The sequence below is a fragment of the Ahaetulla prasina genome, chromosome 8 (genome assembly GCF_028640845.1).
Source record: "Ahaetulla prasina isolate Xishuangbanna chromosome 8, ASM2864084v1, whole genome shotgun sequence".
In the NCBI taxonomy this organism is placed as follows: Eukaryota; Metazoa; Chordata; class Lepidosauria; order Squamata; family Colubridae; genus Ahaetulla; species Ahaetulla prasina.
This window is the reverse complement of record NC_080546.1, coordinates 92987993-93048940: the sequence shown is the minus strand read 5'-3', so window position 1 is coordinate 93048940 and position 60948 is coordinate 92987993. Positions and strand designations below refer to the sequence as shown.

General features: G+C 42.1%; 1 protein-coding gene across 2 annotated transcripts; it reads right to left on the bottom strand.

The window, feature by feature from the left end:
* Window positions 1–515: 515 nt before the first annotated feature.
* Window positions 516–40701, bottom strand: ADGRA3 (adhesion G protein-coupled receptor A3). 2 transcript variants are annotated; one of them, XM_058192100.1, is made up of 19 exons: window positions 40347–40701; window positions 32535–32606; window positions 29216–29287; window positions 28111–28182; window positions 26050–26121; window positions 25571–25731; window positions 24854–25067; window positions 24030–24194; window positions 21126–21327; window positions 19841–19990; window positions 16483–16644; window positions 15818–16021; window positions 15104–15317; window positions 14430–14638; window positions 12229–12344; window positions 10438–10561; window positions 7894–8039; window positions 2216–2311; window positions 516–2086 (listed from the first exon to the last, which is right to left on the bottom strand). In XM_058192100.1, exons 1-19 carry the CDS (start codon window positions 40604–40606, stop codon window positions 817–819), a joined length of 3981 nt encoding a protein of 1326 aa, XP_058048083.1. In that variant the 5' UTR covers window positions 40607–40701; the 3' UTR covers window positions 516–816. The 2 variants fall into 2 exon arrangements, with proteins under 2 accessions (XP_058048083.1, XP_058048084.1); XM_058192101.1 differs by lacking the exon at window positions 16483–16644.
* Between the last annotated feature and the right edge of the window lie 20247 nt (window positions 40702–60948).

The window sequence follows — 60948 nt, the reverse complement described above, 5'->3', positions numbered from 1 at the left end:
ATGCAGCTAGCAGTGTGTTTACTGGCCGGATGCTCTTCCTGTCACCAATGCAGAGTTTTGTTCAGCAGATATATTCTCAGGGTGCCCAGAAATATCTCTATCTAGGATCGAACTCACAGCCTCCTGATTGCGAGGCAAGAGATCACAATGTTCTTCACAAAATGAATATCTCTGTGTGTGTGTGTGTGTGTGTGTGTGTGTGAGCGCATGCATAAAACTTTGTTAAATCCTAGGGGCTGGCTGCTACCTCCTGTCGATGAGTGTCCAACACTGAATATAAACACTTTCTTGATAAATAACCTATCAAGGCATCTCCAGGTCTTTAAACACTTAAAAATGCTACATTAAACTATAAGAGGACTTGGACATTGGTAGACAGCATACTGCACATCTGGGGTAGAGGTGGTGTCAGATCCTGGGAATACAATCCTATGCATCGTTAGCCAGCCACAGAGTTTATGGCCAGAATGGGGAAAGACACAAGCCTTAGGACAGCACTTGGTAGGTAACAGAAGTTGAAAACAAGTTATTTATTTTACACAATTAAATACAAAAATGAAATGTATTGGACGTATCAAAGAACGATCTTACATGGAAAGAAAAAAGGGAGTTAACTGTCCAGGTTTGGCTTCCCAAAACAGAGGGTAACGAAAGAGCAAAATGTAAAATTTTAAAAATGTCACGGATACACTTTCTAAAAGCAGATCCAATGGCAGAACCACCTTCCCCAGGGCCCTCGCCCTTAAAATACCCTCGTGAGCCAACCACAGAAAATGATTCGGAGCAGAGAAACCCTTTTAGGGACGTTGAGTAGCACTACACAGTAGTTTCATGTTTCCATAAGCCAGTCCTGATATTTCCGGTGCTGTCGGCACTCAGAAATGCCCCATCCTGGGCGCTGCTTTTCAGAGGTCCGTTCTGGACCGCTAAATTTAAGCCGTAGGACTTCTGCTGCCCTTCCAGCTCTACCACGATGGGCTTCCTCAGAGGGTCTTTTTTAACAGTGGGCGGCAGCGCTTTATCCGTGTTCCGGTGCCCTTTCTGAAGGGTGCTGTAGGTGTCGCTGCTGTCCGGCTGGGACTGGTTATACTGGCGTTCCCGGTAAGCCAGGTATGCTCTCCGGGTCCTTGAATGCCCTTCGGCCGTCGTTTGACGCGTCTTAATTAAGCCGTTCTGGACGCTTCCTTCCACGCTGGTGGGGACATCGTAGGCGTATTCCCGTAAGACGGTCAGCCTGCTGGCGCGGTGCCCTTTGCTTCGGTTCTTGTGATGGCGGCCGGGGTGCCCGTTGGTGCGCAAAGGCATCTCCAAAGGGGCCACGTGCATCTTGATCTCGTTGTCTACCGAGTGTTCGGTCAGACTGTTGTCGAGAGGAGGAGGAGGAGGGGGAGGAGGAGGAGGGCTGGCGCTGGGGGCCACCAGGCTCGGAGGACACTGGGCCGCCGCAACCTGGATATTGGTTAATTTGCAACCTTGCAAAGAGTTTTTTAAACTCGACGCACTCTTGTTCGTGCAGGAGGACTCTGCGCTGCTGTTGGTGCACTTGGCTGGATCCCCTTTTGGGCCACTAGCGCCAGAAGAAGGCTGAACATTGACCTGTACCGAATAGGCGCTCCTTCCGGGGCAGCAAGACATCAACCAAGAATGTCGGACGTCTTCTCTATTAATGCCGTGATGGGTTATTAAAAAACTGCTAAGGCACAGAGACAGGACCCCAAAAAAGCAGCTGAAAACTACATCCAAAGGGGGGGAGGAAGCAACGGAGAGGGCCCCCAAAACCCACAGAGCCACATAGAGGAACAAAGTGAGGCTGACGCCCCGAAGCTGTGCGTGGAAGCTGTGCTCGTTTTCCAAAGCTACGGTAGAAAGCAGCGACACGGACAGAGAATCCTGATTGTTCAGGCTGCCGTGTTCGTTGGGGGCCAGGCGCTGCTGCTCTTCGTTGGGCTCCTTAAGTTCAAACTGACGTTCAGGGTGCCTCTTCAGTTGTATAAATATGCTGAGGAAATACATGCAGTTTACAAAAATAATGAAGCCGGCCGGTCCATAAAAAGCTCCCAAACTCGGTTCCCACGCCATCCAACAGCTGCAAGAAAAAGAACAATGCTAAGACAGGCATTCCCAGGGCAGCCTCTACAACCGTTTCAGATCAGGCAGAAGCAGGTTCTCCACAGCCCCCCTACGCCCCTCCCCAAGTCAGGAAGGCAATACTCACTAGGCTGCGTGAGGCTTGCTCCCGTAATTCCTTATATTTGCAGCAGCCGTTATTCCGCAAACGATGACAGGGATCCCTCCACCAATTAGGTAGAACCTAAAAAACAGAAGGAAGATGTTGACTATTGTTTTAAACAGCCAGAAATGTCAATAAAGGAGAAAATTTGTAGCTCAGGATTGACATGCAAGAGTCTTTGGTGCTCTCTGAGCTTGGTGGTTTTCCTGCAGATGTTTCATGACCCAAACTCGGTGACGTCATCAGTGTTAGTAAGGAGTGGGGTTTGCTCTCAAAAGACACATAAGCAATATCTACAGACCATGCAAAGGAGACAAACAACAAGCCAAAAAGGGAACGAAAAGACTCCAGTGCTTCTCCACCAGCAGTCAGCACCCGGATGAGCAGAGATTAACTCCAAGATTAACACCGGACCAACGATCGAGTCAACAGTACCCAATCATGGGATGGCCAAACAAGCGAATGGTAAATAGCTCAGCCAAAGAACCTCCAAGATCCCCCAACCAACACTGACAGGACAAGACAGGAGGGTACAAACTAAACGCAAATCCCACCCTCTTCTAGCACTGATGATGTTACCTAGTTTGGGTAATGAAATGACTGCAAGAAAACCACCAATCTCAAGAGAGCACCCCAGAGTCGGAAATATAATTTACCATCTGTGCCCATGAATGAACTAGAGGAAGCTTCTAAATCACAGTATCGTTAAAAAGACTTTACATCTTTTCAGTGATTGCGAACTGAATAGATCAAAATCAAAGGGATTTTTTTCCTCTCCCCCCCCCCCCCAATGCTTCCAGGGATGTTTGCCAGCTGGGTTACTGGATGGACAGAAGTATTTTAAGTGGCTGGCAACTGCTATTCTCAGCCCACACATGATGTAGGGGATGGCTTCACCTTTTTACACGTCCTGATTCTCCATAGCAACTTGTTTACTCCATGTTTACTGGACCCGTGTCCCTCCTGGTTGGTGCTGGCCACACAGGATGTGACACGAGGCTGGCTCCAGGGGCTTACAAATGCTTCTTTGCAGGAGGGGGTCTTTCCGGCCGCCTTGAAAGAGGCGGTGGTGAGGCCTTTCCTCAAGAAGCCTTCCCTGGACCCAGCTGTGTTAGGTAATTATCGTCCGGTCTCCAACCTTCGCTTCGCGGCGAAGGTTGTAGAGAGTGTGGTGGCATGTCAGCTACCTCGGTACCTGGAGGAAACCGTCTATCTAGACCCGTTCCAGTCCGGTTTCCGACCCGGTTACAGCACTGAGACGGCTTTGGTCGCGTTGGTGGATGATCTCTGGAGGGCCAGGTATAGGGGTTGTTCCTCTGCCTTGGTACTATTAGACCTCTCAGTGGCTTTTGATACCATCGACCATGGTATCCTGTGCACCGGTTGGAGGGATTGGGAGTGGGAGGCACCGTTTATCGGTGGTTCTCCTCCTATCTCTCCGATCGGTCGCAGACGGTGTTGACGGGGGGGCAGAGGTCGGCCCCGAGGCGCCTCACTTGTGGGGTGCCGCAGGGGTCGATTCTCTCGCCCCTCTTGTTCAACATCTATATGAAGCCGCTGGGTGAGATCATCAGTGGTTTCGGTGTGAAGTACCAGCTGTACGCTGATGACACCCAGCTGTACTTTTCCACACCGGACCACCCCAGCGAAGCTATCGAGGTGCTGTCCCGGTGTGTGGAAGCCGTACGGGTCTGGATGGGGAGAAACAGGCTCAAGCTCAATCCCTCCAAGACGGAGTGGCTGTGGATGCCGGCATCCCGGTACAGTCAGCTGCAGCCTCGGCTGACTGTTGGGGGCGAGTCATTGGCCCCAATGGAGAGGGTACGCAACTTGGGCGTTCTCCTGGATGGACGGCTGTCTTTCGAAGATCATCTGACGGCCGTCTCCAGGAGAGCTTTTTACCAGGTTCGCCTGGTCCGCCAGTTGCGCCCCTTTCTAGACCGGGATGCCTTATGCACGGTCACTCACGCTCTCGTGACATCTCGTCTGGACTACTGCAATGCTCTCTACATGGGGCTCCCCTTGAGGAGCACCCGGAGACTCCAGGTAGTTCAGAATGCAGCTGCGAGGGTGATAGAGGGAGCCCCTCGTGGCTCCCATGTAACACCTCTCCTGCGCAGACTGCACTGGCTACCTGTGGTTTTCCGGGTGCGCTTCAAGGTTTTGGTAATGATCTTTAAAGCGTTCCATGGCATAGGGCCGGGTTACTTACGGGACCGTCTGCTGCCACCGAATGCGTCCCACCGACCTGTGCGCTCCCACAGGGAGGGACTCCTCAGGGTGCCATCAGCTAGGCAGTGCCGACTGGTGACGCCCAGGGGAAGGGCCTTTTCTGTGGGGGCTCCCACCCTCTGGAACGAGCTTCCTCCAGGACTTCGTCAACTTCCTGACCTTCGGACCTTCTGCCGCGAGCTTAAGACACATCTATTTATTTGCGCAGGACTGGACTAGATTTTTTAAATTTTAATTGTTTAAATTTTAGATTTGGTTTTAACCTGGGGTTTTATTATTTATGTCTATTTTAAATATTCGGCCTATTTAATAAGTTTTTTAGACTAATGTTTTACTGTGTATATTTATGTTGTTTTTAGATGGCTGTACACCGCCCTGAGTCCCTAGGGAGATAGGGCGGTATAAAAATATGAATGAATGAATGAATGAATAAATAAATAAATAAATAAATAAATAAACTTCCAGAGAATGGCTAAACCTTTGCTCCCACTGCAACAGGAAGAAAGGGATGGGGTGGGATCGCAAGGAAGCGCTTCAAGTTGTATCCTAAGACAGGCTATGGGGTACTCCTGTTTAGGATCGGTTCTTTTGGCATCCCGGGCCCAGGAAAACTCCCCATCAATTTCACTACTTCTACTTTTGTATGACTTTAGATGAGCAGGAGATACAAGTCCAGTTAAAACCATGGTGTTACTCTATTTTGAGGAAAGCTGATCAGCTTCTGCCACCTTGTGGACAAAGATGGGAGGAAATTATTTTAACGAATAAGGTAGAGCAATATTCAAAGGGGAAGCTGTGATCTGTAGCAAGATAAATGACAAATAAGCCTGGCCTCTTCGTTTCTTAGCATTTTTCTATTTTACACATCCATCCAAAATAGTTTTGAACTTTTTCAAGTGGAAGAGCTAGCACATCATATATGCACACAATAAAAATGTATAAGGAGAATAAGCCGACATGAATAATTCCTAATTACTGAGATATTTGGCTCTAGATAGCTTCAGTTATATTTCATTAGAAGCTTACGATATTTAAAAGAAATATATGCTGGCTAGCAATCTTTTATGCATGCAGCCAATTTTACAGGTCTGTTTTTCCTGGTTAAAAGTCCAGTGCAGTTCAACATGTTAAAAATATTTGATATCCTGTCTCTGAAAAAAATGTATACAGCTTTTCCCAGGCATTCTGAAAATGTTATTCACTCTGAAGGCGAATGAAAAGAGAGTCTACTTATATACTTCTCAGTTTTACAAACATTCTCTTCTGCCATTAAGAATTTCCCTTTTTAACTAAAGAGAGATGCCTTATTTGTTATTTATGTGTGTGGCTTATATATGCAGGTATCACGGAGCAAAACCTATGTCCCATCCTGTAGATATCTAGTCAATAAGAATACGTGACATATACAGGGGTGGGCTTCAAAAATTTTAGCAAGGGGTTCTTTGTCCAGTTGCTGGGTGGGCGTAGCCACGGTGGGCGTGGCCTAGTTGGCCTCTTGCATCATGGTGTGTGTGTGTGTGTGTTTTTGCCCTCCCCGGGCTCCGGAGGCTTTCCCTGAGTCTCCGTGCGCGCCGTGCAGTTACCTGCATCCAAAACAGACCGCATGGGGACTCCTGGGAGGGGCTGGGTGGGCGGGGACAGCCAGGAGTGGGATTTGGGGGTTCTCTGAACTGCACAGAAACTTAGCTAGAGGTTCCCCCGACCCCCTGCGAACCCCCAGCAGCCCATCCCTGAATATATAGATGATGCCAAGTTTCTTCTGACAATATTTATATATCCAAGCATTATTTGCTTTGTTTTTAACTGAGATTTATGATAGCGTGATCTTTATATAATCTTTTTTTTTAAATTTCTTAATTGCGAATGCTCACCAGAAAGGCAAAATTTAGAAACATAACCTTTATGTAAGAGAGCAGGGAAGTACTACACAAAACCCTTATGAGAATGAAATTGTTGTAACTGTCATTTTACCCCAGTTAGGGGCTGAAACTGGATTTGATGCTGGTGACACACAATTAATGAGGTTTGAAAGCGGGGAAACAACTAAAGGTTCTTTGAGGAACTGATTAAATTAATGATTAATGAACTGAAAGCCAGTAAGTAGAAGCAGAGATTCTTAGAATCGTCAGTCTACCATTAACAGGGATGTGAGAAAGGAAAAAAGTAGAAGAAAAAATTACTGGAGAGATAAAAGAGTGTCTGAAACTGGTTGTGTTACTGCCAGGGGAAGGAATGAAACCAACCAACGTGTATTTCTTAAGAAGATGGTGGGTCCGAAGGATTTTGAAGACAGGAAAACAGATGAACAGAAAGACGCCAAATGACCTGTGAACATGGAAGGAGGTGACATGCCATAGGAGAGTAGGAAAAATCAGGAGTTTGGTAGCACCTTTTCCGACCAACAAATTCTATTAAGAGAAACCCAAGTCATCTTTTGCATCGGAAGAAGTAACCTGCTGCACAGAAAATATGTCTTTTAATAAAATTTGATGGTCAGAAAAGGTGCTACCGGGCTTCTAAAATATATATATATATATATTTTAAAGAATAAAATGTAGGCTATCAGAATCTCTTAAATAATTACCAAATTAGTTAAGGCTAAGAAAAAGCTCATTTAAGAAGCCTATATTTTTTTTTAAAAAAAGGGAAGATGAAAGGAATATGTAAAAATATAATAATGAAATTGTATTTTTTTGAAATGGTTGGTTGTCTTATGTCTGCTTCAAAGTTACGTTGGCGCTAAGATCTTATTTACCCCTGCATTTCATCAAGAAATTTACTTGAATGGGATGAGGGCATGTGCTTTGCTGAATTATATGTGTTTGACTTAATTAAGGATTAAAAAAAATTTCAAAACAGAATCACGTTTAATTACCGAGTCTATTGCCAGTAATTAACATACACAGCCTACATTTGTTCTTCACTTTAATATGGAACTTATAAAGCAATATTTCACACATGAAGTTGATTAAAACAGAGGCATTACAAGCATCGACTCTTCCAGTAAGAAACTTTCCTGCACTTCTGCTTTTGCTATTGCTGATGATTTATTGAATGCTTTACTTAGGAGCTTATGATGAAGAGAAACAAAAACAAACACATTTTTTCCTTCTCCGAATTCTCCTTCCCGAACAAAACTAAACTAAACTAAACCACACTGTCCAATTCTTGATTTCAGCTTCAACTTATTCACTGGATGTTAAAACTAGTTGAGACCTGAGGTAATTTGTGTTTTTGCCAGCGTCAAGTGAGGGATTCCAGATAGTGTTCCTGCCTGGGGACTCTTTTGATTTCCCCATCATCAACTTTGGGCTTCTGAGTTAACTCTTAATTTGGCCCCATGATTTCAACTCCTCCATCAAACTTGGCCCAGTTGAGCTACGGAAAGAAGGCTGCAATAAAACAAAGGAAGCTGAACGCTGGCTTCTCACCTCAGCATCGGCCTTGGAGGAGGAGGAGGTTCGCCGGGGTCTTGGCACCGCTTGGCTTTTCTAGTGACTTGTTTGTAGATGTTCCTAGATGTGAGTCCCATCCACAACAAGGTGGCCAGGGTGGAATAGTGCAAGATTATCCCAACCTGGAAAAACAGCCATCAAAAACTCCATGTCAAACAAGAGACCATTTTTCCCCCCTCACCTCTTCGGTCTCCGATTCTTCAGCAGTTTGTTTTGCAAGCAATAAACCGGTAAAGCTTGATAAGGAAGAGAAAGGTCATTCGCAAAGCCCCTGTTGGGATGATCAAACTAAAGAACTCGCTGTTTAATTAATAATTAATAAATAGGTACATTTATTAAACCTCTAATTATCTTTCTAGCATATTTTTTTTAACACTGCTTTGTTCTACCGCTCAGAAATCCCTTTACGAAAAAAAAATACAATTGTAATGGCAGCTGATATTGACACTCACCCAGGAAACCAGCGATCTGGTTAACATTTCACAATATGTAAGATATCCTGTTTCCTATTCCTTTTCATTAAACAGCTTCTCCTCAAACTATCATTATATTCATCTTGCTATAGCCCCCCCCTCCCCCAAAACCCCCAAAACCCAAAAGGGGGCATTCTTGCTCAGGTCAAACACCATTTTCCGTAAAGGGAGGAAGGACCACGATAAAAACAGAACAGAACAGAACAGAACAGAACAGAATAGAATAGAATAGAATTCTTTATTGGCCAAGTGTGATTAGACACACAAGAAATTTGTCTTGGTGCATTATGCTCTCAGTGTGCATAAAAGAAAAGATATGTTAAAAAGATATTATAATGTAATGAAATACAGTAAACCTGATTATTCCCCTGGTTATTTAATGCCATCTTCATTTTTCCCCTACAGCCAGAGAAATGGGCTAAGTTCTGGGAGTACCACAGGGTTTAGGTCCCTGCTCCGCAGATCTAGAAGGGGAAGTTTTCCATTACAAATGTCAAAGTACAAATGATATATGACACACTGGCTTAAGTGGAACATTTTTGTTGCACATTAATAAGAAATAGAAAGCAGAAGCTTTTGCAAACCTTGACGCTAACAACAATGCAGAGCTCCAATCCACAGAAGAGCCATTGAGGAAAAAAAAATCCCCATGATTTTTTTTTAAAGTTTACTCATTAACAAAACAAACACAAACCGATTTTCTCCTGCAAGGGGACCTTTCCAGATTTGTCAGGGGCGTTCATGACAGCTGACAGAATCTGGCAGTTGAACCTCCCTCATTTAAAGGAGGTTGGGGAAGGCTGCTATAAATCAAAACCGCAAGAGTGTGATTTTTTTGTCAGGACCTTGTCTGGGGAGTCCTTTGACTTTTGGCTAAAAGAATTAATGGCCGTCATCCATCAAAATAAGGGCCAAGTGAAGAGCATTTTAACTGCCCGAACACTTCACTTCAGATCTCAAAGTGGTTTTTTTGCAACAATAAAATGACGCCAGCAATGTAGCACACAGAGACACAACAGAACTCACACACACACAGGGACACGACAGGCTGTCTCAGAAGATATTAACCAATAATAGTTGCTAATTGATAAGACTCTTTTAATCTGTTCACTCATTATCTACACAAGCATGTTTTTTTGTCCTTCACACCTTGCCTTCAAATCAGTGGTGAAATCTAAATTTCTTTCCTACCGGTTCTGTGGGCATGGCTTGGTGCGCGGCTTGGTGTGTGTGTGTGTGTGGGGGGGTGTGACTGGGTGGGCGTGGCTATGTGACAGGGGATCAAAAGACAGAAACTCACTAACCATGTCCTGCTGGAGCAGGGTTGGACTAGATGACCTCCAGATCCCTTCCAGCCCTGGATTATCCTCTGAAGCTGCGTCTAGTGCCAGGTTTGTAGTCCTTCCTTCCTCTCCTTTTTCCTCCCTCCCTCCCTCCTTCCTTCCTTTTCTCTCTTTCTTTCCTTCCTTCCTTCCTTTCTCTCTCTCTCTCTCAAATGAACCCCCCACCCCCACCCCATTTTTGCCTACATCCCCCATTTTTTTCCTAGCAGGCTTCAGCTTTTTTACCTTTTAAAAAATGCTTTTAAAAGTAAAAAAAAACAAAAAAGGCTCCGACGATTGCGTGGCTCAACTGGGCATGCGGGGGTGGGGGGAAGGATTTTTGCTACCGGTTCTCTGAACCCCCTGCCGCCATCGCTACCGGATCGGCTGATCCGGTCCAAACCGGGAGCATTTCACCCCTGCTTCAAATATTACATCAGTTTGGCCGCTCCAAGTAGCTGATAAAGGGAGATGTAGCTCGTGAAGGCTGAGGCTTTTTAAAAATATAATTATAATAAATTATTATATCACCTGAAAATATGCTACCAGACACCTGGTCATGTATCTTGGAATGGAAATTGATTAAAAAGTAAAACTGATGACTTGAACATAAAGTTCCAAAAAATGAAGAGTTAACACTGATTTTGTTTTTAAAATTCTCTTTTAACTAATGGACTTGAGTTTTTTTCTTTCCCTGCAATTTTTCCAATATGCATTTGACTTACCGCTTGGCAGATGCTGGTATGTTTGGTCTGGGTTATACCTCCAACAAACACGACGCATGTCAGGAAAATATGAAAGCTGAGGTTTATTAACATGTGCCAGCTTTTAAGACTGATCCTGATGACACTGTGGAATGGAAAAAGAAAAAACCCACAGCAGTTATTTTGGAGACAAACCTAAATATTAATCGATTAGGCAAATAATTTCTTTGCAATTATGGTCCCCAAAACTTGAAACCAAATAATCAACACAAAAACTTATTTACAAACATGATGCCTTTATAACAGCAGAAAAAAATGCCAAAATCAGGCAGCCTCATCAGCGAAGACAGAGCGCTTTTAATCTTCAGGGAAGGTTTACTATTGTAACATGACTAAAATCACCTGTAAATTGCAAGGATTTTAGAGTCTGTTTTAGAATAAATGCTCACTTTCCATGAAACCATCCTGCTTGCTTCATTTATGTCAATGTTTTAGAACAATGTCAATACTTTTCAGACTTTAACTGAAGTTCAGCAGTGAGTTGGTTTCTTGCAGAAAATTCTCTGATATTGTTCATCTCTTACTGACATCTTTCTGAAGCCACGTTAGGCTAAATTTTTGGAACCACACCATAAATTAAGAGTTGCTCTATCTATAAATGTGAGGAAGGGGACACAATTTTAAACGGTTTTATTTGCCCCTCTGTATTTAGGATGCTGTTATCAGTCTAAAATAAAATAAACCACGACAAAGCAAATTATTAAGTGAATGCATTTTGCAAGCATTCTATAGAGCTGCAACAAATGTTAGAATTCTTCTTTTAAAGATGTGCCAGGAAGATTACAAATATTTCAAAATAATTAAAGCCCAGAAATAACGATATCTCCGCCTGAAGCGTCAGAATGGGTCCCAAGGTAAGGAGAAATAAATAAATAAATGAATGAAAATGTTAAGAGTATATCTGGAGCAGACTTTAGCATTATAGATTATGAGCTTATGGCGTAACACATATTACACGACAGAGCCATTTTACTGAACTCTTTTGATGATTTAATACCCTGAATTTAGCAATATAACATTACAGCCTTCCTGCTAATTCAATCTGAAGCTCTGTATTTTCAGTATTAATCTTCACACATAATACGTAGACGGGGGAGGCCGATTTGGTTAAATGTTAGAACGATGCAAAGCATGAGAAAGAAATGTTTTGTGAAGCACAAATGGAGAATCTTTCTTCAAAGCTGTATTTTCACAAGGCTTGTGCATCTGTTTCACCGTCTCAAGTATTGGCAACCCAACAATAGTCGGTAACCAAGACGGCAAAGGATTGGCTACTGGTAGTCCTCGATTTACAACCACAATTGAGGCCAAAATTTCTGTTGCAAACTGAGAGATTTGTTGAGTATTGCCTATTTTTACAACCTTTCTTGCCACAGCTGTTAAGCGAATCGCTGTCGTCATTAAGGGGGTACCAGAGTTGTTAAATCTGGCTTCCCTGATGGCTTTGATTGTCGGAAGGCCACAAAAGGGGATCACACGAATTTGGGACACTGCAACTGTCATAAATAGGAGTCAAGCCAAGCTTCTGAACTTTGATCACGTGACCACGGTTGTAAGTGTGAAAAATGGTCACGTGTCATTTTTTTTCAGTGCCGTTGTAACTTCGAAGGGTCACTAAGTTGTAAGTCGAGGACCACCTGTACTTTAGTGCTTTGAAGCAAGATGTTTCGTTAGCGCCAGTGCACCCCCCCCCCTCACCAAGATTCACTGGTTTAATCCAACTGAATTAATATACATTCAGAATTAGGCTACCTGTGGTGATATATGTAGCTAATTTGGATCGTCAAGAGGCACATCAGCAGAATCACAGCAGACACATAGACAACTGGGTGCAGGAGGTCAGCTGACTGGGGGAACCCTGTCAAATCCTGACAGGCAAGACAACAGGACACAATTCATAACGTTAGTCCAATCTGGGTCTCCATCTAACGGAAGGATGATTGCAAATGAAACATGAGACTAGGCAAGAAGGGCGTGCAACTTGAGCAGAGCCAATGAGGCAGCCTTTCAGAAGGCAGTTTGCTCCTCCCACCGTTCTCCTTCCTCCCTTTTGGTAAAGGGGAGCTGGGAGCCTAAGCAAAGGATGGATCACAAGGCACAGAGCATAATTAGCATATCTACCTACCTACCTACCCACCTATTCTATCATTAATCATCTATCTAGCTATATTTATTTATTTTATTTATTTGTCAAACGCAACAGTATGAAATAACCATACGAATTGGATACAATCAAAGGGAATCAATATCAATCACCTATCTATCTATATCAATCATCTATCATTAATCATCTATCTATCTATAACCATCTATCTATATCAATCATCTATCATTAATCTATCTTTCTTTCTTTCTTTCTTTCTTTCTTTCTTTCTTTCTTTCTTTCTTTCTTTCTTTCTTTCTTTCTTTCTTTCTCAATCATCCATCCATCTGGCTAATCTTGCCAGTAAGATGCTGATGGACCTGTCTGGTAGCCTCCTAAAATATATATATATTAAATGAGACTACCAGACAGGCCCATCAGCATCTTACTGGCAGGATTAGGAAGATCATAACATCCATAACGTGCAAACTGTGATTTGAAATAAAAATGCTAGGCCCAAAACTAGTGCTGGATATAAATGAACATCGCCTTGACGGAGAGGAATGGTCGCAATCCCATTGATCATCACAGCAGGATGAGAGCGATGAATGAACGGTGCAACAGAAAGGCTCAAAACAAGAATAGGCAGAGGACAAAGCATCCCATTAGCATCCCTGGGGTGCTAATCCCCCACAAGAGAAAGCAAGGAGGCTCTTTGTCAAAATCCAGGTGATGTTGGGCTGGTTTTTCTTTAAATCCAATCCCCTTTTCAAGAGTGTTAGGGGGAAGGGTCAGGAATAGCAGGGAAGGAACATTACTTGGCTGATTTGTACAAATGGGGATATAAATCTAAGAGTTTTTGTCTAAAAGATTCAAAGCCTAACATTTTTCATGCTTTTTAAAAGCAATTCATAAAAGGGCTACACGTTATATGAAAGTACTGCTGAGATAATGTCAATTAACTTATTAAAACAGCTAAAATCCCCCCATTAAAAAAGGAATTTTTCTTCATAGCACATTTAAGTGTCATATACTTTTTTTTTTTAAGATGGCATACCAATTAGTTTTGAGACCATGATCTTGTAGATCCAAAGACCACGGGATGTGTTTTTAAATATTTGGAATTACAACGAGCACCAGTTTTCTTTGATGTTTTTTAACAGGCCACATGATCTGTCAGATTTCTTGTTTATCTTCTTCATCCTTCCCTATTTAACAGAACATTTGCAATTTCAAAACTTGGTAGCCTCATCTGCCTCTTATATACCCGTAAGTTGCTCTTCTAAGTTACAGGTAGTCCTTGATTTACAACCATGACCGAGCACAAATTTTCTGTTGTTAAGTGAGGCAGCCAAGTGAGTTTTGTCCTGTTTTACGACTTTGCTTGCCATAGTTGTTAAGTGAATAGCTGCGGTTGTTAGGTTAGCAACCAAGTAGCGAAGGGAACCCGTCTTCCCCACTGACTTTGCTTGTTAGGAGGTCGTCACGTGACACACACACACACCCCCGGGGACACTGCAACCATCCTAAGTACCCACCAGCTGCCAAGTGTCTGAATTTGGATCATGTGACCACGGGGATGCTGCAGTAGTCGTAAGTGTGGAAAACAGTCATATGTCACTTTTTAATAGTCACTACAAATGGTCACTAAATGAATGGTGGTTAAGCCAAGGAGTACCTGTAGGAAGCCTGGGCTACAGGTTTTCATTCCAGCAAATACGAATGAGAGAGATTTAAGCCAGCAACTCCTAAAACTCCACACACTCTCTCTGTCCTGACAGGTTTATACCATGGTATTAACCACCCAACCGCGGCCTCCACCTGGATAATGTTATCGGGGTTCCCCCTTTAAAGAAACCAAGGAACCCACCATCAGGACTGCGTAATTGCTGAGGGAGGAACACTGCATGGCGGTGACGTTTTCATCGGAAAAAAGGATACGGCAGCCGTCCGATTTCCAACCGCCTTGTCCGTTCAGCAAACCAAAGTCCCACTGAGCCGCCACCGCTTCGGTTCCGTGCGCAATGCGCCTCAAGGTCACATTAATGGGGACATTCTGATAGGGTGGACTTAGGCCATCTTGTTTGGTTATAAAGAAAAAAAGGGGAAAAAAGAGAGGGTGTGTGTACGCTAAAATTAAAGCGATAGCATTTCCAGAAAGAAGACAGAGTAGGGCAGGGGTGTCAAATTCAAAGATCTGGCCCACGGGGCCATCCTGGAAACAGCAAAGGACCAGCCTGTGGTGCTTCTGCCAGTGAGAATGGGCTCCCGAGCTCCGTTTTTGGCTACCACGGCCTCCTGCAGCCCTCTGCCAGTGTAAACAGAGCTCGGGAGGGCCCTTTTCACTGGCAGAGCGCTTGAGCTGCCACAGGCATCCCCGACAGGAGTGACATTTAGCTGGCCACACCCACCCTGGCCACGCCCCCCCCTCCCCGGGGGAAACACAACCCTGATGCGGCCCTCAGTGAAATTGAGTTTGACATCCCCGGAGTAGGGGATACAAGAGAAACGGGGTTGCAAATGAGAGCCTGTTAAGGAACAAACCTGCTTTGGTGAGGATGACTGGAGTCACCACCGTCAGGCGTTTCCTATCGGCAGTCAAAGTGGTGGAATTTCCCGTCGATGGGAAAAGTTTCCCATTCCGGAAGGCGATCAGCTGAAGCCTGTAGAGAGCGTCTTCTGTGGGCTGGATTTCTCTTTTCTGCCTCTGGGAAAACAAGGCCGGGGGCAGCTGGATAGAAGCCTCTACAACCGTGTTCTGCAAAAGGAAGCAGCGTTAATGCAGGGTACAGGTAGTCCTTGAGTTACGACAGTTCGTTGAGTGGAAGTTATGCTGGCGCTGGAAGAAAAAAAGTGACCAACGACCATTTTTCAGGAGCACGACGTTTGTGTAAAGAGAGGTTTATAATTCTTAAGGCTTGTTTGGGTAATTTTATTGCCCAATTTGTTTTATTTACAAACAGAGACATATATGTACACGTACGGGACGTGTGTAGTAAGTGTATAAGTAAATACAGCTGGGCTTAAAAATCATAAGAGTTAGTTTTAAAACAACGAGATCTATTCATACAGAATAAATAACATGCTGGTTTTCAGCCTAATCTTCTTCCCGATCTATTCTTGTACAAAGATCATTTCATGCTTCTAGCTGGAAACGGCAGCATCCCCAAATGTTCCAAGGTTTGAGGGCACCTGGAACACAAATACAAGCACCTGCACCCCCCCTCAGGCGCTTACGGTCGCTTAGCTTTTATTCACCTTAAGTGCGAGGCTTGACAAGGTATTTGAGACGTTGCATTTAAAGCCCAGCTGCTTGTCCAGACTGCCCTCCAGATCTCTCCGTCCATAGTCAGAGAAGCCCGAGCGATCCGCCACGGCCATCTTTTGGAATACAGTGCAGGTCATCCCGGTAAAGCTAGAGCCCTTTATTACGTAAGCTTCCACGGCGATATTTGGAGAATACTGTTGAAATAAAACAACACGAGACAAAATTCTGTGCGGTGTGCTGCAAAAGGGGTAAATCAGCTCCCCAAAGACACCAAACTGTTAGAATAGAAAACTTCTACACTCGGTGTGTCTGTGTGTATACACTCTGTAAACCGCTTAAGAGAGGGCTGCGAAGGGGTAGATTAGCGCTATACGATCACAAAAAAAAACCACACCCCAAAACACCACAAAGTCACCAACATTTCGAACTGCTACCCAAGTGCTCCTCCCCCACAGGGATGGGGAGATTTCTGCAGGCAGCCTTGCCTCCTCCATCTGTCCCATTTCTGAATGTTTCTCTTTCCCTCAGGCCAAATGCAGCCCCCCTCACTCCCGCTCAGCTTACTTTTCAGATAGGCAGAATTCTGATCCCTTTTCAAACATGTCAATGAAAGTAAAAGGTCCCAATGGAAGCCAAAAGTGTCAGTAGTCCTTACCGTCGAGTAAACCTGAGCCCCATTAGCTAGCCGGTAGGTTGCAATCCTTTGTAGGCATTGTGCAATTCTAGTGCAGGCCTTGGCTTCTCTCTGGGCCACCCACAGGATGTGCTCATCAGCCAGCATGATGTTACTAGCAATATCCACCATCACGTCCCCGAGCTGACAGGAGAAGAGCAGAAGAGCAGAAGCCGGTCTCAGCTTTGGCATAAGTTTGCACATGGGTTTCCCCAAAGGTCCATTCCCCCCATTCTCCATTCAAGAAACTCGGTATGTTGTTTCTTTCCTTTTTCTATTTTGCAATTTTTTATGTTGTTTCTTGATCCTCACTTTCCATTTGTATTATCATTCATTCAAATTCACAAACCCTCCCTTGGGTCTGAACTCAACCTTTGGTCATGTCACATATTCCATTTATGCCTTAAGTCTGTTTTTGTCCCCTCAGCAATTTCATTTTGAATGAGAGGGTTTGGCTCTTGTGGTTTTCCTAGCCCTCAAAACTCCAATCGATTCTTCAGCAGTACTTACTGTGCCATAGATTAGGAAACACTTTCCCAACAAATGGAACGTAATTCTTAATAATGGTTGGTTATAATTGCCCATTTGAATCATATACTGAATGGAAAGCTTTTGGATGCACTTCTAAAAAAATGCTCAAGTAGGCTTCCCCCCCCTTCCCCCCAAAAGCATAACATCAATACAAAGTTTGTACCTGCAAAAAGAGAAATTACGGTAATCGGATTGTGTAGGGTTTTTTTTAATTAAAAAAGGGACACAATGGGAAAAAGTTAAAAGGCAGTTCTCTTCCTTATAAGGCTATGAAGCTAAATTTTGAAATAGGTATGTTTTTCAGGATGCTGGGAATTGATCGAAGCATTAATATTTCATAAACCCCTGTGATATTTTATTCATAGAGAAGAATGAGGTGTGAAGCATTGACGTCTGACTGAGCAAAATGTTTATTCTGGGAATGGCCAGGTTTTCTCCACCAGACAACCAGGGGGAAGGGAGTTTAAATAGAATAAGCCCAACAAAACTAGCAATGTTTAAAACAATGACTGTTTTTTCACGGTTTTATTTGCGGTTGTCTGCATTTTCGGAAACAGGAAACCCAAGGAAATTAACAGGCTATGTTAAAAGTAGCTGGACCAGGTTCTGTAATTGCTGAGGTGAATAGGTGTGTCTCAATTCTTTTGCTGAAAGAGGGCCGGGTACTTCACTTCTCTCAGGAGGGCAACAGGATCTGAACTTAAATCAGCATGAAAGATCACGGCACAATCTGGATTTGATCCCCTGTGCTATAAAAGGAAGGGAGTCCGGGAAAAGGCTACCATCTGCATCTCCCTGAAGGAGGGGAAGGGCCACGAGAAGTTACTATCCAGTAAAAGGTCCATGGCAGAGAAAACCAGGCCTCCCCATTTCAGTACCAAATTAAATCTAAACCGAAGACCATAAAAGAGGATATTTGCAACTCAGGATTGATCTGAGGCATCTGTGGTGCTCTCTGAGCTTGCTTGTTTTCTGGCAGACGTCTTATGACCCAACTAGGGAACAGCATCAGTGCTAGAAGGGAGTGTGGCTTGCTGTCAAGTTTATATTCAAGAAACTGCCAAAGAAGCCAACAGCAAACAGCCGAAACAAAGAACCTCCAAGCCCAACCAACCAACCCACCCATCAACCCGGACAGGGCAAGTCACTAGAATGTAAACTCAGAGTAAACTCCACTCCTTACTAGCACTGATGATGTTACCTAGTTTGGGTCATGAAACGTCTGCAAGAAAGCTCAGAGAGCCCTTAAACTGAAGACTGCCAGCAAATTTAAGCCATCCTTGGTTGCCTGGAGTTAAACAGGCGCTATGGGCTTAAGCACCACGGCCGGAAAGCGTGTGACTTATAACTACCGAGTTATGTGCTGTACTTTTTCCTCCCCTCGACTTCATTTGAATTTCATGAGGTATAATTAATTTTCTCCCGGAGACAAACAGCTCTTCCCTTCCTGCTAATTGACTAAAGTGGAACAAACAAGTTGTTCGGGAATTTTTTTTTAATCAAGAATTACACCCGCATCCCTTGACTTTTAAAACTGTCTGGCAAACATTGCAGCGAGTATTTCCCTGATTTGAATTGGCAACAGAAGTGGCAACGAGTGTGAGTGTTTCTGCCCTGCAAAACACACACTATAAAAAGTTTCTCTATCAAAATGTCCTACTAGTCTTTCAGCTGCTTCTGTTCTGTTTTAATGTACTTCAGATTTGTATACAGGGAATCTATCCTTTGAATGAATTAGTGAAGGGAGTCAGAATTACATGGAAATTTTAAATTTAATTCAGAAAGCAGGTAATGTGATTACTCCTCAGTTATGTACTTAACAGTTGTTATCTTCCATCACATTAAAATATATAATTTGCAAGAATATCTTAAGATCTCCAAGTGCCATGGACTTCCGGTATTTAACAAAATACTTGAGAACAATCATATCAACTATCCAGGCCATATTCCAAGGAGTGACCAGAACTTCTATAGGACTGGTCAATGTATCAGGAAAAAAAAATCTTGTGTCATTAGAAAAATAATAGAACCAGAGTCAGGTTCCTAACAGAGCATGCTCCTATTTTCTAAGAACATATGTTTTGTACTGCATACTTTTATTGCACAAAACACCACTGTGGAAACTCTGGATGCTATTGCAATAAAAAGGTAGGAAGCTGGAGATAAGATTGCCATACAGATTTAAAAATACAGATTTCAGGAAAAAAGTATATTATAGCTGCTCATTCACCTTTATTTTTGCTTCCATATAAACTGCTTATTTTAGCGTTAACAAGTATTAAACATTAAATCAAGAATCTGTAGACTTAATTTTTATAGCTCAGCAAAATGACTTTAATCGTTTCACTGAGCCAGATTAAAATGTATTACAGACTATCCCTTTTAAAGTACATCAAAAGCCTTGCCCCTGAATTTCCGTGTTATCTTTATAGAGTTAACTATTGTCAAAATAGTAGCAAGCTAGTGTTCCTGTGTGACTTCATAAATCACAGCAATTTTTTTTAATCTTACTGCAATGAACTATCCAGTTGTACATATTATCAATATTTTAGATCATCTTTAAAGCCTAATTGTATAAATGTGGAATTCTAGCACTACCAATCTTCAGCATGTGACTTTTAAGAAAGAAATGTGGTGGTTTTAATTTCGAAGGCTTTTTCAATGTGACTGCATTTGGTAAGGGCCAGCTGTTTTCAGCATTCAAACATGCCGATGTGAGAAGGCTGCCTTTTTACATTTTATGGGAGGAAGGCCCTTTCACAAGAAAATATGGCTTGAAGATTATTTGGTCTGAATTAAAATGAATTACCTCTTTGTACTTCTCAGCAAATCGTCCAAACTTCTCTATCATCTCAGCCACAAAAATAACATCCATTTTGTCAGAAAAGTTTGCCGCTTCTACGGTGTATGCCAAGAGCTGTCGGGCGGTGGCTACGGCATTGGTGAGGTTCAGTGGCATCTGCATGAAGCATTAAAGGTGCAGGGAAAAGGCGCTTATAAAATACATTCGAGGAATTAAAAATGGACTTGGAAACAAACAAGCTTCAGCGCGTTCACCAAAACTCTGCAGTACACAAGAGTGCAGCTTTTTTTTTGTAAAACTCAGGAAACCTTTCCAACTCCTATGCCACCATAAAGCTGCCTTAATCCAACTTCACTGGGAATTGAATAATACGCCTAAAGACAACACCAAACATCTTCTATTTTATTTGGAGTTTCTTCTCATCATCCACTTAAGAATCATTCTGAGATAGTAGCTCCCAATGCCTGTATCTATTTGGGTTTAAGTATGTTGATCTTGGGATGCTTATTGGAAAGAAATGTGAGCTGCTCTGATGATTTTGATTAAGGAGAAGGATAGAAAGCCACTAAATAAACGAGTGGCACACCAAATAAGATTTCCTGGTTTTCAAATGCACATCTTACTATATAGATCGTAAGGCATAAAGAGCAAGTAAGCTGATTTAACTGACGGCTTTAATCTTTTATATGAAGTTTTTCTGTTATAAGGAATTCTTCAGGAATGAACCAACTAACCAGACAGATAAAATGTATTTCCTACTTCATAAAATAATTCTTTAGCAAAAGCCTAGTACCAGTCAAAAACACAGCACAAGGATCAGCAAGTGTTCATGTTCATTACTTCTCTATTTAAATAGTTACAAAGATGTCTTGAGTATAATTCAGCAGTTCGATCTTGACTGTTCAAGGCTGATTCAGCCTTCTGTCCTTCCGAGGTCAGTAAAATGGGACCTAGATTGTTGGGGCAAGAGGCTGATTCTGTAAACATCTCTTAGAAAGGGATTTAAAGCATTGCGAAGCGGCATATAAGTCTAAGTGCTACTGCTATTTAAACTGTGGTGGCACAGTGGTTAGAATGCAGGATTGCAGCCTGACTCTGCTAACTGCCAGCAGTTCGATCCTGACCAGCTCAAAGTTGACTCATCCTTCCGTCCCTCCAAGGTCAGTAGAATGAGAAGCCAGATTGCTATTGCTATAATATAAATAGCAGCAGGGATCCTGGATCTTTTAAATTATAAACACATTTCAAAGACATCCGCATTAGAAGTAGATCACAAAAGATTAGTGCTAACCTGATTAAACATATACAGGACTCTAGTGGCGTCATTTGCATATTGGCAACGAGAGTAATCCTCTTCGGCCCAGCGGCCTCCCCGACCACATCTCCGCCACGCCCTCTTCTCATCCTGAGCGCTGCCCAGGTAGATGCCACTGCCAGCCGAGTAGCGAGTGCACAGCAAGTAGGCAGTCAGGCCTGCCAAAGTTCTGGGCCACCTGAAGATCAGAAGACAAAAGAGGGCCTACCTTGTGACATGAGAAGAGGAACGTCAGCAAAAAAAAAACCGGGGAAATAGGAAGTGCACAATAAGAGAACATTCAGTTCTGCGTAGAGTTTTAGCTTCTGAGCATTATTATTGTTTTAAGCTTCTTCTCAAAATACCAATCTGGCAAAGCAAGAGATAACGGTAGTGACATAGTTACATGCATGTTCCCAAAGGAATATAGTGATTAAGGTCTTGGCTTAGAAACCAGGAGACTGTGAGTTCTAGTCCCATGAAAACCCTGCTGGGCAAGACTTTTGACCAGCCGCCTCACTTCACTAGGCTGTTGTTGTGTAGAAAATAAGAGGAGGAAAGAGTATTAAGTGTAACTCATCAAGGAGCATTACAATCAAATAAATACATATGCACACTTATTCCCCAGTAAGGTTAGGCTCAAACCAACCCAGGCTGCGTATTCCTCTCAGACTAGCCTGGATGATGTTACCTAGTTTGACTAATCTAGAAGCTGAGTCGTGGCAACTGGATTTTCCTTTTTTTGTCTTGAAACGTTTCGCTGCTTATCCAAGTAGCTTCTTTAGTCTGGGTTGAAGTTTAGACTGAAGAAGCTCCTTGGATGAGCAGCCAAACATTTCAAACCAAAAAAGAAAAATCCAAAAAACTCAACTTCCAGGCAACTCCACCTGAATGAACAACTGACTCAGACGAATGACTGAGAATCTTCACAATGGAAAATCTGTAAGAAAACAGCCAAGCTCAAAGAGCAGATCGAGGACCTCGCATTTCTCTCAGTTTGGTGCTTCTCCACAAATGGCTAACATTTTCCGACAGCAGAAGCCACTTTTTCTATACATAAAAATAACGCTTTAAGCCCCTGATTTTGGTTATTTTAACAGCTGAGTTAGAAGCAGGGGAAGCTTGAGTGAAAGAGCTTCATGAAGAGCTCTACGTTTTGAAATGGGAAAAGTGGCAGTTAGCCGAAAAGTTGAGGAATACGATGGAGGCACCGGGAAAGGCAGCGTGTGAAACAAGAGTTATAGATTGAGAAAATGGGATTCTTTGATACAGCAAGTATTAACAACGAGCAAGAGAGTTGTCAATCTTGCACAGGTTTGGCTTGAGGGCAGGGAGAGAAGATTCACCTTTGAGACAACTATCTAATTTTTGGGACGCAGGAAGGTATTGTGAGCACGAATAATGGTAACCTTGTCTAGCTGAGAAGACTGTTATTACATTAATAAAACCTTTTTAACAAAAATAACATTTTAGGTATAATTACAAAGCACCTGATCATTTTTAAAATTGTAGTGTTTTCTTGAAACAAAGTAGATTTTTTGAGACTTTTTGTTCTATTCCTCTACACCAATGGACTTCAGGTTCCCAGAATTCCCAAGCCGGCATAGCTTGGGAGTTTCTATGCTGGCTTGGGAATTCTGGGAGTTGAAGTCCACCCTTCTCAAAGGTACCAAGGTTGAGAAACACAGCTCTACACGGTATCCTGTTACTTAAAGAATGTGAAGTCAGGACAAATAAATTATGTAGAATGAATAAATCCATCCAGTGGCAAGGATGGAATTTTTTTAATCGCTTCATGGACATGTAAATAAGCTAAAAAAAAGGAGAGATTCAAATACATACCACAAAGCAGAGGATTTTAAAGATTAATACTGAACTGAAGCCAGAACTTTTCATTAAAGGTTTGATAGATACACAGTTAGAAAAGAGTCATGGAAGATTATTATTATTATTGGGGCGAGATTAATATATGCACAAAAATGGAAAGATTTGGTATTACCATCACTTCTAATGACATGGGGAAATACGGTCAAAAATGAAACAAAAGACATGGCTAGGGTTGTTTTCTACAGCTTTTCTATGCCTACAGAATGCCACAGACACGAAGTTTCTCAAAGGAGTTACCTTTTATACACAAGAGAGACCCTTTAAGTGTAATAGCTGGCACTTCCAGAGGTAAGGTGGGGTTACAGTGGCCAGCAGCAAAAAGGTCAGAATGAGGAGAAGTGAGGAGAGAAATACAGAAAGAACATGATCGTTCGCAAGGCCCAACAGCATCTCGTATTTCTTAGATACAAACAACCGTTGACAAACCTACCACATTCCCAAAATGTTTCCACAGTAATACATGAGAATTCCCCAATACAAAATAAATCAACAAATAAAAACTACAAGTTTGCAAGGTTGATGCTCTAATATAAAATGGGAATTTTCTCTCTTTATCGTCAGTCAGAACTCAAGAAGCTTCTTGGCCAAGAAGCGAAACGTCTTCAAGGAAAAGGCAAGAAAAGTCCAGTTGCCTTTTGAGAAATCATTTCTGGGACAACCGTGACCTGGATGGCTGAGAATCTCCACCAGCATTTTCCTCCTATCATCATCATCACATCGGGACACTTTCTGCACCTCGTTACCACTCTAGCAATTTGGGAAGGCTTCTTACAATGATTGCCACGAGAGCTTAAGGGCACATTGGAGCAGTCTCCGTTTTATTCTCATTATCATAACTCGAAGGACTGGTGTCAGCTTCCTGCTAAATAAAGATACTGGCTCTGCATTTTGTTTTTAATTATCAGAGTTCAGATTAAGTAAGAGTCCATTGATTATGTGGGAGGAGAAGAAGGTTGGGTAACGCTCAAGCTAAAAAGCTGCCAAACTGGCCTCTCAACACCCATCATCACCCACCTGAAGTCGCCTTTGTTGTTGACAACCCTCTCTGGTGGGCAGTACTGGGCAGAGCTGTTCAGGACCACAATGTCCACAGTCCTTGAGTTATTCCCACGCCTGGAGTGCACGTGACAACCCCAATTCCCAGTCGATCCAGCTTGAATATTTGAGATGGTCAGGGCACTTTGGTGATAACAAGCAAGAGCAGCATTAAACATTGTATCAAATCATTCCCGGAAGTTAATTTACTGGTAAGAAACAATGAATTATTCTACATCGGGGTGGACAACTATGGCACCTTTTACGAGCTGTGGACGTCAACTCCCAGAATTCCTGAGCCACCATGTGGAAGCCCATAGGTTGCCCATCCCTGTTCTATATTAAGATATCCAAAATCAACTATGAGATGCCTTAACAATTAGCCAGGCAAGGTTGCAGGATCTTGCCATACAAAAGAACTGTATCGTTCCATCCAGCAGCTTCTCCAAACTATTGTTTAAAAACCAACAGTGAACTTTCATGTTAGAAAACGCTGCGCCAATGAGAGATTAAAGAAACCGTCACAATTAGACAATGCAGTGGGCGAGTAGGTTTCTACAGCGTGGAAGTGAAGAATTCTGCAGGAAGAATAAGCAGTTCTTTCGCTTTTAAAAAAAAAAAACATTCAGGAAATTATTTTAGAAGAGGTGATAATTATGCAGCATATCAGAGAAATATTTAGAGCTTCTTTAAGTAGCAATTACATCCTGTGAGAAATCCCCTGGTATAAGCAGACCCGGCACCCGTGTCTCGGTGCCCATTTAATAAAAGGGTGAAGTTGACAGCCTGGTTCTCCCCCTCACCTTGCAATTACAGAGCAGTTATGCACCATGTTCTTCTCCACAAAAATCCCCTGGGACTCATCCGTTTCAACCATCTTCCCATCCTGGTACCAAAGAACCTGCATGTCTTGATCGATGTAGGAAACCATGCACTGGAAAGGCAGGCTGTCTCCTTCAAAGACCACCTGCCGATGAGATGGGCTCAGGGAGAAAGACGGCAGCTCCAGAGGAGGGTCTGTTTCCCATTCGGGCCAGAGAGAATTTTATTTTAGCTATACCACAACATACAAAAAATACAGGTACTCTTCAATTTACGACCACAATTGAGCCAAAAATGTATTTTGCTAAGTAAAACATTTTTAAAGTGAGTTTTGCCCCGTTTTATTACCTTTCTTCCTGCAGCTGTTAAGTGAATCGCTGTGGTTTAGTTAGAAAAACACAGCCTATGAAGAATTTTTTTAAAAATAAACATGTTTTTACTATTGTTTTGTTAAAGAGAATTTAGGCCCACAGGATTCGGCAACAGACAATATTCACTTTTTGAAGAATACTTACTTCTACAACATTGGCTTTTCTTTTTTCTTTTTTAAAAATCCACTCACGATGGCTGAGCGGCATCGTAAAAACCAATGACCAAATATCAAATTGTTAAGACAATTAGGAGAGGGAGGTTTATGCTGCGGAGAAACTTAGTGCATTCATTTTAAATTGAGGGTCGTTGTGCTGCAGCAATCTTACCACACGTCAGCAGCGCTTGCTGTATGCTCAGAATTGGTTGAGCCTGTAGGGATTTTGGATAGGCGCATCTGGTGTCACGAACGGTGATATTTCTTTCTTGTAGCCACTGCTGCATCCATAGCATATTACAATCACAAAGCAGGTAATCTGTCTGGAATTCTCTGAAATAATTAAAAAAGAAGCAATATAATTAAGCTTAAAATAATTGAAATTTAGTAGTTAAAATACCTAGGATCGAGCTGTAGCTTCGCCGTAAACTAAGTTTTAAATTTTAACAAGCTTCAAAAAAAAGGGTACCACTGCTTTATTACATTTTAGTATAAAGATATGACAATTAAAAATAATGTGAAATGATACATGTTTACACTCTTAATCTAAGAATCTTGGGATCATGAAGAAACCTAGTAAACAAAGAGATTGCAAAATCTACCAAAAAATTAGATTACATCCAGCAAGTGACTTCATCCATTTGTACTTACAGAGCTTTTAATGAAGTTAGATGATCGAAGGTTCCTTGGGCAAGCAAAGAAAATAAATTTCCTGACAGATTTCTAGGAAATGTGGAAACACAAACATTTTAGACAACTTCACATGGACCAGCAATCCAGAGTCTTCCAGTCACATCACCTCTTAGGTACATTTTAGAATTTCATGTTGATTTCTCTCCCTTCAGAGGCCAAGAATATATGGGGCTTATAATCAGTCCTGTCTGGGCTGTGATTTTTTTTTTTTAGTAATTTTGAAAATTTTGGGACTCCCAAAGCTCATTAATGCCTATCTATATGATGGTGTTTGGGGTCGTTAAGAACGAGCACTCTGAATTGATACGTTCTACTTCCAAAGTTATACCACTCTAGTGCTTGTTATGGAAAACCTGTAGAGCCCTAAGCATATCAGGAGACATTGTAGCACCAGAAATGCTGCATAGATTAAATAAAAACCCAAAGCGTTCGTTTATTTTCTGCTTCCCATTGTATATTTTAAAGCAAAAGTGATGGAATGTGGCTACAAATTTTGACGGCACAGAAAGTCACATAAGACACTTTTACACACATTCCACAGTCCCTACCAACAGTTACTTAGATTACATATTTTGTGCTACAGCTGTAACCAGGTTGTGTCGATTCAGCAACTCGGCATGTCTGAACACATCACTCAGTGCTTGATTAAATAGTAGCTTAAAAAAACAGCATACAAACCATAAAGTACCAATTCATAGAAAATACCTGGGAAGGGAGAGCAAGAACTGAAATGCAGGTAACGAGACGTTTAGAAAGAATCGCCAGATGCAGAGTATGAAGAATTTGGTAGTTAATTTTTTTTTAGTAATTTTGAAAATTTTGGGACTCCCAAAGCTCATTAATGCCTATCTATATGATGGTGTTTGGGGTCGTTAAGAACGAGCACTCTGAATTGATACGTTCTACTTCCAAAGTTATACCACTCTAGTGCTTGTTATGGAAAACCTGTAGAGCCCTAAGCATATCAGGAGACATTGTAGCACCAGAAATGCTGCATAGATTAAATAAAAACCCAAAGCGTTCGTTTATTTTCTGCTTCCCATTGTATATTTTAAAGCAAAAGTGATGGAATGTGGCTACAAATTTTGACTGAACAGAAAGTCACATAAGACACTTTTACACACATTCCACAGTCCCTACCAACAGTTACTTAGATTACATATTTTGTGCTACAGCTGTAACCAGGTTGTGTCGATTCAGCAACTCGGCATGTCTGAACACATCACTCAGTGCTTGATTAAATAGTAGCTTAAAAAAACAGCATACAAACCATAAAGTACCAATTCATAGAAAATACATGGGAAGGGAGAGCAAGAACTGAAATGCAGGTAACGAGACGTTTAGAAAGAATCGCCAGATGCAGAGTATGAAGAATTTGGTAGTTAATTTTTTTAAAAAAGGAATAAAAAAATTCCTACTACAGTACAGGTAGTCCTCCACTTACAACCACAATTGAGCCCAAATTTATGCTGCCAAGTGAGACAGATGTTAATTGAATTCCAACTTTTCTTGCCACAGTCATTAAGTGACAGTCGCTGCAATCTGGCTTCCCCATTGACGTTGCTTGTCAGAAGGACGCAAAAGGGGATCACGTGACCTCCAGCACACTGCAACCGTCATAAATGTGAGTCAGTTGCCAAGCGTCCGAATTTTGCTCATGTGACCGTGGGGATGCTGCAATGGTCTTTAAGTGTGAAAAATGGTCGCAAGTCACTTTTTTCTGTGTCACTGTAACTTCAGTCAGTTACACAACTGTTGTAAGTCGAGGACTACCTGTAGTTACGGAGGAGAAGCACTGGAAAGTAGGTGTCTTCAAAAGCAACAGCCTCTCCAGATGTTCTCTGGGCCTCCTTTCTCTCCAGCCCCTCCGGCTTGTCCCCAACCAAAAAGGAAATTAGCCAGGCAGCTTCTTCATCAACACAAACACTCTCTCACACCCAGACCCCCTTTTTTATTTAACGAACATTTTGCTTTAAGCATTTAGGCTTTTTTAATGAATACATCAAAAATAACACTTACAGTCTAATGAGGTTTGTCAATCCTTTAAAAATGTCTGCATTCAGGCATCCTATCTGGTTATTCGTTAAATCTCTGTTGAAAGAGGGAAAAGATATGAAAAACTGCTGCGTGTGCAATAGATAACTTTATCAAAAATTATCAATTAATCAAAATTATCCTAGAACGTAGAGGGTTGGAAGGGGCCTCAGAGGTCTTCTAGTCCAGCCCTGCCCCCCACCCCTCTTGAACAGTAGATCAGTTGGTCACCCGAGATTCAGTGAATTCAGCTTTCTGTGACCTCATTTCCTGCTCTTCCCACCCCTTTCCCACCATCCTCTCTGCACTGTAACCTGAGTTCTAGGGCAGGAGGTTGTTGGTAATTGCAAACACTGGAGAGCTAAAACAAGATGCCCCCATGCAGAGTTTTAGACAACACACTAAAGAAAGTTAGGATCGCACAGGTCCATAAGACCACCAGAAGTAAAGCATCAACTCAAGTAACATTCTCAGACTAATTCTACCTAAATGGAAAAATCCGGTGAATATACTGACATTGAAGAAATTATTTTTACAGGAAATCCTATGTGCCAGCCGAGTTTCTTCTCCATTAAGTAGATACAGAGTCAAAACATGTCTTAAAAATGTGTCAACTTCAGCTTTTCTAAACCGCTTTTACCCCGGGGGCGCCATCAGAAAAATGTTCAGATTTCAGGGAATACCTGGGTTTTTTTAAAAAAACATACACACAAAAACTACAAAAGAATTCGAAATTCATTTTTAACCTACACAATTGCGCTTTACCATGTTTCCAACAACAGCAAAGTGACATGCTGGTGGTTGAATAGCGGCATGTAAAAAAAAAAAATCCCCACTGCTGTGGGCACTACTTGCAAAGATTAAAAATAAAAATAAATCTATAAAGTATCTTGTAGAAGAGAAATCTGGTCTATACATTTCAGGAATGTGGATTCGCGAGTGGGGAGTTGGATGAAGATGATTCACAATATTCTAAAACAGAAAATGGTTTCAGTTGAAGTGACAAGTTGTGCTTGTGGATTACAGCTACCCCAACCTTTCTATGGCAACATTTCACTGAGATCCAAGTTATAATAAGGTCAATACTTACAATCTTTTCAGGGATGTAAGTCCTAGAAAAGCTCCTGGATCTATCACACTAATGAGATTATTCTTGAGATCCCTGTTTCAAGAAAAAAGGCCACGCAGAATTTTTATAACCTTGAAGAAATTAGCAAGAACGTTGCAGCAGAAATATTACAACCTTGTGACTGTTTCCCCACAAAATCAGTTGGGACTTTATATGTCTATAGAAAGTCTAAATAACGGAACGCCTTTTTTTCTAGGTTACTCATTGGCACCTGCTCAATCACATTTATAATTAAGATGTCGCTAAAAGATACGTCCAGGTTAAATCAAGAAAAAGTACAATTCCTCTTTACAGAGAAACTTCCCACATGAAGGGGGATTCTGACAGTCCAGGGCTCCATTCATCTCCTTAGCTAAAACGGAAGCCTAACAGGGACAGGGTAACAATATCAGGGGACAAAGGCACACCCCGTGAGTAAAAGGCTGAATGCAATATTTAAACCTCAAGTATGGAATAATTCTTTTTTTGCTCTTATCTTGAAAAAATTACATAGTTGAAAAGGACCTATGGAATACACATAAGACATAATTACTTCAGTGCAAATGGTTTCTAGATGCTGCATGATCTCCTAGCCCATAGGAATCTACCTGGCCATCCCTTTTCTCCTCTAATCTCAACAGAGGCCTAGTTGGTTGACGTCAGAAAAACTGAGAATTTACGCAATTACGATGTTGTGATTAGCTCATTCAAAATCAGATTTTAAAACATCACCGAGGTAGACCCTTTCAGGTATAGGACTGACTGGGGCAATCACAAGGTGAACCATGAGTACAAATGCTTTAGGATTTCTTGCAGTCCCCTCTTATCTTATCCTCTAGGGACCAACCTTCTGGATACGATTGTGAGCAAGGTTTAGCTATTGAGTTTGAAATTGTTCTGGGAAGCCTTTATTGTTAAGAGACCTGAGCTCAGAATTGCTGCAAAGTAACAGCACAGAGACGAGTGTGTTGTTAACTGAAGTGCGTCCTTGGCAGCATTCCCAAATGCATCTGCCTGTGGCCCCTGAAAGAGAATAAGGTTCTCTGTACATGGGACGCGAGTGGGAAAGAGTCCTGGATCTCTGTTCAAAGTTATCTTTTTAATCACAAAGTGATCCTATAGGGAGATTAGATGCTAATCCCTCTAGATTATCAAACAATTATCTGAATTAATTATACAACAGAACTGCACATAAAATTCCATAAAAACACACCGCTATATCCCTAAAGACTTGCATTAATTAGCGCAGTTCCTGAAACAGATTACAATCAATCCTCACTTGAGCAAACCATGAAGCCAAACAGCCTGCATCCAGTCGACTAATTAATGGAAAGCTGTCAATATGCAGAGTGGCTAGGTATGAGGGCCTAATCAGGATAACTAACATTTGCAAGAGGCCACATTGATATTCATAAGCAGCTAACCTTAACCTATGTTAAAATTTGTCTGTTATCTGAGTCACAAATCAGAACTAAGTTATTTACTGGTACATGTTCTTGCAATTCTGATGAAAAAAATGTTGTAGTTGAGCTCAAACAAACTAGGAAATGATTGAATCCTTACCACAAGCTTTCAAACATAGGGTTATCACTCTTGGCAGTGAATATACCTTGCATGCAAAAAGATCTCCTTTGGATTTTACTCTCTGAATAGCTGCCACAAATGAGTGCAACTGTCAAGTTGACCCAATCATATAATGCAGTAAAAAGCTATGTGACATAAAACTGCTGAACTACTGAATGAAGAAAATTTGGAAAGTAGGCACAAAGGGAGATACGTACAAAGGTACGTACGTATAGCAATTAGCTATAACCCAGAACAACTTTAGGGAGAAAACTGAATGGCAAAATCACTATATTGTGTAACAGCCAAAAGGCTGTAGACCCTCTATTCATTCATTCATTCAGCCAGGAAAAAATTAAACGTTCAGCATACAGCAAAAATAAATAAATATTTTAAAATATGCATTCCGTTTCCTTTCCTTAAAGGACATGCAGTCTTTAATTACATAATACTTTGCTTCCGCCTATTAGTTTAATGATTACTTATGTGGTCTAATTGCTAGGAATTTAAAATGAAAAAGTCGAAGTTGGCATTTCTCTTAAAAGCAGAAAGACTAGAAACATTTATAGCATTTATGACTTGTTGAATAAGCAGGAAAAAACAGCATTCAAGAATCATAAATGTTATTAAAGTCATGATAACTGATGGATAATTACTTAGGCTAATACAGTGCTTTATTCAAAACATTCCACCGTTATTAACATACTGAATTTCACCGCTTGCCAAAGCTTTACCGCAGATAAGGAACCCATGTCTGACTTAAAGAATTTGGCCAAATGATTCCACCTAGAAATTTAATTGATTCATGGTTCCAGTCATAAAGCTAGCCTTTGATTAGAAAATCCCAGGGAAACTTGGTGAAACAATTCAGAATCCGCTATACCATTTCTGACACTCCAGTCCATCCAGGCCCAAAGCAGCTGTCAAATTCCTCTCCTTCTTATTAAGAGTTTTGATTTCTGCAAACAATGTTTCTTATTAATGCCAGAAAGTTCCATTTCCACTTCAGTTGTCCACAGAACATTGTTCCAATAACCAGGTAGCCTTTTGCAAAAATGAGATGAGTGGAAATGTGCACTCTGGAGGCCACTGGCTGCCTGACCAGTGGCTTCCATTTATACCAGTTCTGTTTGTTGTTCTCCTAAAAGGCATCTCATGAACACTGACATCGGATGATGTAAGAGTTGTCTTGCAACTTTCCAAATTTGCAGATTGCATATTGCAAGCTGCACTTTCTACACATGTACACTAACTGTCTGACTAGACCAACCATCCCTTTCCCACAGAGATCACTCTTAATTGGAGCATTATCCGTTTCCATCAACCTGGCAGAACACATTTTTTGTTCTGTCTGTTTAACCAGAATCTCTTTGCTTAGTAAAAGGACTTCTCAGATCAAATGGTAGATCATAGGAGAGCAGATAGTTCTAAAGGGTTCCACAATTTTTCTCTTACTGCTATAGATGTACATGGTTTATTTATAATTACACATGCATTGGATAACATGCTTTAAGGGCCACCTTTGGAAATATTCATCCAAACCAGGTTTTTTTTTGGGGGGGGGGGAGATACCTTCTGAAGCAATTAATTGCATGCTATAAAATATGCCTCGTAGGAACCTTAGTTATTTAAGTACTTCGACTGGAATATTTTGTTTGAACAAGTTTAATTAAATGTATTTAAAGGCAGGAGGATTTTAACTTTAAGAATACTAAGCCATGTAATTGTAAAAACTTACAATCGTTCCAGAAGGCTTAGTCCAGCAAAGGAACCATTTTTCAAGGCAGATATCTTATTGTTGCTCAGAATTCTACAATGCAAAAAGAAAATCCATTATAAGAAAAGTCCTTTAATAGTATTCTAGCAGTTTGCAAAGGTATTTGGTTTTACTCTTTCTCCCAGTCTTAAATCTCGTACACTCAATAGGTGAGTTAATATAAAAGTAATTATGTAATTTATTAGGTGCATATATATGATATGATTAACCATGGCCTCTTAGCCCACCAAGACTCCTACTAAATTCTTAAATGTAAGAAAGACGTAAGGAAAGACAGAAGGGAAGTTGAATTTGTTTCACTTCCTTTGCCCCTTTTCTTTTCATTTCTTCTCAATCACACACATGCAATGTGAGAGGAGGAAGGTTAGAAGTGGTTTGGATAGACTTCAATTTAGGAGAAGAGTAAAACCACTTTTTAAAAAAAACAGTTTTCCTCAAGTTAAGCAAACAATAGAAAAGTACATTTTTCAGCAGGCATTACTAAAACTGCTTGAACAATTATGCTGTATATAGCAGAGATTGTTTTTAAAAGAATCAACAACACAAGCTTACAGATAAAAAACCTAATTTTATTATTTTACACCTTTTAAAGTTACATGCAAGCTAACTTTAGAACCAAAGGTTATTTTCATAAAAGCGTTTAAATACATATTTAAAAAATCAATACATCTGAAGTAATCCAGACATCGTTTTCCTTAATAGAGAAACTCCATGTAAAGTTGGTGCTATGAATGAGGAGCAAGAAGGAAGAAACTGCACTGCATGACTATAAATCTCAAAAAAGCTTTTCTGAACAGCAGCCACTATTAATAACCGCTGAGGATATATATCACACCACTGCAGAGAAGGGCTTCCTAAGAAAACACACAGCCACATGTACAAGCAGAGAACTTTCTCAAAGAAAACAGTGGCCACATGGAAAGCTTTCTAAACCAAATATTTTTCTGGGAAGAATTCCAGGAAAAACTGTGAAAGAAACATAATGAAAAAAACTTCGCAGATCTCTACAGCTCTAATTTTAAATGCAATCCGCCAATGTTTACAGTATAAATTCAAAATCTAAATATGTCTACATACAATCTTATTTTTGTTTAAACATTACTTGTGGCTAGGTTCTGCCTATTTCGCTTGGAATTGTTACCCTACCATCCTTTCAAACTACACAATAGCTGAGGAAAAGGGAAGAAGTGGGGGGGGGTAGTCATACTCTGGAAGAGATCCTGTTTAAAATAAAATCGATTTCCAAGCCCATTTTTTTTTTCTTTGCACTTAACTACTGCTTTATGTTAAAACTACAGCAGCATGTTTGTAAGTACTAGTAGTTACGTTGTATCCAGAGCTCCAGTTGAAAATCCTTGGAATAGAAAGGTAATAGCTATTTTTAAAAAGTTTCCTTTTTTATTCTGCAGGTCTCACACCCACTTGGAAATTGTGTCTGAAAGACTCCCTAACTGCAGATGCTCTCAATGGCTACTTGAGCGGGAAATAATAATGGCATTTTAAAGAGACCTCACCCCATTCCTAACAGGTCTGTAAGGGGCGTGCATAAGAGCACAAAAGTGCCTACTGTTCCTGTCCTATTGTTCCCTTCATTATATCAAATTAACATAGCTGTTGCATACTTTTACTTATATATACATATTTTTCTTTCATGATATGTTGTTTTTATTTATGACGATGTTTGTGTATACTGTTGTGACAAAAATAAATAAATAAAAAAAGATGCATGAGACCGAGAAAACTTGCCCATTCCCCATTTCCAAAGTCTTACTTAGCTCACCAGATCTGAAGTATAGGTCACCCTCGACTTAAAACCAATCGCTTAGTGACCGTTCTATTTTACAAGGTCACCGAAAAAAATAACTTATGACTGTTTCTCACACTTGTGACTGCTGCAGCATCCCCATGGTCACGTGATCCAAATTCAAATGCTTGGCAACTGCCTCGTATTTATGACGGTTGCAGTGCCCCATGGTTACGTGATCCCCTTTTGCGATTTTCTGACAAGCCAAGTCAATGGGGAAGCCAGATTCACTTAACAACGGTGGTCCTACTTGAACAACTGCAGTGACTCACTTAGCAACTGTGGCAATAAAGTTTGGAAAAAGGGGCAAAATTCACTTAACTGTCTCGCTTAGCAACATAAAATTTTGGCCTCAGTTGTGATCGCAAGTCGAGGACTGCCTATAAAAAAAAGGGAACTCCGTGTATCAGTTCTATCTGGATAGTCCTTGACACACAACCATAATTGAGCCCAGAATTGCAATCGTAAGTCGAGGCACCAAGTGACCAGATATGTTTTGTGGCCATTGTTAAGCTGCTCATTAAGTAAGTCAATTTTCTCCAATGGGAGGTTTTTTTGTTTTTTGTTTTTTGTTTGCAGGATACCCGAAGTAAATGCTGAAAACTGTCGAACGAAAACTGTCACAAATAACAGTCAAGTGTTGGAAAAGTGAATCGTCAACTGCGCAAAATGGGGATTGCAGGTGTGTGGCTGCTGCAAGATTGAAAACCGGTTGGTCATCTTTTCAGTGTGTGTGTGTATTGGGGGGGGGGTCCTTTGTAATTTGGAGTAGTCGCTATTATCCTCTGTATGTCAAAGACTACCTATCGTGCTTTCCTGAATCGCACATTTCTGCTTTGTTTCAATTTTGATCTTCACCTCTCTAATGAGGAAGTCTCGGACATCCACCTCCTCCCTAATGGAAATGATGTCTCCCAGCAATTTGTCCCCAATTTCCCTGACATCTTATCAAATCTATCTCCCTTCTATTACTGACCACCTTTGGACAAAAGTCAGTAAATTTTGCAGACCAAGTTCTACGGGATGACGGCACTAAACTATGTTAACTTGGCAATTATAAGTGCCCAAAGTTAATACAAATTAACTAGCAGGTTATGATTTCAAAGACTACCACAATGCGATCATAAAGCCAAGCCTATACAAACCATGCCTTCTTTTTTTATTCTCCACAGTATTGGATCCATCTCCCTTCTTTTGGTAAGGCAGATAAACTGCCCTTACACATAACCGCTTCAAACTTTTTCAGCCATATGGGAAATTAAGTAAAGGTTACATTGGAAAGTAATGTTTTAAAAGTCAAATGTGAATATGACGGGTTTTATTACTTGCTAACAACAATGGAAAAGAATGGAAAATTTCTGCTTCACCAATTTCTGTAAGACTTACTTTTTAAAAAATTCTTAAATATTAATGTTTAATCTTAATGTTTTACAAAGATTTATGCATTCATAACTAATTTAATTATTTCTCAATTCTGATAGTAGCCTTTTTGAATAGCTTAACATTTTAGTGTCTACATGGCACTGAAGTTTTTTTAAAAAAACACAATGGGATATTAGAACAAAGGAATAGAATTATTAATAAGGATCTGCACAATGGTACAGTAGAATGTAAGTGGCATACAACAGAAACAAAAGACAAGTTTTACTTGAATATTTGCTTCTGGGTCAAACAATCTATGCCAATATGAAGAATCCATATTACAATCCTTGTTTGTTTATATTTATATTGTGCTGCAATCCCAAAGGATTCTTGATGGGGTTCCCAAAACAAAAATGATATAATATGATCAAAATGTAACCAAAACCTCCACCCCAGCACCGTAGTCCAGCAGCCATCAATATATAATCTCCACAGTGCATGTCACGAATAATGTTTGCTGCGTTTTCAATTTTTCCGGGGGAACAAACTGGGATCACATCCGATTTTCACTGGGAGGCCAAATCAGAAAGTTGGTGCTGCTATTCGGCACCAAATGGAAAACCACCGGCAGTTTTTCCCAGCCTGACCGAATTCTGAGAGGTCCTCACAATAACCCGATGCTAAGGGATTTAAAGGTTAAACGCAACCATTTAAAACTGCACCAGAACTACTGTGGCTTAGGATCTGTGGCACAGATGCAACGGTTACAATGCAGCCACCTACATAGGAATCTCAAAGGTAAAGCAGATAAATGGGGGGAAAGGGGGGGGGGGCGCAACTATTTCCTCGCTGCCTATAAAGCATTGCTAACTATAACTACGCTCCTTGTACATATATATATACACACACACACACGCACACACACATTTTTGTGTAACTAAAGCTGACTCATTTTAAAGCATGAGTTGTCCAACCTTTTGGCTTGCCTGGGTCGCATTGTTTGAAGAAGTCTTGTGCTGGGCTGCATACAAAATCTATAATATGGCTTGGCTTGTCGCCTAGCCGGTTGTTCAGACTGGGTTTGGCGTTTTGTTTGCCTACTGAGTCCTTACAAACTTCCCTTTTATTACCCCTTGTGGGGCCACATTAGTAGCTCTCCAGGGACGCAGATCTGACACGCCTGCTCAAACATTTTAATTACCAAAAAGAAAACAAACGGGTTCAAGAGAATAACAAGAAAATGCACTTCTTACACCAATAGGAAAAGGCATCAGCACTAAAGAGATGAAAGCAGTTTAGAGGGGAAGTAGCGGCCTTTAGCTGATCAAGGTAAACCAATGAAGCTGACTGGAGTAGAACCTGGTTGGATGGAAACCACCAAGGAATCAAAAGGCCAAAATGGAAAATAAAAATCTCACAAAATGGCAATGGCAGGCTAGGCTACACACAGTTGCTGAGAAAACTACAGGGCTGTGTCCCTGAAGGTGTTAATGCCCTCCTGAAGAATCACTTCAGTTCACAATTCTTCTGTGACAAACGGAAGGCATCTCCACGAAAGTGGGACCAAGAGCAAAGAGCAAAGAATTGGCGAATCGATCAGTTTCTTGAAACTTCTCTTGATAAAAAGAGACGCCCGGCTGCTGCTTGCAAGGAAAACACCGGACAGCGGATTTCCATGGTTTCCCATCCTTTTAAGCACCAGGGGACAAGGGGGGATCTTGCTTGCAGCTGTGGAATCTTTTAAAGGACACAACATTTGCAAAAAGCTCAGACTGCTTGCAACAGTTTTTACCGCCCTGGTCAAAATGGTTAATAAAAATTGTACTACAAACTTAGCAAGGCGCTAAGCCCTTCAAAAGTTAACAGAGCCATTTTGCTACTATAAATACCAGTACTTGTACCATTTCACACGTACCCTGAACTATCACTGTAACTCACAGAGCTGCCAAAACTGGAACTGTGATCCTTGCTGCAGAGTTATTGGGACTGTTTTGTGAATCTGACCTTTGCCCTGGGAATTTTAAGTATTGTGTAAATTGTAGCTTACCTGTTCCCACAATTACATCAGCCCACTGAATAACCACAACTGAGAAAATCTATATGGTTTAGAAGTGGAGGGGAAAAATAATCAGGTATTGTTTTCTTTCTCTAAAAGATTATTACTCAGATAGTTTTAAAATATCAGAATGGGCCATAAAGTCAATTGCTAAATTATTTCTTCTAATTTTTAAAAATGTCAAGCCAAAATTCCATATCCCTAATACAATATCCCTGATTCAATGTCGTCCCCTGCGTTAAAAAACAAACATAAACTTTGTGTTATTATATTTGCCGATGAGTGAATGGATTTCAAATTCCAGAAGCTTGCAATTCTAACTAGAAATATGAATTTTTTTTGCATCATCTTTTTTATTTTTTGCCAAGGGTCAAGCTGGGCATCAAGCAAAGGAATGAATCCAAGATACTACTACAGGAAGTCCTTACTTACAATGGTTCATTTAGTGACCGTCTGAAGTAACAACGGCACTTTAAAAATGGACTTATGACCGTTTTTCACAGTTATCAACCTTTGCACCATCCCCATGGTCAGATAATCAAAATTTGGAAACTGACTCATAGTTATGACGGTCAAGCGAGCCGACTTTTGAGACCTTCTGACAAGCAAAGTCAATGGGGAAGCCAGATTCACTTAACAACCGTGTTCCTATCTTAGCAAATTGCAGGGATTCATTTAGCGACCATGGCAAAAAAGCTTATAAACGAAGCAAAACTCATTTAGCAAAATGTCTCACGTAACAACAGACGTTTTGCTCAATTGTGGTTGTAAGTCAAGGACTACCTAGAATATGGAGATCCTCTTTCAATGGAAAAATAGTAGATTTCAATGGAAAAGCTCTTTTGCTATTAAAGTGACTTTCCTTCATTTGTCATTTTTTAACACCTTAGACCGTAATCTATTTACTGAGGTTGACAGCTACGGTTGAGGCCAAAAATTGCTGTTGTTAAGCGAGTTTTGCTCCATTTTACGACTTTTCTTGCCCCACTCGTTAAGTGGATCACCACAGTTGTTCAGTTAGTAACCCGGTTGTTAAGTGAATCTGGCTTCCAGCGGACTGATTTTGACGGCCAGAGGGTCGCAAAAGGGGATGGCCGCAGTCTGCAACGGCCATCAGCGTGAATCGGTTGACAAGCATCTCAATTTTGGTCACATGACCCTTGGCAGGCTGCAATGGTCATTAAGTGTGGAAAAACGGTCCCAAGTCACTTTTTCAAATGCCCTTGTAACTTCGGTCACTAAGAGAACCGTTATAAGTCAAGGACTGCCGAAAAACAGTTCGCTTAGTGACTGTTCCAAGTTTTACATGGCTCTGAAAAAAACCTGTAAGGCAGTCCAGGGGGCTCCCAGCCCAAAGAAGGGCTGAATCCTACTGAACAGTCACTAAGTGGATTGCTGTAAGTCGAGGACCGCCTCTAAGAAGAGTCAAGGGAGGGACCCAGGCTGAGGAAGGGCTGCATCCCATTAAATGGTCACTAAGCAGACTGTTGTTAACTCGAGGACGGCCTCTAAGAAGGAAGTCAAGGAGGGGCGGACCCAGGCAAAGGACTGCATCCTATGAAACGGTCACTAAGCGGACCGCTGGAACTCAAGGACAGCCTGAAGGAAGGAGTCAAGGGAGGGACGCAGACCAAGGAAGGGCTGCATCCCATCAAACGGTCACTAAGCAGACTGCTGTAAGTCGAGGACTGCCTCTAAGGGGGGGGGGGAATCCAGGGCAAGAAAGGGCTGCATTGCCGTGAACGGTCACTAAGCATACTGTTATAATTTGAGGACCGCTCATAGGAAGGCGGGGGGGACGGACCCAGCCCAACAAAGGGCTGCATCCCATTGAACGGTCACTAAGCGGATCATTGTAACTCGAGGACCGCCTCTAAGAAGGGAGTCAAGGAGCAGGAACCAGGCAATCTAACAGTCACTAAGTGGACCGCCGTAAGTTGACAACTGCCTCTAAGAAGGGGGGGGGGGGGAATCCAGGCCAAGAAAGGGCTGCATTGCAGTGAACGGTCACTAAGCAAACTGTTGTAACTCGAGGACCGCCCGTAGGAAAGAAGGCAAGTGGGGGACAGACCCAGCCCAAGAAAGGGCTGCATCCCATTGAACGGTCACTAAGCGGACCGTTGTAACTCGAGGACCGCCTCTAAGAAGGAAGTCAAGGGGAGGGAACCAGGCCATTGAACGGTACGGCCACTAAGTGGATCGCCGTAAGTCGAGGACTGCCTCTAAGAAGGGCGGGGTGTGTGTGAATCCAGGCCAAGAAAGGGCTGCATCGCCGTGAACGGTCACTAAGCAGACCGTTATAACTCGAGGACCGCACGTAGGAAGGCGGGGCGGACGGACCCAGGCCAAGGAAGGGCTGCATCCCACTGAACGGTCACTAAGCGGACCGCCGTAACTCGAGGACGGCCCGCCAAAGGCGCAAGGGGGGGGGGCGCCCAGCGCGAGGGCAAAGGGGGGGGAGGGGGAGCCACCCACCCACCCGGCGGGCGGTGGGCGCATGCGCACTGCCCCCCACCCGGGCCGCCCCCGCCCCCCTCGCGCGGCTACTCACAGGCTGACGGTCCTCTCGGGCAAGGCGCCGGGCGGCAGGACGTGTTCCAGCGCCAGGCTGCTGCACACCACCTTCTCCCCGGCCCCGGCCGCCGGAGAGGCCTTGCTGCCCCGCGGGCGACCCCCGCCGCCGCCGCCGCCTCCGTCCTGCTTGCACCCTGCGGGCAGCCCCGGGGCGCCGCCCCCGCCGCTCTCCACCAGCGCCAGCAGGAGAAGCAGCAGCCCCGGCGGAGGAGCCCGGCCCGGGCCCGCCATCATCATCGCCGCCGCCTCAGCCTCAGCCGCCGCCGCCACCGGAGCCCGCCGGCAACGGCCGCCATCCAGCCGCCCTCTCCCCACAGCCCGCTTGCTGAGGAGACGCGCATGCGCCGCGCTCCGCCCCCTCCCTCCCTCCCGGCTTGGCGCATGCGCCGCGCTCCGCCCCCGCTTTGCCGGCTTGGCGCATGCGCGGGACGCTTTTCAATTCTGCCCGTCTTGCATCTTTGTGTAAAAGTCGCGCTGCGAAGCCACTTCTGGGTCCTTTGCAAAGAACTGTCCATGCATGGCCGAGCTCCCTCCTGCCTGCATCCCGCAGGGTGTTTGATGGCTCTGTTTCCCCCTCCCTTCCCCCGTGTAACGTCAAATGAAGCTTATGCTCCAAAGCACCAGAAGGCAGGAGAAGAAGCAACGGGTGGAAACTCGCCCAGGAGAGAAGCAACATGGAATTAAGGAGCAACTTCCAGGCAGTGAGGATGAGCAACCGGTGGAACAGAAGCTGCCTTCAGAAGTTGTGGGAGCTCCATCGCTGGAGGCTTTCAAGAAGAGACTGCTTTAGGCCCTAAAGGGTCTCCTGCTTGAGTAAGGGGTTGAACTAGAAGACCTCCAGGGTCCCTTCCAACACATATTCCTATCTTCTCTTCATTCTCCTATTCTATTCTATTTTTATTCCGTATCCTGTCCTGCCCTGCCCTATCCTATCCTATCTCTAGTCTATTCCTTATTCTATTCTATTCATTCTCTATTTTATTTTATTCCATTCCATTCCAATTCATTCTATTCTATTCTATTCCATTCCATTTCTTTCCATTTATTTCCATTCCGTTCTGTTCTGTTCTATTCTAATTCTAATTCTATTCTAATTCTACTCCTTGTTTTGTTCTATTCCCTCTTCCCTTCCCTTCCCTTCCTATTATTCCTATTCCTATTCTAAAAGCCCTAAGGAGATAAGGACTTGCTTGCGGCTAACTTTATGCATCACTTAATGCTTTTTGGATTTTTTTTAATTTGCATTTATATCCCATAGTGTAAGGGCGGCTTACACTATGTCAGCAATAGTCTTCATCCTATTTGTATATTTATATACAAAGTCAACTTTTATTGCCCCCCCAACAATCTGGGTCCTCATTTTACCTACCTTATAAAGGATGGAAGGCTGAGTCAACCTTGGGCCTGGTGGGACTTGAACCTGCAGTAATTGCACGCAGCTGCTGTTAATAACCAACTGTCTTACCAGTCTGAGCCACAGAGGCCCTGAAGGAATGAGAAAGGGAGCCTGAAGTCCACTTGCAGCTAGTCCTCGACTTACGACCACAATTGAGCCCAAAATTTCCATCGCTGAGTTGAGAGACATTTGCTAAGTGAGTTTACACCCCGTTTTACCACCTTCCCTGCCACCGTCGTTAAGTGGATCACAGCAGTTACTAAGTTAGTTACACCCTTGTTCAGCGAAACTGGCTTTTCCCCATTGACTTTGCTTGACAGAAGATGGCCAGAGGGGATCACGTGACCCCCTCCCCCGGGGACACTGCGACCGTCATAATATGAGTCAGTGGCCAAGCGTCCGAAATCGCATGTTTACGGAGATGCTTCAAAGGTTGGGAGTGTGAAAAACCCACCCTAAGTCAAATTTCTCAGTGCCATCGTAACTTTGAACGGTCACTAAGTGAACTGTTGGAAGTCGAGATCTACCTGCATTTCATACTGTCTCTGTTTTATTCCCTAGGTGCTAATTTTGTGGAATTGGCTGGCCAGCCTAGCATAGCAACTGGGATGGCGCTTTGAATTGGGAAGCAAGGACCAGCTCCAGAAGAGTCGTGCGTGGTTGCATTAATTCAGTCAAAAGTCCTCTATGCCAGGGGTCTCCAACCTTGGCAACTTTAAGACTTGTGGACCTCAACTCCCAGAATCCCTGGGAGAAAACTATAAATATATATGTTTTCTGAGTTTTTCACGGGTGTTTGTATGTAGGTCTTTGGTTATTCGGGTATTCTCCCGCGTAAAATTGGAAGTGTCTTGGCGACATTTCGACGAAGTCTCATTCGTCATCTTCAGGCTGGTGTTTACTGCTTCGTGCTCCTAGAAGCTTGTGTGTCCAATCACACTTGGCCAATAAAAAATTCTATTCTATTCTATTCTAGATCTAGATCTAGATATCTCTCTCTCTCTCTCTCTCTCTCTCTCTCTCTCTCTCTCTATATATATATATATATATATATATATATATATATATATATATATATATATATATATATATATATATATATATATATTTGTTTTCTGAGGTTTTCACGGGTGTTTGTATGTAGATCTTTGGTTATTCGGGTTTTCTCCCGCGTAAAATTGGATGTGTCTTGGCGGCGTTTTGAAGTCTCATTCGTCATCTTCAGGCTTCAGCTTCGTGCTTCTGGGAGCAATGTGTGATTGCAGCTGTTTCTTCCTTTTTAACTGCTAGTGGGGGTTTGAACTGATTGGATGGGAGCTTGGCTGTGCTCTGATTGGAACACGAACATGAAGCCAAACAGCAGCAGTTCAGCTCACCAGCTCAAATCCCCCTGCAACTCAGACTAATCTGAGCACAATCAAGCCCCCACCCAAACAGGACACACCCCCAGCCAATCAGAGCACAAAAAAAAACCCAATCAGAGCACAGCCAAGCTCCCACCCAATCAGTTCAAACCCCCACTAGCAGTTAAAAAGGAAGAAACAGCTGCAATCACACATTGCTCCCAGAAGCACGAAGCTGAAGCCTGAAGATGACGAATGAGACTTCGTCGAAACATCGCCAAGACACTTCCAATTTTACGTGGGAGAAAACCCGAATAACCAAAGACCTATATATATATATATATATATATATATATATATATATATATATATATATATATATATATATATATATATATATATATATATATATATATATATATATGTCCTTGGGAGGAAGGAACCCCACTCAGACCCATAGTCAGCTCCATAGGCTCACCTCTACAAAACCTAGCCAAATTTCTGTAAACAACTACAGCCCTATGCAGAATCCATCACCTCACACATAAAAAACTCATTCCAGTTCATAGATATCATAAAGAAACAAAACTTACAGCCCAGCGACCTACTCGTGAGCTTTGATGTCATATCCTTCTTCACCCAAGTGCCAATCAAAGAAGCCTTGACAGCTATCCAAAACAAATATAACCCCCCCAAGCACATCCTAGATCTGACCAACCACTGCCTATCCAACACATACTTCATCTATAACGGACAAAAATACAAACAAATAGAAGGCGCACCCATGGGATCACCCCTCTCACCTGTCATTGCCAACCTCTACATGGAACACTTTGAAACCCAAGCACTAGAAAAATCTGATCACAAACCCAAACTCTGGCTCAGATCGTGAGCGACACCTTCATAATCTGGCCACACGGGAAAGAAAAACTTGAAAACTTCCTCACACACCTCAATAGCCTACACCCCAAAATACAGTTCACCATGGAAACAGAAGTTAACAACCAACTTCCCTTCCTAGATGTCTTAGTCTACAAGAAACCCAATGGCTCCCTAGGACACACCATCTACCAGAAGAAAACACACACAAACCGCTATCTGCATGCACTCTCACACCACCACCCAGCACAGATCAACTCCGTAGCCAAGACACTCATCTCTAGAACAAAATGCTTAGCTGACGAACAACACCTAATAACCGAACTACACACTCTCACAAACGTACTAACATCCAATGGATTCCAGAGAAATAAGATTACCAAACTAATCCAAAAAGAACCCCCCACTAAAACCCAAGACAGAGAGCAAGAAAATGGCACAGCCCTCCTCCCATATATAAAAGGCACCACAGACAGAATCAGCAAGATCCTCCACAAACATAACATCAAGACAGCATTCTGCACAAACCAAAAAATATCCACCATCCTAAGAAACCCCAAAGACAAAATTGAGTTAGAAAATCAAGGAGTATATGAAATCCCATGCACGCCTGCCCCACCACATACATTGGACAAACCAACAGAAGAATAAGTGCACGCATTGAAGAACACAAGAACTCATTCAAAAGAGGAACCAACTTCTTCCTGGTCCAACACTTTAAAGTCACAGGACACGATATTGACTTTAAAAGACCAGAACTATCGCCAAAACTGAACACTTTAACAACAGAATAATCAGAGAAGCCATCGAAATAGAAAACGCCCACACAGCATGAACAAACGAGATGATACCTCCGCCTACCAGCCATTTGGAAACCTGCCCTTATTGACAAACGTGTCCCTAACACGAGGAATGACACCAGACCCACACTCACGAGGTCCACACAGGATGTCACCACCACACATCCACCCAGAAAGCACACCCAAACCCACACTGATCAGGAAGCACGACCAAGGACCAGAAGCCAGACCGCAGCTGCAACATTAGCCATTTCAAACCCTCCAATCCATACATGCAGCAGACTGACACCCACTACGAAGATGTAGCACCACCACGAACACGAAGCCAAACAGCAGCAGTGCAGCTCACCAGCTCAAATCCCCTGCAGCACAGATTAGACTGAGCACAACCAAGCCCCCACCAACACAGGACACACCCCAGCCAATCAGAGCACAGAAAACCCCATCCAATCAGAGCACAGCCAAGCTCCCACCCAATCAGTTCAAACCCCCACTAGCAGTTAAAAGGAAGAAACAGCTGCGATCACACATTGCTCCCAGAAGCACGAAGCTGAAGCCTGAAGATGACGAATGAGACTTCGTCGAAACGTCGCCAAGACACTTCCAATTTTACACGGGAGAAAACCCGAACAACCAAAGACCTATATATATATATATATATATATATATATATATATATATATATACACACACACACACACACACACACACACACACACACACACACACACACACATACACACACATATATATATAACTTCAGATAAATGAGGTGTCCATTTAATCAACTCTCATTTAGCAGACTTCAGATGTACTGATTCAAATACCCACCCCCTTGAAACAATAGACAATAAGTTTATTATTAATAGACAACAACTCTTGCATTTGAATTATGTTGGATAAGGCAGTTACAGGCAATTTTAGAACATCTCTATCAGTTTTCATCGTGACTTCATTATACGAATGACGTAGATTGCTATGGTGACATGCTTCCATATTTTACAGACGTCAGATAAAGAGACCCCCTCACAAATGACCCATAAAATTCCATTTCATTACAAGCAAACTCTCTGAATCTTTTCTTTGTATACTTGATACATGCGTGACAGGTTTCAGGGAGTTCATTTCAAGGTAAAACCAAAGGGAGAGAGAGAGAGCGCAGAATAGATCATATTTATTGACCTGGCTGTTTTCCAAGCCTTAATCAAATTTAATGGTACAAGCCACAGGTTCTGGTTTGAGTGGAAAGCTTAAAAAGCATAAATCAGAAACGGAAGCAATAATAGCTAGGTTGACACACTGACCAAAGCTGAATCCCAACCTCATGACAAGTAGTTCTCAACTTAAAACAGTCCATTTAGTGACCATTCAGAGTTACGACAATGAAAAAAGTGACTTATGACCATTTCTCACACTTAGAATGCTGCAGTATCCTTGTGGTCACATGATCGGAATCCAGATCTTTGGCCACTGTTTCATTTTTATGATGGTCACATACCGTCATAACCGGGGGTCACGCGATCCCCCTTTTGCGACCTTCTGACCAGCAAAGTCGAGTGAGACTAACTCGGCAGCTGCAGAGATTCACTTAGCCGCTGTGGCAAGGACGGTCGTAAAATGGGACAAAACTAACTTCACAAACGTCTCACTTAGCAACAGAAATTTTGGGCTCCATTGTGGTCAAAATTCAAGGACTATCCGTATTGCTCAGACTTTCTCAACCTGTGGAATTTTTCTATGGGTGTGTTTCAGCTCCCCAAAAAATCTAGAAGTGAACATCTGTGCATCTGAAAGTTGATCAGTTGACATCCAGGTCATGGTTGTCCCAAAGGTGCTTGTTCAAGAGGCAGCTGGACTTGCTGGTTTTTCTTTGAAGACATTTTGCTCCTCATCCCAGAAGCTTCTTCAGTTCTGACTGGATGGTGGGGAATGGAAGGATTTATATTCCTTGCAGACAGCTGGTCCTTTGCATCCTTTTTAGATAGAATAGAATAGAATAGAATAGAATAGAATAGAATAGAATAGAATAGAATAGAATAGAATAGAATAGAATAGAATTTTTATTGGCCAAGTGTGATTGGACACACAAGGAATTTGTCTTGGTGCTCTCAGTGTACATAAAAGAAAAGATACATTCATCAAGAATCATAAGGGAAAACACTTAATGATAGTCATACGGTACAAATAAGCAATTAGGAAACAATGTCAATATAAATCGTAAGGATACAAGCAACAAAGTTACAGCCATAAGTGGAAGGAGATGGGTGATGGGAACGATGAGAAGATTAATAGTAGTGCAGATTTAGTAAATAGTTTGACAGTGTTGAGGGAATTATTTGTTTAGCAGAGTGATGGCCTTCGGGAAAAAACTGTTCTTGTGTCTAGTTGTTCTGGTGTGCAGTGCTTGATAGAGTCCTTTTGAGGGTAGGAGTTGAAACAATTTATGTCCAGGATGTGAGGGGTCTGTAAATATTTTCACAGCCCTCTTTTTGACTTGTGCAGTATACAAGTCCTCGATGGAAGGCAGGTTGGTAGCCATGGTTTTTTCTGCAGTTCTAATGATCCTCTGAAGTCTGTGTCTGTCTTGTTGGGTTGCAGAACCAAGCCAGACGGTTACAGAGGTGCAGATGACAGACTCAATCATTCCTCTGTAGGTGCTCACCTGAATGGTGCAACTGGGTGTGGAGCCTTACAGTCCTTTCAGTGGCTCCAAAAAGGCTCCACCCCCATTTGCACCACTCAGGTGACCCTGAGGACACAGATAAACCTCCAAGTGGCCTCAAGGACCTTCTAAAAAAGGATGCAAATGACCAGCTGTCTGCAAGGAGTATAAACCCTTCCATTCCCCACCACCCAGTCGGAGCTGAAGAAGCTTCTCGGATGAGAAGCGAAACGTCTTCAAAGAAAAACCAGAAAGTCCAGTTGCCTCTTGAAAAATGCACCTTTGGGACAACCGTGACCTGGATGATGGAGAATCTCCATAGATGACAAGAATGTTGCAAAAATCCTGCTATGAAAACTAAGCCAGAGCTGGGAAAATTCACTGTCTTTAAGTGGGCCAGAACGGCAGGATAGTCTTAGTCCAGTGTAGCTTGGCTGGGATCAGACTGGTGCAGAGGTGGGTTTCAGCAGGTTCTGACCAGTTCTGGAGAACCAGTAGTGGAAATTGTGAGTAGTTCGGAGAACCGGTAGTAAAAATTCTGACTGGCCCCACCCCCATCGATTATCTGCCTCCCAAGTCCCAGCTGATTGGGAGGAAATGGGGATTTTGCAGTATCCTTCCCCTGCCACACCCACCAAGCCAAGCCACGCCCACCAAGCCAAGCCACGCCCACTAAGCCACACCCACAGAACCGGCAGTAAAAAATTCGAAACCCACCACTGGTCTGGTGATGCTGATCGAAGCATCGGTCCGGCCAACGCGATGGGCATCGAGAAAGGTAGCTTTTCATCTTAAATTGCAATTAGTTTACGTCTCTCCTGAAAGATGCTTGCAGAATGGAGAAAATCCGCAGTTTATCTCTGGTTCGGCTTAAAAGGCATCTTCTTGAAAATGATGGCGTTTTAAATGAACCATCGTTTTAAACTTTATCGAATGGCTCCCTGCCTCTGCAAACGCCAGGGCAATCCATTCAGCATGAAAAGGGATTTTTTTTTTTTAATAGAACCTTTACCTTTACATTTCCTTAGATAACACAGGTGGCAATTGTGGAAAAAACCCACGTATTTTCTACCCATTCAATTGCCACTTTGAACCATTTCCCTCCTGTAAAATGGAAAATGGTCTGTTTATGTCAATGGGACGAGGTAACTTGGCATCTAAGCCCTTATCTCCCAGCATGAATAAAGTAATAAACATCGCTGTTAAATGAAATGGGAAGAAAGCACAAACACTCTTTATTAGCCTCAGCACAAACAGTGGCCACAATAAACAGTTTTCCTCCCAAAGTCAATTTTTATGCTCAAAAGACCAACTGCTAATATAAACGTCTTTTCTTGTTGTTATTATTCCATTTTGCTTATCGCTAGGAGAATGGGAAAACTGATTAGGTTTTGGTTGATTGGCTGAATTTCCATTGGTGGATAAAAATAACATTTAAACGAGAACTTTCTTGGGTCCTATACCATGATGGAAGAGGAGGTTTTTCAAGAAAACCTTTTATTAAGGCCCAAACAGGTCCAGACTGTGACGTGTGATTTTCAACTAGCACTCAAGTCTTTCCATGTAGCTTGAAGAGTTCTCCCCATGTGGCTTTCATGCTGGTACGAGTTATATTGTTTTATTTAGTTTCCTTGCATAATTTTGATTGCTTAGTTAGTATCCTATGACTATCACTAAGTTTTGTATCTTAGGATTCTTGATGAATGTATTTTATTCTCCTTATGTACGCTGAGAGCTTATAAAAACCTACCTTTGAAATTCTATGTATTTCATTCTGGAGGCAAGGAATTTATTCTGTGTAGCATACAAAGTATGATTTCTGTTTAAACTCAAAAGCCTTCAAGCCATCTTCTACAATCTCTTGCCTCCTATATAAGTTAGACTATAACTTCTAGCTGTTGTGGCTTTAGTTATGGGAGGTATCTGTTGTGACCTAGGCCCAAGTAGTTATTACCAGACACAATCAGTCCTAAACAAACATATTTTATTAGAACAGCTGAGAATTACTTCATTCTCAGCTTAGTTCAAATTAATTCCAAAACAGATCCTTCAGAAAAAGTCCTTCGGCCTTATTACAAACCTTTGTCTTCTTTGGCACCCTGCCAAGGGCTTTTCTTGACAAAGCCCCACAAAGTTCAGAAACAAGAGACGCCAACAAGAAACAAATGTAGCAACATTGCTTTCCTACAAAGAGCCCAAGAGCCGTTGCTGCTCTTTTAAGCCTTATGGGAATGGCCAATCACCTCCTGGCCTTTCTCCCAAGTCGTCCTTTTTGCTTTAGCTGTTCTTGCCTTCTGGCAGCTCTTCGCATGCGTGCCCTAGGAACAGGCTCCTCCTGTTCCTCTGCCTCTCTGCTGTCCGCCTCTGGAGGCTCCAGAGTGCACATTACTCCCAGAGGGCCCTGGCCTCACCTTTGCCTCGGATGCGGAGCCCTAATCCGGGCCTTCCCCTGACTGTAGGTTTGGCCCATGGTCCTCCCCAGTGTCCTCACTGTCCGATTCTGCTGCTAGCTCCATGGGCTGCTGGTGGACCACAACAGTATCATCCAAAGCACTGGAGAATATAGCAGTAGAGTTACTTAAATGGAAAGATACATTGAGTTATTTGTTAATATCCTCGGGAATGGAAATACCCATAGTTTTACATGCAAAATAGGTGTATTGTTTCCGTCTTGTAGCAAAGTTATTTTCTTGGCTTCATGCTATTTAGTATCATGAATTTGATATATGTATTTTGAACGCTACTTCAAGGATTTCATTATTTTTTCCCCAATATTTGCTTGCAATCAAGGAATCTCTGACCTTGTAATATGGAAAGATGTTTTATTGCATTTTGTTTTAGTAGAAGAATGTGTTTTGAAAGCAATAACGTTTGTTCTGCTACATGGCAAATTGGCCGCCTATTCTGAAGATAATCACATCCTTTGCCTTGTCATCTCTTGCTTTTTCACTTCATATTTTGGCTATTTTTGCCTAGCGTGCTTTTAAAATGCATTTGCGTAGCACGGAAGAAAACATAGATAGGTACAATGGCTTTCCGAACAATATAACAGCTTCCAAAGTAATAAACAGAATAAATACGGGGGCCGGGGAAATAAAAGCAATGTTAAAAAGCTTCAAAATCACATAATAAAGTGAGCAAAGCCCCCACACTCTACCGCAACGTTTGAAAGTATTTTTTCTTCCTACTTGTTTTCTGTCATTTCCTTTTTTTTTTAAAGATTCAACTGTTAACAAGCAATCCATATCAGCAAAACACTGGTGCTGTTTGGCAGTAATATTGCTCTCCTGTTGCAGACTAATATATATTCATATACATACACATACACATACACACACACACACACACACACACACACACACACACACACATATGTATATGTATATGTGTGTGTGTATGTGTATATATATATATATATATATATATATATATATATATATATATATATATATATATATATATATATATATACACACACACACACATATGTATATGTATATGTGTGTGTGTATGTGTATATATATATATATATATATATTTGTTTTCTGAGGTTTCCGCGGGTGTAATATACAATGTAGGTGTATATACATACTGTACATACAGTATGTGTATATACACATACATACATAATTAGAGCCAAATTGAATAAGTTTTTTAAACAGTATTTTATCTTGTATTTATATTGCTGCTTGTTTTTATCTGGCTGTGAACCGCCCTGAGTCCCTAGGGAGAAGGGCGGTATAAAAATCTAATTAAATAAATAAATAAATAAATAAATAAATACACATACAATGACATACATACATACACATACAATGTATATGTATGTATGTGTATGTATATGTAGATGTAGATGTAGCACGACCACAAAGCCAAACAACAGCTATGCAGCTCACCAGCTCAAATCCCCCTGCAGCACAGACTAGACTGAGCACAACCAAGCCCCCACCAACACAGGACACACCCCCAGCCAATCAGAGCACAAAAAAACCCCCATCCAATCAGAGCACAGCCAAGCTCCCACCCAATCAGTTCAAACCCCCACTAGCAGTTAAAAGGAAGAAACAGCTGCGATCACACATTGCTCCCAGAAGCACGAAGCTGAAGCCTGAAGATGACGAATGAGACTTCGTCGAAACGTCGCCAAGACACTTCAATTTTACAGGAAAACCGTGTAACAGCAAAGACCTATATATATATATATATATATATATATATATATATATATATATATATATATATAGGTCTTTGGTTGTTAATTTTCTCCGTGTAAGTGAGAAGTGTGGCGACGTTCAATCATCGTCATCTTCAAACTGTTTTCAACTTTGTGCTCAAAACACCAGCCTGAAGATGACGAATGAGACTTTGTCGAAACGTCGCCAAGACACTTCCAATTTTACGCGGGAGAAAACCCGAATAACCAAAGACCTACATACAAACACCCACGAAAACCTCAGAAAATAAATAAATATATATATATATATTTGCTAGCCCCTGTGTCCTACTAACAGGCCCTATTGGACTTGACCTTAATCCTTAATATGCTAATAATTCCTGGGCTGTGATTCCGAACACTTTTTCTGAGATCTCCAATTTATCTATGTGGTGTATTTTAAGATCGGGTTCATTAAGCGGCTTTAAGAACTAGAATTTCTCCTGCCTTCATAAGTGTTGATCTTGGGGGATGCAAGTCAAATGTCAGATACTTTGATGTTCTCCTGGCTTATGTGCTGCATTTGCATGGTGGGAAATTTCATCACAGGGTTTAAGGCAGAAGATCCTTGGGTTTGGATTTTTGTCCTTTTACCCTGAAGATCTCCTCTGGAATATAATGAAACAGCTGCTGGTTTAATCTCGTATTTTCTGGACAACTTCTCTATTAGACGTCTATAAGCATAGTGTTTAATTTAGGCTTCATAAAATGTTATTGCGTGTTAATTGCCATGCAAATTAAGTAAATACCAACTCCACATATTTGCAGCCACTGTCTGCGTTGATATCCACTTTCAGTAGTAGCTGTATTAAAAATTCTTAATGATAAGATGCTTAATAGTTCTACTAATAATAACTATCCAAATAGAAGACACGGATTATCCTTTTAAATCAAGATAAACTGTGCTACAGGGAATACTAATTTCCTATAATAATACTATTTCCCAGGAGATCTGATCTTTCACTTGGGTGCCATTTTACACAAAATTAGATTCAATAAATGTGGTTTGTGTGTTTTTCGGAATGAGTGTACCACCCATGCTGAGTGTTAGAAGAGAAAAAGAAATCACATTTGTGCAGCGGGGCTATTTCTGGCTACTGTCGTCTAATATTAGCAATGTTATCTTTGGCAGTAAACATCTTACAAAGTACTGTGAAAAGATTACTCAAGTATGCACATTGACCTATTCATTTACATCTGTTAATGATGTTTCTACGAAAAACTCAGAAGTGAAATATTTTAATATATTTTATATCGCTAGCGCTGGCTTTTCCAGGAAGGAGGGAAGGAGAAATAAAGAGAGAAAGGGAGAGATAAAGAGGAGGGAAGGACTTTTATTATTTTAACAAGTGGTACGTAAAGGGTCTGTAAATGGAGCTGATGGATATAACACTATGAAGCTGTTCCAAGAATAAATGGAATAACAGAGTCTTCTAATCCAGCCCCTGCTCCAGTTTAATTCCCGGTTGCTTCTCTCCTTGATTAGTTTCCATCCATTGTTTCTCGTTTCTTGCTTTCTTGGAAAATAAGTTGACCCCCTTCTTCTTTGGGGCTGCCCCTCAAACACTGGAAGACTGCTATCATGTCACCCCTAGTTTTATAGCAGGACTACTAGATTCTGTACCAGCTTTGTTCCTGATGTCATCTGTTTTGTAAATTCACAGGATTCTTTTTTTATTTGTTGCCATGTATATGTATGCATTTCTACTAGACTGTGATGTTTCTCTGTGACATAATCTCTCTCTCTCTCTCTCTGTGGGTATATGCATAATGGCTATCTTTTGAGAGCTGAATGCAATGAAATTTCATTTTTAGTGTACATTTAATGTGACAATAAAGTTTCTATTCTATTCTATTCTATTTCTATTTCTATTCTATTCTATTCTATTTCTATTTCTCCTTCCACTTATGACTGTATGACAGTAACTTTGTTGCTTGTATCCTTACAATTTATATTGACATTGATTGTTTTCTGATTGCTTATTTGTACCCTATGACTATCATTAAGTATTCTTGATGAAGGTATCTTGATGAAGGTATCTTTTCTTTTATGTACACTGAGAGCAGATGTAACAAAGACAAATTCCTTGTGTGTCCAATCACACTTGGCCAATAAAGAATTCTATTCTATTCTATTCTATTCTATTCTATTCTATTCTATTCTATTCTATTCTATTCTATTCTATTCTATTCCACATTTTCTTTTCTCTTCTCTTCTCTTCTCTTCTTTCTATTTCTATTTCTAATTCTATTCTTCATATGTTTTAACCTTATAATTAGGGCAAATTCTAAAGTGAGACCAGCATTTCTTGTTTATATGAATTGACAATGCCATCTTCTGGCTGTTTTGTTAATAAATCACTCCGGCTAAGTGCAGCTGCTGCGGTCTGATCCTGCTTTGACCTGTTAGAGACCAGCTACTATAATGCCCTACTTCTCCCCCTGTTCATTAGCTGATGGCAGCTAAATCCCCAGAGGCTATTTTATTTCAAGTTTAATTTCCAGACAGCAACACTATTTTTGTCTGCTTAGCTTTTAAGAATTTCTTTGTGATCCTGGGAATTACTAGAGAAGAGAGAAGATCTTAAGGAATGCTTTCAAGGATTATTTCTAATTGATTTTTGAGACTTAGGCATGGGGTTTTTTCCCCCCCATTGTTGGTTTAAAGTTCAGTTTACATGTGGCAAAGCAATGCTTTGCTTGCTTTCTGTGCCAGGTGCTTTAATAAAGTTAGCTTTCTCCTACCAAAATTAACGAGAGACGTCAGCAAGCTTTGCTCACTTGGTCAATGGTTATCTATTAATTAAAAATGAATTAAAGCAATTAAAAACTCTGCTCTGGTAATTAAGAGAGAAGACATATATTCTTAGTTGGCCTGAGAAAAGACTTGGAAATAATTCGCATGCTTTTTATAGCCCTGTTTATTTTAAAGGTGCCAACTTTGTTGACCACTTCAGTCGAAGGGAGAGACAGTTTGGTGTAGTGGTTAAGGGGCTGGCCTAGAAAACCAGGAGGGTGTGAGTTCTAGTTCTGCCTTAGGCACGGAAACTGACTGGGTGACTTTGGGCCCATTGCTGTCTCTCAGCCCAACTCACCTCACAGGGATGTTGTTGTGGGAAAGAGAGGAGGAGGAAGGTTACTATTATATCTATCTTTTGAAGATCATTTGACGGCCGTCTCCAGGAGAGCTTTCCACCAGGTTCGCCTGGTGCGCCAGTTGCGCCCCTTTCTAGACCGGGATGCCTTGTGCACAGTCACTCACGCCCTTGTGACGTCTCGTCTGGACTACTGCAATGCTCTCTACATGGGGCTCCCCTTGAAGGGCATCCGGAGGCTGCAGTTGGTCCAGAATGCAGCTCTTGTGGTGATAGAGGAGCCTCGTGGCTCCCGGTGACACCTATCCTGCGCAGGCTGCACTGGCTACCTGTGGCCTTCGGGTGCGCTTCAAGGTATTGGTGAGCGTCTTTAAAAGCGCTCCATGGCATAGGGCGGGTTACTTACGGGACCGCCTGCTGCTACCGAATACCTCTCACCGACCGTGCGCTCTCACAGAGGGACTCCTCAGGGTGCCGTCGGTAGCGACAGTGTCGTCTGGCGACACCCAGGGAAGGGCCTTCTCTGTGGGGCTCCGCCCTCTGGAACGAACTCCCCAGGACTTCGTCAACTTCCGGACCTCGAACCTTTAGCATGAGTTCAAAACTCACTTATTTATTTGCGCTGGACTGGGTTAGCTTTTTATGGGTTTTTAATTGGGTTTTATCGATGGGTTTTTAATGGGTTTTTAATGGGTTTTATTATTTGCTAAATTTTAATTGCGGCCAAATTGAATAAGTTTTTTAGTGGTATTTTAATAGTATTTATTTTGTAATAGGAATGTTTATTTTATCTGGCTGTAAACCGCCCTGAGTCCTTCGGGAGAAGGGCGGTATAAAAATTTAAATAATAAATAAATAAATAAATAAATAAATAATTATTTCCACTAATTCTGCTCCCTATTTAGAGATATACTCTACCACGTCAGTGGTCTCGGTCTTGGATCTCCATAATAGGATCTCTCACTCTCTCTCTCTCTCCCCTTCTCTCTCTCTCTCTTCCTCCCTCCCTTTCCCTCTCCCGCTCTTCCTCTCTCTTCCACTCTTTCTCTCTCTTTCTCCTCTCTCTCTTTCTCTATCTATCTATCATCTATCTCTCTCCTCTCTCTCTCCTCTCTCTCTCTTCTGTCCATCTCTATCATATCGCTCTCTATCTCTCACTAACATCTGTCTATCATCTCTCTCTCTCTGTCTATCAATCTACCTACCTATCTACCTACCTACCTATCTTTCGATCCATCCATCCATCCATCCATAGACCTATTGACCTATCTACATACCCATCCATCCATCCATCCACCTACCTACCTACCTACCTACCTACCTACCTACCTATCTATCATCTATCTATCTATCTATCTATCTATCTATCTATCTATCTATCTATCTATCTATCTATCTATCTATTATCTATCTGTCTGTCTGTCTGTCTGTCTGTCTGTCTATCATCTATTTATCTACTGGTATCTATCTATCTATCTATCTGTCTGTCTGTCTGTCTGTCTGTCTGTCTGTCTGTCTATCATCTATCTATCTACCGGTATCTATCTATCTATCTATCATCTATCTATCTATATCTATCTATCTATCTATCTATCTATCTATCTATCTATCTATTCATCTATCTATCTATCCATCATCTATCTATCTCTATCTATCTACCTTCCATCCATCATCTATCTATCTATCTATCTATCTATCTATCTATCTATCATCTATCTATCTATCTATCTATCTATCTATCTATCTATCTATCTATCTATCTATCTATCTATCTGTCTATCTTTCTATCTGTCTATCTATCTATCTATCTATCTATCTATCTATCTATCTATCTATCTATCTATCTATCTATCTATCATCTATCTATCTATCTATCTATCTATCTATCTATCTATCTATCTATCTATCTATCTATCTATCCATCGACCTATCGACCTACCTAAGTATCCATCCATCCACCCCCCCCCCCCCCTACCTACCTACCTACCTACCTACCTACCTACCTACCTACCTATCTACCTACCTACCTATCTTTCTATCCATCCATCCATCCATCCATCCATCCATCCATCCATCCATCCATCCATCCATCCATCGACCTATCGACCTACCTAAGTATCCATCCATCTATCCATCCACCCACCTACCTACCTACCTACCTACCTACCTACCTACCTACCTACCTACCTACCTACCTATCTATCTATTTATCTATCTATCTATCTGTCTGTCTGTCTATCTATCTAGTCTCCAAACACAATCCATTTCACAGGAAGGAGCCTGGTTGGATTGAGAGACGCACCTGGCCAAAGTATATTTCATGGCTTTCCACGTCTGAAGGTGGATTTGAACGCAGGTCTCCCCAATTCTCAAGCAACTCCTTTATCACCCCCCTCCCCCAAATCCTACCATTCATTCAAGAGCTGCCTTCCTGCTGACTCCTTCCCTTTTGAAGCGCTAATACAGAGCAGAGAATATTTCAATCACTTGGGGCAACGTGGGGAAGCCCATGTTCCCAAGATCTCTTAGTTTTAGTTTAGTTTTAGTTAGTTAGTTTAGTTTATTTAGATTTTTATACCGCCCTTCTCCCGAAGGACTCAGGGCGGTTCACAGCCATAATAAAAAATAATACAATGTAGATAGTAAAAACAATTATAAAAATCTTATTAAACATCAGGCCAGATTAAAACCATTAAGAACATAAAAACCTCAAATTAAATCAGAATATTAAAACTGCTAAAAATTTATTTAAAAATTTCTATGCCAGTCCTGCGCGAATAAATAGGTAGGTCTTCAACTCGCGGCGAAAGGTCCGAAGGTCAGGTAGTTGTTGTAGTCCTGGGGGAAGTTCATTCCAGAGGATGGGAGCCCCCACAGAGAAGGCCCTTCCCCTGCAGGCCACTAGCCGACATTGTTTGGCAGACGGCACCCTGAGGAGTCCCTCTCTGTGAGAGCGGACGGGTCGGTGGGAGGTAATTGGTAGCAGTAGGCGGTCCCGTAAATAACCCGGTCCTAAGCCATGGAGCGCTTTGAAGGTAATAACCAAAACCTTGAAGTGCACATTTGGTACAAGTACAAATTAGGCGAGACCTGGTTCAAAAACAGGAACTGCAAGAGAAACCTTGGAGTCCTAGTGGATGATCGCTTAAATACGAGCCATCCGTGTGCAGCAGCAGCCAAAAAAGCTAACACAATCCATGGTTGTATAAACAGAGGCATAGAATCAAGATCACCTGAAGTATAACTACCGCTTTATAAAGCCTTAGCAAGACCACACCTGGAATCCTGCATCCAATTTTGGTCACCACATTAAAAAAACAATGTTGAGACTTTGGAAAAAATGCAGAGAAGAGCAACTAAAGCCTGGAGACCAAAATATATGAAGAACGGTTGCAGGATTTGGGTAGATTTGGGTTGGTCTAGAAGACCTCCATGCTCCCTTCCAGCTGTATTCTGTTCGATTGATAGGTCCTGTTCTTATAACGTTCATTTCAGAAAGACATAACAATTGTACAGGAAAAACATTTATTGTGTTCTAGGACTCTGGCTTGGCATATCCAGGAGGGTGAGGCTAAGCTGCTGACAATGGAACAAGGACTGATTTGGCCTTCCGATGTCTTCTCTTTGGCCAAACCCTTTAGCTCAGGGGTCTCCAACCTTGGCAACTTTAAGCCTAGAGGACTTCAACTCCCAGAATTCCCCAGCCAGCAAAGGGGAATTCTGGGAGTTGAAATCCTCCAGCCTTAAAGTTGCCAAGGTTGGAGACCCCTGCTTTAGCTCATCCTGAGTATGGAATACAGGTGGCCCCCACCTTACGACCACAACTGAGCCCAAAACTTCTGCTGCTAAGCAAGACAGTTGTTAAGTGAATTTTGCCCCATTTTACCTTTACCTTTCTCTCCACCGTTGTTAAGTGAATCACTGCGGTTGTTAAATTAGTAAGATGCTCGTTAAGAGAATCTGACTTCCCCCATCGACCTTTGCTGGTCAGAAGGTCGCAAAAGTGGATCAAGTGACACACGCACATCCCGTGGACACTACAACCATCATAAATAGGAGCATCTGAATTTTGATCACGTGGCCCCGCAGGGAGTTGCAGCCGTCATAAGTGTGAAAAACGACCCCAAGTCACTTTTTTTCTAAGCCGTTGTAACTTCATACTAAATGAGCTATTGTAATTTGAGGACTACCTTTAACCCCTGTTCAGCTTTCTGAGTGGGGGCCGTTGTGTGTCTGTCCCTATTGTGATTTGTCATCCTGTGTGGCTCCCTCTGGATTCACAAACACACCCAGGAGTGTTTGATTTATGTGTTTGCGATATGGAAGCCTAAATTGAACGAAGGGCCACATTTTTCATTTTGAAAAAGAAATCTGTCCCATTTGCTTTAAGGCAAGTGAAAAGTTTACAAAAAAAAAAAAGAGGGAGAGGTTAAGGAGCATCCGAAATCCTCTGCTGGCTCCGATCAATCTTACATTTTCCTTGGGGAAGTCTTGCGGTGGGCGTGACCCCGCCACCCAAATAAAATCGGCATTATTTCATTTTGGAGCTTCTGTCGTTTGTGGGTGAAACCGGTTCACACTTTGCTCCAAGCCTTGGTTATTTTTCCAGCTGGCTGGGTTCACACATAATGTTAAAACAATAATTCATGGCTTGCAGGGAACAGGGAAGAGCAACCTGCTGATCCAGTACCGTACAGCCAGGTTACAATTTAATTTAATGTGTGAATGAAGCTATAGCCTTCCCTTCGTTGCACCCAACAGATTGGCATGGGGATATTTAGTTTTCCAGTTCCGTATCCCGTTGGTTTTCAAGAAGGAGTCAGAGGTCAAGAAGAGCCGCAAAGATGACCAGATAAACTGAATTTTAAGAATCAAGGGGTTCTTCGTGCTGTCTTGAGCTTGGCTGCATTTATGGACATCTGTAGTAAGTTTCAAATCTAGATGCTACCAGTTAGCTATTGGGAGCGTGTGGGTACGCACGCTTGCTTTGTGAGTGCATGCACAGAAGGTTCTAGGCATGCGCAAAGCATTTTTGATGACGTCTGAGAGGGTGGGTGGAGCCTCTCGCTGCTGCTACCAGTTCGGGCAAATCGGGCTGAACCGGTAGCAACCCACCACTGAGGCACATGTTGCCTTACTCAAACTAGATAAACATCACCATTGTTAGTAAGGAGTGGGGCTTGCTCTCAGAGCAGTCAAAAAGCAGACCAAGAAACTGCCCATCAAGTCAATGGCCCCATCAATCACCATTGAGGCAGTAGAACCTACAAGGCCGTTCCTACTGACAAGACAATCCACTAAAACAAAGTTCTCCAAACACGGCAATCTTTAAGACTTGGTGGATTTCAACTCCCAGCATTCCCCAGCCGGCTGGCAGCTGAAGTCCACCAGCCTTAAAAGTGGACATGACCTTGTAGATGACCCTCACTCTGTCAAGGACCTTGGAGTACTCATATCAAATGAGTACTCGGGTGCGCTTCAAGGTTTTGGTAACTATCTTCAAAGCACTCCATGGCATTGGGCCGGGATACTTACGGGACCGTCTACTGCCACCGATTGCCTCCCACCGACCCGTACGCTCTCACAGGGAGGGACTCCTCAGGGTGCCATCAGCCAGGCAGTGCCGGCTGGCGACGCCCAGGGGAAGGGCCTTTTCTGTGGGGGCTCCCACCCTCTGGAACGAGCTTCCCCCAGGACTTCGCCAACTTCCTGACCTTCGAACCTTTCGCCGCGAGCTTAAGACACATCTTTTTATCTGCGCAGGACTGGACTAGAATTTTAAATTTTAAATTTGGTTTTAATGGGGTTTTATTATTTCATTGTGGTTTTAATATTCGGCCGTATTTAATAAGTTTTTTAAATTGGGGTTTTAACTTGTATTTATGTTTATGTTTTACCTGGCTGTAAACCGCCCTGAGTCCCTTGGGAGATAGGGCGGTATAAAAATATGATTAAATAAATAAATAAATCAAAGTGCCACTGTAACAACATTGCCAAAAAGACATTAAGAGTTGTAAATTCATGCCTGCGCGACAGAGACCTGAAGACCAGCTAGCCAGGGAGACAAGCACGCACATGCGTGGCGGAGCTGAACGGTGGCGATGGCTCGCGTGCCCACAGAGAGGGCGTTGCGTGCCTCCTTTGGCACCCGTGCCGTAGGTTCGCCATCACGGGGATAGGTGGTACCTGGC

Coding starts and splice junctions, on each gene's coding strand:
- ADGRA3 (XM_058192100.1), bottom strand. CDS start 40,606: ATGATGATGGCGGGCCCGGGCCGGGCTCCTCCGCCGGGGCTGCTGCTT. Junction 32,607..40,346: donor CCCGAGAGGACCGTCAGCCT/GTGAGTAGCCGC, acceptor TTTGCATTGTAG/AATTCTGAGCAACAATAAGA. Junction 16,645..19,840: donor TTGCTGAGAAGTACAAAGAG/GTAATTCATTTT, acceptor TTCTCCTGTCAG/CTCGGGGACGTGATGGTGGA.